The following is a 67500-nucleotide window of genomic DNA, read 5'->3' on the forward strand; positions in this document are numbered from 1 at the left end:
CATATGAATCAATCAATCAATCAATGTTTATTTATATAGCCCTAAATCACAAGTGTCTCAAAGGGCTGCACAAGCCTCAACGACATCCTTGGTACAGAGCCCACATACGGGCAAGGAAAAACTCACCCCAGTGGGACGTCAATGTGAATGACTATGAGAAACCTTTGAGAGGACCGCATATATGAGATTAAACAATGTATGGTATGAAATGAGAGGATATTATACAGGATAGGGCTGGGCGATATATCGAATATACTCGATATATACACTTTTTGATTTCCTATTATGCAGCAAATTTTTATTAGACAGTTATTGAAATCCATCCCTTTTCTACCGCTTATCCCTTTCGGGGTCGCGGGAGGTGCTGGAGCCTATCTCAGCTACAATCAGGCGGAAGGCGGGGTACACCCTGGACAAGTCGCCACCTCATCACAGGGCCAACACAGATAGACATACAACATTCACACTCACATTCACACACTAGGGTCCATTTTAGTGTTGCCAATCAACCTATCATGCACAAAAGTGCACTTTGTTAGTTTTAAACTGTTGTAGTGGTGTTCACTAATTTAGTGTTGTTCTGATGTCATCTTAGTGACATCATGCACAAAAGTGCACTCATAGCTTGTTTTAAAATGTCTCTGACAATCTTTCATGTTCTGTTTTGGAAATGACATGAATGTTTGTGCCACTGCCTAATAACTGTTTAACAAATACAGTTTTGGTAAATTGACTTACCGTAGTTGTGGTTTCCCTCTCTGCATGAAAGTTTAAAATGAGCATATATTAATGGAGTATGAACAAGAATGTTTTAATGTAGACACATAGAATCATCATACTGGTGTGATTATATGCATGAAGTGTTCATTCCAGGCTAAGGCAAAATATTGAGGTATATATTGTGTATCAAGACATGGCCTAAAAATATCGAGATATTAATAAAAGGCCATATCGCCCAGCCCTAATACAGTATATGAGATATATAACATGAGATTATATTTATAATCTAATAAAAGTTGAGACATATGATACGTGATGAGATGAAAAATGATGACGAGATGTAAAGAGATAAATGATTTGTGAAAAGAGATGAAGTATGACATGAAGTGAGATTATATATGTAATGAGATGAGATGATATTGGATATGAGATTAACTCTTATATGAGATGTTCTATGAGGTGAGATAATAAAATTAGATGAAGTTAGACGATATATGATATGAAATAAGACAATACATGAGGTAAAATGAAATGATAGAATTCAAATGAAATGATATGACATAAAAGAAAAATGCTGTAATAATATTAGAACATCTACATCAGGGGTCACCAACGCGGTGCCCGCGGGCACCAGGTAGCCCGTAAGGACCAGATGAGTAGCCCGCCGGCCTGTTCTAAAAATAGCTCAAATAGCAGCACTTAACAGTGAGCTGCCTCTATTTTTTAAATTTTATTTATTTACTAGCAAGCTGGTCTCGCTTTGCCCGACATTTTTAATTCTAAGAGAGACAAAACTCAAATAGAATTTGAAAATCCAAGAAAATATTTAAAGACTTGGTCTTCACTTGTTTAAATAAATTCATTATTTTTTTTACTTTGCTTCCTATAACTTTCAGAAAGACAATTTTAGAGAAAAAATACAACCTTAAAAATGATTTTAGGATTTTTAAACACATATACCTTTTTACCTTTTAAATTCCTTCCTCTTCTTTCCTGACAATTTAAATCAATGTTCAAGTAAATTAATTTTTTTTATTGTAAAGAATAATACATAAATTTGAATTTAATTCTTCATTTTAGCTTCTGTTTTTTCGATGAAGAATATTTGTGAAATATTTCTTCAAACTTATTATGATTAAAATTCAAAAAAATTATTCTGGCAAATCTAGAAAATCTGTAGAATCAAATTTAAATCTTATTTCAAAGTCTTTTGAATTTCTTTTAAAATTTTTGTTCTGGAAAATCTAGAAGAAATAATGATTTGTCTTTGTTAGAAATATAGCTTGGTACAATTTGTTACATATTCTAACAAAGTGTAGATTGGATTTTAACCTATTTAAAACATGACATAAAAATTCTAAAATTAATTTTGATCAGGAAAAATTACTAATGATGTTCCATAAATTATTTTTTTAAGTTTTTCTCTTCTTTTTTTCGGTTGAATTTTGAATTTTAAAGACTCGAAATTGAAGATAAACTATGTTTCAAAATTTAACTGTCATTTTTTTCGTATTTTCTCCTCTTTTAAACCGTTCAATTAAGTGTAAATATCATTAATTATTAATAATAACATAGAGTTAAAGGTAAATTGAGCAAATTGGCTATTTCTGGCAATTTATTGAAGTGTGTATCAAACTGGTAGCCCTTCGCATTAATCACTACCCAAGAAGTAGCTCTTGCTTTCAAAAAGGTTGGTGACCCCTGATCTACATCCATATTGCTATAGGGCTGTTTTTCATGTGTGTGTGTGTGTGTGTGTGTGTGTGTGTGTGTGTGTGTGTGTGTGTGTGTGCAGACTTGAGAGAGGGCTCCCCCAGCAGAGTGAAGAGCTACAGAGGAGACAGTATGAGCTCCACAGAGGGAGAGGTTAGTATTTGAACACAGTGTACTTAATAGGGTGAAAGGTCAGCCTGTCATTCAGCCAACATTTACACATACCATCATCATCATCGGCGGTCACTCGTGGTCGAGTATGACTGTCCTCCTTCCTGGTCCTTGTGGGTCTTCAGGTGGGCGTGGAGGCCGATTCTGGACCCGATTATTCTGGGGCAATGTGGACAAGGGAATGTAGTGGTGGTGGGTTTGGGTTGGGCCTGTTTGGTGGATACTCTCTCCTTTCTAAGTCTGCGCTTGTCTTGTGCAGCATGGCGGAGGTCGTCATTATATTGCGCGGCACCCTCACGGACAAGGTTTCTCCACATCGTCCTGTCTGTTGCCTTGACTTCCCAAGACTTAAGGTCTATGCGACACTTTGTCAGGTTTGCCTTGATGTTATCCTTAAATCTCTTCTTTTGACCTCCCGGGGCCCGTTTCCCTTCAACAAGCTGGGAATAAAGGACTTGTTTTGGGAGGTGAGAGTCAGGCATGCGGACTACATGGCCAGTCCATCTGAGTTACACATACAAACACAACATGACTCTACTTACAGTAGTGGAACATACGTAAAGGTCAGCACATTGAGTTTAAAGAGTGTATTGTGTGTGTAAGCCTCCAAACATTCTCCATGCTGCTCGTAGCTCAGTCACACTTATTGAGTCTACCACACCGTCACATCTCATTTTCCCTCAGCGAGTGTGACGAGAGTCGTACTAAAGTGTTGTCACTTACAGGAAGTAGTTCACATGGAATAAACAACTTCACAATCAAGAATTAGCCGTGAGTTAAAAACAAGAATTTCCAGGGGAAACGGGTAGAAGGAACTAGAAATGGTGCAAGATGTCTCATTGAAACCTGAGGGCATTCAATCCATCACAACTGGACAAGATCGGACCAATCTAGGTCTAAGACTAGATCTGACCAATCTAGGTCTATGAGCATGAACTGATAAAGTCTACTCGGATGAGAGGCCAAACGTCTTCTAAGACAAACCAAACAGTCCAGTTGCCATCGATTTAGAAATGGTTCAAGTTTTAGGAGTTTTTTTTAGTTTTCACATTCATTTTACTCCCTCCACCCCACAACTATGAGTTTATGACTTACCTCTACTGTACATCCTCAGGTTTTAGAGAGGCGCAGCAGTCCAGCTCACAGTCGCTCTGGTTCAATTCCGAGTGTTATTGATGGCTCCCCCAGACGACTCAACGAGGGTTTGTAGTCCTGCATACACACCACACATTACATCAGAAATGTATTAGTATTATTATAAATATGTGTTACACAAAATAAATATGACGCAAATATCACACTTCAATGCTTCTGATCGTACAGTAGCTTCTCTTGCAACATCAAGCCCCTCTCGACGCATGGAGGAGCAGAAACCTGCCCCCAGGTCTGGGTAAGAAGCTGAAAAGTCATATTTTATATATGTATGTATATATATATATATTTATTAGGGATGTCCCGATCCAGGTTTTTGCACTTCCGATCCGATACCGATGTTTTTGCACTTCCGATCCGATACCGACACTGGCCGATACTGGCCTATCCGAGCATGTATTAAAGTTTAAAGTTATTTAGCCTACTTAGTTGTCAGATTCATGTTGAAAAGGGTTTTAGTACTCTTGATAACAACTAGCCAGCTGAATTAGGTGAGTTTGAATAATACACAATGGTTGGTAACAAGAAACTGACCGGTTTATTCAAGGATAAACACAAAATGGACAAAATTATACATGACAAACAGAAATGGCATCATTGAACAGTAAAAAAGTGAACAGTATAAAGTGCAAATAATGCTGTAAACATTATTAAAAAAAGCCAAACACACAAACAACCTGAGTGGGATAAAATGTCTATAACTCAGCATCAATACTTGCTCTTGAACAACTGTAAACTTAAAAAAAAAAAAACTATCTACACACTCCCTTCAATTGTTTGCCCCCCCTGACTGCAGTCCGAGCATATAGGGGAGATTCTTTCTAACAAAGACGAGCACTTCAAGATGCTCAGGTGTCAGCCTGCTCCTGTGTTCATCAATGATGAGTGAGGCTGTGCTAAAAAGCCTCTCACCCTCAACACTGGTGCAAGGATCACTGAGGAACTTGGCTGCTGTTGCTGCCAGGGCGGGTAGTCGAGACTGATTGTCTCTCCAGTAGTGAAAAGGATTGCTCTTATGCCCAGCTGGAGGCTCACTGAGGTAGCTCTCCAACTGAAACAGTGCCCCTGGGGTGATCTGCTGCTCAGATGGACCTGCTGTGCAGCTCTCCTCCAGTATCTTGTCAAAGTAGCTGCAGAGGCTGCTGGTTGACCTTCCAGCCTCCATTCCTGGTGTTTGCCTTGCTGTCTCAGCCTCAGCCACACCTTCTCCAGAGGGCATGGTCTTCAGTTCTTGTTCCATTTTCATCACCTCTACCTTTAGTGCCTCATTTGCCTGATCCAGGTTGGTAGCATTAGTGAAGAACTTTTAACATTTGGATAAAATGTAATAAAGATGTATCAATTATTTTATATTGTTTCAGCCAGTCTCCACATATCAATGTTCAATGACAACAAGTAACACACAAAATAGATCACAAATGATCAACAGTGACATTCATTTCTTCACCCATCATATAACTGAAGGAAAATAAGAATAATAACAATAATATATAATAATAATAATACATTCCCATCAATGAAACATTAGGCTACTGAAATACTGACAAAGAAATAAATGCCAGCTGTAGAGTAAACTATTTTCAATATAGTACTGAAGCTTATAACATGCTCAAATAATTATAAAGCACTTACTTGTCTTTGTAGCGTGGATCTAGCATTGTTGCCACGGCATAGAGGGGTTCAGTTTCCACATGGTCAAAACGTGTGTGCACCGCATCGAGTAAGGTGGCCTTCATGGTTTGAATCCCTCGCTGTTCTTCGCTTGGCAATGTAATCTCTAACATCTTTGTGAATCTGGGGGATTGTTTTCTGAAGGATGTAATGACGCCTGGGCATGTTGTACCGTGGTTCAAGGTGTTGGATGGTGCGTCGAAAGCCCACTTTAGTCACGAGAGATAACGGCTCATCATCCTGGATTATTTCCTCGGCAATGACTCTAGTTATCCCCTGGGCTTTAGCACTGTTCAGTGGCAGTATGCCACGCTTCGCCAACGTTTCTGTCAGAGTTAGTTGGGTAGGACTTTTCTTTTTCTTTTCGTTAGTTTTCTTTAGAAATTCTTCACATTCTTTACGGTGGTATTTCGCTGAATGCTTGATCAGATTTGTTGTATTAAAATGTCTTACAACTTTACCACCATGCTTGACTTTATTGTGGCATGTTTTGCACTCCACCTCTTCATCTTTCTCGTTTTGTAGGGTAAAATAATCCCACACGGCTGACATTTTTACTGGTAACTTCCGCTCGCCTTTCGGAACCATGAACCGAGAACCAGAGTCCTCTGCAGTCAAATATTCTTTTTTTAGTCTAATTCCTACAAATCTCTAAACAAACACCAAAAATCCAGTTGTGCAGAACACAAAATTCCCCTGCAGAGGACACTGGTGCATTTATTTGTTTTCTATTCATTTGAATAAAAATGCAATTACATTTGTTTTCTAAATGTTTTCTTTTTGTTTGATCCTGACAGATATGTTTTTTGGGGAAAAACGAGGACACTGGTCCTCAGGAGGATAACATATATCTTTGAGGGGGGAAGGATTCAGATTATTTAATTATAGATTTATTGAGCCTACTGTTGCACATAAATGGGTTTTTTTTTTTTTTTTTTAGGACCACAAATGGATCTGATTATTCAGATATTGTGCAATAATGATCATGTGATATGTCTGTATTGTCTTGCAGTTGCACACAGATGTCAGCAGAGGACAGCCCAAAGAAATTCAAGGTAAATTTACATTGGACAAATGAATACACCAAACATAGAATATTAATGTACATAATCACATACACTATCTGGTATGACTAAACCATACATAGAATATTAATGTACATAATCACATACACTATCTGGTATGACTAAACCATACATAGAATATTAATGTAAATAATTACATACAATATCTGGGATGAATAAACCATACATAGAATATTAATGTACATAATTACATACAATATCTTAATGTAACACAAGACAGTCACTACTTTTTAAAGTATTGAATATCTCAAAAACCTGACCTCATGTTTATGCTGCAAAACACGCTGTACATTGACTATTTTAAAGTATTTCCAGGCTTTTTGTCCCCTGCAAGTATGTTGTAATAAAAATAATTGGGGGTTGTAATCACTCAAAAGATTGGTTATGAGCCATCAGTGTTCCCACATTGACTGGACTAGTAATTTAATACAACATACTGCAAGTTAGTTTTACAATAAAATATTGTAGTATTTTGACCTGTGTATAATCGTAGTATCCCATTGGCTGCATTGTTAGTTGATTTTTTCTAACATTTGTTTTTAATTTAGAATGCATAAAAAAATAAAAACGTGTGTTCTTGTCTTACATAAGGATTCTGAATGAAACAGTGCAGTTCCACTTTAAAGGTCCCAGTCAAGGCTAGAATCTCTAGATCAACTTCAGATCCAACCATCATTTATAAGTTTTTATTATTTTTTGAGTAATCCAAAAAAAAAAACTGTCGACATGGCAGCTTTGTGTTATCAGTGTCAATATTGCAACAATTTATTTTTACATTACACCTGTTTGCTCTTTTACTCCATTTTGTTTTTTTTAATAATATTTTCAAGCAATGAGCTGCGGGCCACACTTTGGATGGCCCTTTTTTAAGTGTTGCCATTGCTCATGTAATGGGATGTAATATAATTTACACAAGCACACTTCTTCTATTCATAATACCTGGTACTGTATTCATGTAGTATTTGCTGCTGCTGAGACATTGGAGTGGCTGATTCTAACCCAACAAAATGATGCGAGGATACACTCTTGTTTTCCCGCAATCCCTTTCAAAAATGAGTGATGTGCCTAATCTTTCCTCCTTGCGGCTCGACAAACAATTTCTTTACGAGACTCCTGATGTGCTTATTTTGAATTCTGTATCCACCAATCAATATTAACCTGCCTGCTTGTTTAAACTACGCGGTGAAAAACCCAGCCTTGATTAAATTTGCAAGTTCCACCCACTAATCAATGACCTTTTCTAATTATTTTCCTCCTGGAAGCTCCTGTGAGTTAAGAGTTGTGTTTGTGGTTCTTCAGGGAGCCGGCCTGAGTGAGGATGTGAGTGGCAGCAGCAGCTCAGTGGAGATCAGCGGGCTGCTCGGTGAAGCCAAAACGTTGGGACACAACTTGGCGCTCTCTTCGGATGAGGTTTAATTATCATTATTATTATTATTACACTCTCCTTGTCAATGCTGCACATGAGTATTCATTGGACGCATCAGACGCACACTTCCTGTCTGATCAATAGACAAAAATCCCCATCAATGAATCGTGTTATTTTGGCTTTTGTTTTTATCCCGCTTGTCCTTTGCTTTGTTTCCTGTGCTGCCACATGCAGAGTCTGGATATGATTGAGGATGAGGTGAGACTGACGACAGGAAATGTTTGTTGTCACTGCTTTTGTTTCATTTCCCAACATTAGCGACACCTACATCAGAGCTGTTCAATCTATGACACGAGCACCCTGCTGTTTTTAACAACCTACTGCAGCAGAATGCCAGTCAAAGATCCTCTATATGACAGAAGCTCTCTGCTGTTTTTTAACAATCTACTGCAGCAGAATGCCAGTCAAAGATCCTCTGTACGACAGCGGCACCCTGCTGTTTTTAACAACCTACTGCAGCAGAATGCCAGTCAAAGGTCCTCTATATGACAGGAGCACCCTGCTGTTCTTTAACAATCTACTGCAGCAGAATGCCAGTCAAAGATCCTCTATATGACAGAAGCTCTCTGCTGTTTTTTAACAACCTACTGCAGCAGAATGCCAGTCAAAGATCCTCTATATGAAAGGAGCACCCTGCTGTTTTTTAACAACCTTCTGCAGCAGAATGCCAGTCAAAGATCCTCTATATGAAAGGAGCACCCTGCTGTTTTTTAACAACCTTCTGCAGCAGAATGCCTGTCAAAGATCCTCTAAATGACAGGAGCACCCTGCTGTTTTTAACAACCTACTGCAGCAGAATGCCAGTCAAAGATCCTCTATATGAAAGGAGCACCCTGCTGTTTTTTAACAACCTTCTGCAGCAGAATGCCTGTCAAAGATCCTCTAAATGACAGGAGCACCCTGCTGTTTTTAACAACCTACTGCAGCAGAATGCCAGTCAAAGATCCTCTTTATGACAGGAGCACCCTGCTGTTTTTTAACAACCTACTGCAGCAGAATGCCAGTCAAAGATCCTCTATACGACAGGAGCTCTCTGCTGTTTGTGAAGGCTCTACTGCAGAAAAATACTAGTCAAAGATCTTTTATAAGACAGAAACGCTGTGCTGTTTTAAGGTCCTACTGCAAAACAAAATGATCAAAGATCCCCTATAAGACAGGAGCACCCTGCTGTTTTTTAACAATCTACTGCAGCAGAATGCCAGTCAAAGATCTTCTATACGACAGCAGCACCCTGCTGTTTTTAACAACCTACTGCAGCAGAATGCCAGTCAAAGATCCTCTATATGAAAGGAGCACCCTGCGGTTTTTTAACAACCTACTGCAGCAGAATGCCTGTCAAAGATCCTCTATATGACAGGAGCACCCTGCTGTTTTTTTAACAACCTACTGCAGCAGAATGCCAGTCAAAGATCCTCTATATGACAGAAGCTCTCTGCTGTTGTTTAACAACTACTGCAGCAGAATGCCAGTCAAAGATCCTCTATATGAAAGGAGCACCCTGCGGTTTTTTAACAATCTACTGCAGCAGAATGCCAGTCAAAGATTTTCTATATGACAGAAGCTCTCTGCTGTTGTTTAACAACATACTGCAACAGAATGCCAGTCAAAGATCCTCTATAGGACAGGAGCACCCTGCTGTTTTTTAACAACATACTGCAGCAGAATGCCAGTCAAAGATCCTCTATACGACAGCGGCACCCTGCTGTTTTTAACAACCTACTGCAGCAGAATGCCAGTCAAAGATCCTCTATAAGACAGGAGCACTGTCCTGTTTAAGGTCCTACTGCAAAAATAAAATAGTCAAAGATCCTCTATAAGACAGGAAGGCTGTGCTGTTTAAGGTCTAGTGCAAGACACTCATCAAATGATCCTCTGTATTGCAGGGTCTCTTCTGTTTTTAACGATAACTGCAAAACGCTGGTCAAAGATCCTTTATATAGCATAATTAAACTATCTATTTCGCACTGAGTATTGTTATCATTTGTGGTCCATGTCTTGTATTGTGCCATGTGGACGACAGATGACCTTTGAAATCACCTGGCCATTATTTTGTCTCGCTCACCGTGTTTCTGTTGGGATTCCCACTGCTAGATCCTGGATGAAGGCCGGCTTTCCAAGCAGGTCCAGTGGCAGAACCGCAGCGTGGCAGAGTGGACCCTTCAGCAAGTGTCCCGCTGGCTGGTGGGTCTTAACCTAGAACAACACATCCCAGAATTCACTGCCAAAAACATAGACGGAGAACAGCTACTACAACTAGAGAGCGCCGACCTCAAGGTAAAAAAAAAACTGCCGTGCTTGTGGAAATACCAGAGTCGTGTTGGATGATCATTGGTATTCTCCAGGTCCTCGGAGTCACTTCTTCCCAGGACCGCACCTTGATCAAAAAAGAGATTAAGGACCTTAAGGTTCTGACGGAGAAGGCCAAGAAGAGCCGTGAGAAAGTGGAGAAGCACCGTGAGAAACTCCGAAAGAGAGAGCTGGAGCTGCAGCAGAAAGAAGGGCGATAAGTGGCGCCTCTGCGCATACTAAAGACAAAAGGCTCCACAATTGAACCCTGTGGTACGCCCTCTACAGGTTTGAACTCCAAAATAACCATCGGCAGATTTGGGGCACAACTTTTTCCACCACCAAGCAATTTAAACCAAAACTAAAAGTTTGTCTCATTTGACACCCACTCTTTATTTCTAGCCATTGAAAAAACTAATCTCTTCTATTTCTTTTGATGTTTGCTGTTGTAAATTGCTTTTATTTATTCATCTTCAGAGTAGAAACTAGTCAACACGTCTCGATCCTGTACCTGCCCTTCCAAATCCTTTTGATATATCTCCCTGTCCAGTGATGATGTGCCATTTTAATACATCCCTAGAACTTGCCATGATTTGACCCGAAGAGTTGGTGCTGGTGCATCACCCTCAGACTTCACCCAACCAGACTGGAAATGCAAATACTGTCATTGAACTTGAGCTCCTTGCAGTATAAAAGTATCCAACACTTCAATGAAGGAACATTTGTAGATGACCAAAGCTAATCCTTCAAAAACATTTCCCGCTGATGTATACAGCTTGTAACACGCTTTGACCTCTTTTTGTATTCTCTTTAAATATCCAAATGCTGCCTTTAGAAATGCTAGAAAATTCCTTTTTCATCACAAGTTCTTTTGGACTACACCTATTTAGGAAGGCAGCCATATATATGATGTAGATGGTTCTCTTGTGCTCAGGCATTATAAAAACATAGAATTACAATCAATATGTTGATGGTCCACTGGAAAGGACATGCAATTCATATTTTCCCTTCCAGGTCAACATTGCTCGATCTCTCAAAACAGGGTTTCCGACTTGATATGTACTTGATTGTGTTTTGAAGCGACATCCTTATCATTCCTTTGAATCAATCAGTAGGTTTACAATAAATAGCGAGAAGGTGCTGTCACCAAGCTAGAGATGCTTTGTTTATTATGACCAAGGAGTATCATGCAAACGGTTTAATACTGAGCATTCTGATGAGACTCCTCCGCGCAATGACGCAGCTATGACTGACATGTTTGTTTATATCTGTATTTCAACACAATGATTTAACATAACATTTAGGGTTTAACATTAAAAGACTGTGGAGAGAGAACAAAGTGTTCCATTGTGCTTTAACTTGACCTCCATACGCTGCTCCAATAAACCCATCAAAATGTATTCTTCCATATTGTTTCTGTTCTAGTTCCATCAGGTGTGTTCAAATGTTGGTGGGAGACATGCAACGTATATCAGTGAGACACGGGTGCTCCTGGCAGGCCAAAACAAGAAAAGTGTTTGAGTCGTGCCCACAAGGGCTTATTTGGCATGTGTCCTTCATAGTTGCCACAACGTGCTCCCCTCGACTTTTTGCATTCTGAACAAGTCTGACAGTCTGATTAACCTGTCACCCCCAATAAAATGTGCTGTCACTGATGCTGGTGTGCAGTTTTCATTTTGGTCATCATTTAAAAAGGTTACACAAATTAATCCAGTTGAAGGTAATTCCTGTTGTTGACACATACAAAACATAAAACCAGTGAAGTTGGCACGTTGTGTAATTTGTAAATAAAAACAGAATACAATAATTTGCAAATCCTTTCCAACTTATATTCAATTGAATAGACTGCAAAGACAAGACATTTAATGTTGGAACTGAGAAACTAAATTTTGTTTGGCAAATAATCATTAACTTAGAATTTAAAAAAAGTTGGCACAGGGGCATTTTTACCACTGTGTTACATGGCCTTTCCTGTTAACAACACTCAGTTAGAGTTTGGGAATTGAGGAGACCAATTTTTGAAGCTTTTCAGGTGGAATTCTTTCCCATTCTTGATTAATGTACAGCTTAAGTTGTTCAACAGTCCGTTGTCGTATTTTACGCTTCGTAATGCGCCACACATTTTCAATGGGAGACAGGTCTAGACTACAGGCAGGCCAGTCTATAGACTATAGTCAGCCACACATTTTTACAATGAAGGCACGCTGATGTGTAACACGTGGCTTGGCATTGTGTTTCTGAAATAAGCAGGGGCGTCCCTGATAACGTTGCCTGGATGGCAACATATGTTGCTCCAAAACCTGTATGTACCTTTCAGCATTAATGGTGCCTTCACAGATGTGTAAGTTACCCATGCTTTGGGCACTAATACACCCTCATACCATCACAGATTCTGGCTTTTGAACTTTGGGCCTATAACAGCCCGGATGGTTCTTTTCCTCTTTGTTCCGGAGGAATCAACGTCCACAGTGTCCAAAAACAATTTTAAATGTGGACTCCTCAGACCACAGAACATTTTACATTTTGCATCAGTCCATCTTAGATGAGGTCGGGCCCAGCGAAGCCGGCGGCGTTTCTGGGTGTTGTTGATAAATGGCATTTGCTTTGCAAGCTCCCATCCCTCCAGGACCTGTTCTCCTCCAGGACCAGGAGGCATGTGGGTCGGATCACAGCTGACTCTTCTCACCCTGGACACAAACTATTCTCCCTCTCCCTGAGGACAGGCAGGGGACTACGGTCTATCCAGACTCACACCTCCCGGCACCTGAACAGTTTTTTCCCCTCAGCCATCAGGCACATGAACAATAACAAGATCTGATAGCTCAGTTACAGCTCTTTTTGTTACCAAATCTGTGTTAAATGTGTTTTATGTTGCACAATTGCACCAAGAAAAATTCCTAGTTTGTGAACCCGTTCTCAAACAAAATGGCAATAAAAACTGTTCTGATTCTGATTCTGATAGTAGAGTTTTAACTTGCAGTTACAGATGTAGCGACAAACTGTAGTTACTGACAGTGGTTTTCTGAAGTGTTCCTGAGCCCATGTGGTGATATCCTTTACACACTGATGTCGTTTTTTTTAATGCAGTACCGCCTGAGGGATCCAAGGTCACGGGCATTTAATGTTACGTGCAGTGATTTTTCCAGATTCTCTGAACCTTTTCATCGTCATTTTCATCACCTTTTGATGATATAACAGACCTTAGATCAGGGGTGCTCACACTTTTTCTGCAGGCGAGCTACTTTTCAATTGATCAAGTCGCGGGGATCTACCTCATTCATATATATATAATTTATATTTACTTATTTATGAAATATATGTTTTTGTTAACAAGTTAAAGGTGTTTAATGATAATGCAAGCATGTTTAACACATATAGTTAATATTGTTAATAAATTAAAGGTGTTTAATGATAATACAAGAATGTCTAATACATATAGTTAATATTGTTAACAAGTTAAAGGTGTTTAAAGATAATGCAAGCATGTTTAACACATATAGTTAATATTGTTAATAAATTAAAGGTGTTTAATGATAATACAAGAATGTCTAATACATATAGTTAATATTGTTAACAAGTTAAAGGTGTTTAAAGATAATGCAAGCATGTTTAACACATATAGTTAATATTGTTAACAAGTTAAAGGTGTTTGATGATAATACAACATGTTTAACACATATAGTTAATATTGTTAACAAGTTAAAGGCGTTTAAAGATAATACAAGCATGTTTAACACATATAGTTGATATTGTTAACAAGTTAAAGGTGTTTAAAGATAATGCAAGCATGTTTAACACATATAGATTCCTTTCTTTCATGAAGACAAGAATATACACTACCGTTCAAAAGTTTGGGGTCACCCAAACAATTTTGTGGAATAGCCTTCATTTCTAAGAACAAGAATAGACTGTCGAGTTTCAGATGAAAGTTCTCTTTTTCTGGCCATTTTGAGCGTTTAATTGACCCCACAAATGTGATGCTCCAGAAACTCAATCTGCTCAAAAGAAGGTCCGTTTTGTAGCTTCTGTAACGAGCTAAACTGTTTTCAGATGTGTGAACATGATTGCACAAGGGTTTTCTAATCATCAATTAGCCTTCTGAGCCAATGAGCAAACATATTGTACCATTAGAACACTGGAGTGATAGTTGCTGGAAATGGGCCTCTATACACCTATGTAGATATTGCACCAAAAACCAGACATTTGCAGCTAGAATAGTCATTTACCACATTAGCAATGTATAGAGTGTATTTCTTTAAAGTTAAGACTAGTTTAAAGTTATCTTCATTGAAAAGTACAGTGCTTTTCCTTCAAAAATAAGGACATTTCAATGTGACCCCAAACTTTTGAACGGTAGTGTAAGTTGGTGTATTACCTGATTCTGATGGATTGCATTGATAGGAATCAGACAGTGGTGCTGATAACGTCCGCATTTTCAAATGGAGGAGAAAAAAAGTCCTCCTTTCTGTCCAATACCACATGAAAGTGGTTGGTTTTTGGCATCTTATTTGTCCAGCTTCCGTACTCCTTTGTATACACTTTACAAGAAATACATTGGCGGCAAACTCGGTAGCTTGCTAGCTTGTGCACTCCAGCTTTCTGAGACTCTTATGTTGTTAGCGCAGACAGCATGAAGCAGCGCTTTTATTGTGCAACTGTGCGGTCGGTCTTTGGAGTTTTGACGACAGGTACGGCGCCAGAGTCTGTTGAAATAAAAAGAGTTTCTCGCCTTCCTGTCGGTAATTTTTTCTTAATAATGAGCTGGCAGCAGCCAGCGTCATCTCAGAAGACCCCCGGGTGCCGTGTATGTCAATCAAGTGACGAAAGTGACGTCATAGTGAAGATTTATGATCGCTCATTTTTAGGACTATTTTTTTAATGCCTGGCTGGGGATCGACTGACACACCCTCCGTGATCGACCGGTAGATCGCGATCGACGTAATGAGCACCCCTGCCTTAGATGGTGAAATCCCTAAATTCCTTGCAATAGCTTGTTGAGAAATGTTGTTCTTAAACTGTTCGACAATTTGCTCACGCATTTGTTCACAAAGTGGTGACCCTCGCCCCATGCTTGTTTGTGAATGATTGAGCATTTCATGGAAGCTGCTTATATACCCAATCATGGCACCCACCTGTTCCCAATTAGCCTGTTTACCAGTGGGATTTTCAAAATAAGTGTTTGATTGGCATTCCTCAACTTTCTCAGTCTTTTTTGCCACTTGTGCCAGCTTTTTTAAAAACATGTTGCAGGCATCAAATTCCAAATGAGCTCATATTTGCAAAAAACAACAATGTTTTCCAGTTTGAACGTTAAGTATCTTGTCTTTGCAGTGTATTTAATTGAAGATAGGTTGAAAAGGATTTGCAAATCATTGTATTCTGTTTTTGTTTACAAATTACACAACGTGCCAACTTCACTGGTTTTGGGGTTTGAATATCTATCAATCAATGTTTATCAATCAATGTTTATTAATATAGCCCTAAATCACAAGTGTCTCAAAGGGCTGCACAAGCCACAACGACATCCTCGGTTCAGAGCCCACATAAGGACAAGGAAAAACTCACAACCCAGTGGGATGTCAATATGAATGACTATGAGAAACCTTGGAGAGGACCGCATATGTGGGTCTGAAATACCTACAAGTTAAACTGGTGGTTTGTTTTCTCCCAGATGAATATAAACATTCACCATATGTAGAACATAATGTGAGTTAATTAATTCACTCACCCACCAAACATTATGGTGGCCAAAATGCACAAATATGAGCTTTGTTGATGTTATAGACTTGCATGGAATGTTAATCAGGCATATTTGGTCAGTGCATTACTGCTAGCTAATCAGTGCTAACATGTTATTCAAGCTAATGTAGACACCATGTGTTTCCTTCATTATAAGACTTATATAAGGCATTTAATTATTTGCGGCTCCAGACAGATGTTCTTTTTTTAGTTTTTTTGGACTACTATGGCACTTTCAACATTCTGGGTTGCCGAACCCTGGTCTGGGACAAGCTGGAGGACACCAACCTAGCCCTCTCAATTCCAAATGTGACACGATGCCCACAACCAGCCAATATAGAACCCGCAATACAAAGGAATTATTATACTAACACAACAAAAAGCAATCCATACTACTAGCGCAGGGTACAGCAAAATAAGGCCAATAGTGGCATCATTTGACAAACAAAAACCGTTCACTTTAAGCCCACTGTAAAGACCTCCTGACAAACTAATATGTTGCATAGCACTGTAGCATGTAAAAGATGAAATAAAAATAATGCAATAGGGCGAAATAAGCCTTTTGGTAGCCTATACTTATGTTGTGAGAGTAGCGTATGTTTGTTATGTGCTCCTTTAAGAATGGCAGTATGTGAGGTGAGTGACATGAGTGAGTGAGTGAGTGGGCGAGTGAGGTGAGGGAGCGGTAGCAGTGTGTGTGCAGGAGCGCTAGTAGCTTTGTGGATGTCCAGTTGGCTTTGTGGAAAACATAAATAAAGTGACAGAGTAGCAACGAATCGACGGCCTCGTCATTCCGACCCAAGAACGGTTTGGTTGTTATCATCAGTCATCAACAATTGAGAACAGAGAAATGGATATTGGAACAGTGTAGGTCTGACTTGGTAGGATATGGACAGCAAGTAGTGGACACACACACACAGAGACAGACAGACAAAGAGACAGAGACAGAGAGAGAGAGACAGAGAGAGAGAGAGAGAGAGATCAGAAGGCATAAGAAGTATCTGCATTTGATTGTTTACATTTGATTATTAACAATCCGGGGAGGGTGTTAGTTTAGGGTTGTAGCTGCCTGGAGGTGAACTTTTATTGCTAATCACCTCCACTCCACAAAAGCCCTGGTCTCCTCACACGACGCTGCCAGATCGTTTCACAGCTCTCCAAGTGGTAACGCTTGGTCCTTCCTCCTCCCCAGTGGGTGCGGGATTCTTCTTTGTCGGGAAGAAGGATGGATCACTCCGCCCCTGTATTGATTATCATGGATTAAATGACATTACTATCAAGAACAAATATCCATTGCCGTTGATTGCATCTGCTTTTGAGCCCCTTCAGGGAGCTACTATTTTCTCCAAGCTAGATCTATGAAATGCATATCATTTGATCCGTATCAGAGCCGGTGATGAGTGGAAAACTGCATTTAAGACCCCACTTGGACATTTTGAGTATCTTGTCATGCCCTTTGGATTAACTAATTCACCAGCAGTATTTCAAGCCCTTGTAAATGATGTACTTTGTGACCTTCTGAACCGCTGTGTGTTTGTGTACCTAGATGACATCCTGATCTTCTCCCGCAACAAGGAGGCCCACGTTGAGCATGTCAGGCCGGTGTTTCAGCGTCTCCTGGAGAATAGGCTAGAGAAGTGTGAGTTCCATGTCACCTCTAAATCCTTCCTGGGGCTGATAATTGGGAGTGGCCAGGTGAAAGCAGACCCCGCGAAGGTGCGCGCAGTGGAGGAATGGCCTCAACCTACTACTTTGAAAGAGCTCCAGCAATTTTTGGGTTTTGCCAACTTCTACAGCCGTTTCATCAGAAACTACAGCCAGGTAGCTGCACCCCTCACAAAGCTGACTTCCACATCCACTCGATTTGTTTGGACTGCAGAGGCTGGAGCTGCTTTCAGGGAATTGAAGAGACGTTTCACCACGGCCCCGGTCCTCATTCATCCAGATCCTTCTCGACAGTTTATTGTGGAGGTTGACGCCTCAGACTCCGGGGTGGGGGCCGTCCTGTCCCAGCGCTCAGCCGATGACCAAAACCTTCATCCCTGTGCTTTCTTCTCCTACCGCCTGCAACCTGCTGATCGCAATTACGACGTGGGAAATCGGGAACTGCTCGCTGTCAAGCTCGCCCTGGAGGAGTGGAGGCATTGGCTGGAGGGGGCAGAACACCCGTTCATCGTATGGACAGATCACAAGAACCTCGCCTACATTCAATCGGCCAAGCGCCTCAACTCCCGTCAAGCCCGGTGGGCGCTGTTCTTTGGTCGGTTCCGGTTCACCTTAACCTACCGTCCAGGTTCTCACAACAGTAGGAGTAGATGGAGGTTCTGGAACACTCTGCTGCGATGGTTCTGCTGAAGGTTGTTCTGGAACGCCCCCCAGGAACGGCTCCGATGCACCACGGCCACTCTGATCCAGGGAGGATCCCATAAGGATGAGATGACGACGGTTTCGTCTGATGGTCCCATGGGGTCTTTCCACCAGATATGATCGTGGAGTGGTGTGACGTCCGATGATAGCTCCGGCTTTCTTTTGGTCCTTGATCCACACGTCCTGTGCCGGATTCAGTCTGTCAAGGTTCATTGCACGATGTCGCAGGTTGTAGCGTTGTGCATCTTTTGTCCTCTTCTCCGCTTCTTTCAGCATAACAGCTTCACTATCGGGAAGAGCAGGATTTAGCAAAGCAGGCAGGATAGGCACTGTTGTGCGGAGCCTCCTCCCCATGAGAAGCTGGATGGGTATAGACCCATTGTCGAGAGGGGTAGCCCTGTAAGCGAGCAACGCAAGATAGGGGTCATCTGCTTTCTTCAGGAGACATTTCCCCATCTGTACTGCACGTTCGGCTTCGGCGTTACCTTGAGGATATCTTGGACTACTGGTAACGTGACGGAACCCGTAAGACTCTGCGAACTCAGTGAAGCCTGCTCCGGAGAACTGAGGCCCTCCATCTGAAACGAGAAGATCCGGGATTCCATGACTTGCATAGATCGATTTTAGGTGGTGGATTACATCGTTTGACCTTTTGGAGGTCAGCAAAGAAATCCCCACTTGACATGTAGTCCACTACCAGCAGGTAGGTCTTGGTACAGAGCATGAATAAATCAGCTCCTAACTTCTCCCATGGTCGGCCTGGGTATGGTGACGGCATCAGCGTCTCCTTGTGGTTCTGTCTCTCCTTACAGCATGTTTGGCAGTTGAGAACCAACTCGTTCAGCTGCTGGCTCAGCCTGGGCCACCATACTGACTGTCGTGCCCGCTTGGTGTCCTTCATGCTGGGTGGTTATGGAATAAATACAATCATAATCACGTTTTAAAGATGTCTGTCGTTAATGACCGCAAACATATTTTAACATGTCCTGTCCAGCCACTCAGACAAATCATATTGTTGATGTCGATAATCTATATCTGTGGAACACATTTATTTACTTTACAAAAGAGAAGTGTGGGATAGTTCTCTTGTTGCCTTATTTGTATTTGACTTAATTCAATGGATTTATATTCAGGTTTGGCGCAGCCGGACCGGAGCAGGAGGGGAAAGAAAAAATAGAAAACGGAAGGCAGAGGGGGAAATTGCGGGGACAAGAGGGGGATAAGACAGAGAGACAACAACAACAATAACAACAACAACAGAACAAATATAGGATATTACAAATATCATACCAAAAATAATATCAAAGAAGCAGTTAGTGAAGTAAATATGAATGACACAGAACATTATTACACTACAAATCGAGCAATACAAATACCAATAAAAACAACACTATTGATAATAATAATTATCTCTATTGTTTAAAATGCAACAATACATATACTGTATGTAATGATAACTTGAATTACAAAAGAAAGCAGATACATGGGCAGGGTAGTATATTAAACGTTTTCATTGTTATGTTTAAATAGGTGCTGTGAAGCTTTAGCAGTGCCATTTTAATAGTACTCTGACTGATACATACATCCCTAGTAGAACTTGCTGTGGCTTAAAAGGAGTGGACTAGGAGAGGCAGTGCTGCTGCATCACCCCTAGAGGTCACCAAGCTACAGAGTTTCACTGGAACTGGACTAAAACACTGGAAATGCAAATACTGTAAATGTCACCTCAGCTCCTTAATGGAGACTTTTAGTGGGAACATTTGTAAATGTAATTTGCAGTATTTTTTTTTTTACACATTTACAGCTTGACCTATTTTAGTATTCTCTGTAAGTAAAGTTTAGAAGACTTGTTTTAATCATCATTCAAGCACATACTCCCCCCCCCCACCACAAATGCTGCAAAAGTACAATATTGAGGAAGGCAGCCACTGCAGAAGATGTGTATGGTGGAAGCAACGTTTACACTGCTGTGGTTGGCAGTGGGAGAAAGGTGGATGACGTGTTATGCCCAAGGACACAATGGCAGTGACGAGGATGGCCAAAGCTGGATTCCAACCAGGAACCATCAGGTCTCTGGTCATTCTTACAGCCAGACTTGTGTGTTTACTTCCGTACCAGACGATTTCGGCTACAACTGTTGCCTTCCTCAGAGGTTGTCAAGCGATGTCATATGTGATCAAGTCCCCAAAAGCATCAACAGATACGAGGTTGTCACGTGACGACCTGTGAGGAAGGCAACAGTTGTAGCCAAAACCTTCAGGTACGAAAGTAAACACACAGGTCTGGCTGTAAGAATAACAAATTGCATACTTTTTTGAAGACCAAACGAACCTCTTTAGATTAGGTTTCTGCTCAGCCGCCCCAATGTCATTATTCAAAAAAGAAACGGTCTGATTTTAGGCTGTGGTCTGCATAGCAACACAAATTAATCCAGTTCAGCGTAATTCCCGTTGTTTATACATATAAAGGAATACATTTTATTTAGGACTTTCAAAGCTAACTCAAGCGATTAATCACAAAATATTATCACATTCATCATGTATGAACGTAGATTAATGGTGCAATTTATATTGCTTTGACCTGAATCGCGGATGTTTATCTGAAAGGCTGATCAGGTTACTGTACGGTCAGTGAGACACTTCCAAATAAACCCAGACGGTACTTTAGATGAAAATGTACTAAAGTTTTTAACAAATAAATGACGTGCATTCAAGAAACTCTTTTAAAATATGTTTCTGTGTGACATTCTTACATTTGTGTCAAAATACTGTATCAGGGTCTTTTTAAAGTTAATTTAGTAGTAAAGTAGTTTACTGCGACAAAATGCGAGCAATCCAAATTCACAAGTTTGATTAATGTGAGTTGAAAAAAAATCCAATTGTTTGACAGCACGACTTAAGATACATGATATGAAGGAACTGTGCCAAAGTTATAGGGGCGTTAGGAAATAAACTTACAATATTCCCATCAAAATCTATTGGAAAATACAGGAAAAGACGTAGTAACACATTCAAATCATGGTTTTCAGCATGTGGCCCTTCAGACTTACTGACCTAAATTCAGACATAGCTCCAGTTCTGCAGTCCCTCCCCTTCTATTTATATTTCACTCCACTTCCATTTTCCTCCCATGTCACTTGTTGCCCTTCTTTTTTGGTTGTTTTCCTCCGTACGGTCCTCAAAATAGTGGCTGATGGCTTGGACTTTGCCAATATTCCAATGCGGGTAATGTCTGAATCTTTCACCTTCATTCTTTTCGTGTTCATTTTCAATCTCCTCCATGTTGTGTGGAGATTATTGACCGAGTTCGAATGTAGGCCGAAGGCCATCTTGTCAAGAGGTGTTCATGGAGGACTTGAGCCCGGGACAAGTGGCTGTCAAGCAGCTGAAGCAGCAGTACCTAGAGGCCTTGCAGGCTAACGATGCCCAGGAGGTCCTCCGAATTCTGCACACCAGCAAGATGGACATAGACACGGTGCTGGAAGTGGAGGACCCCAGCATGGTCCTGGCTTCTTACAAACAAGGTTAGGCAAATTGGACTCATATCTGTTGTTTGTTCACTAGATGGTGCTCAGGCTCCAGAAATCAGACTGTTCTGTGTGTCTAATGTGCAACAGGGTATTGGCTACCAGGTTACAAACTAGAAAGCTCCTGGGCCATGGGTCTTCATGTTTGTGTGATGTACAACGCTGTGGAAACTGCGCTGGTGCTCCTTCAGGAAGGTGCTGCCATCAACCGCATGCCCAATGGGAAGACACCGTTGCACGTGGCCTGCGAGGTCTCCAACGCCGACTGTGTGGCTCTGCTTTTGGCGCACGGTGCAAAAGTCAACAGCCTGTCACTCAGCGGACACACACCATTGCATTACTGTATCACCAAAGAGTCGGTGGATTGTGCCAAGTTGCTCATCCTTCAAGGTTAGTACACCGACTTTGGTTAGTACTGTCCAAGAGTATACCCTATGGGGTTCTTGCATATTCCTTACAGCAAAAAAGTCTTGGCTTTGAATATCTTTCTGTGTGGTTAGCATCTTATCATCCCCTTGCTTGTGTTAGTTTCTACGGGTAGTTTCATATTCTCAAAGGTGTCGTCAACCGACTGGTGATCATTAAAATGGAAGAGTCCAGACTACAGACCCTGAAAAGAATAGGCACTAGAAAAAGGACTCATGGTGAAAGTAAAAGGGCAGTAAGCAGTCATCCTTAGATGAGTCAGCTTAGATAGGGTTCAGACTCCAGACCCTGAGAAGAATAGGCACTAGAAAATGGAAAGATAGAAGAAAAAAAAAGGGCAGAAGAGCAATCCTCCTCAGTATTCAAGTTGAAGTATTCTTGAGATACTGATACCAAGATACCTCAGGTGCATGAGTAGATAAAGGACAGAGTCAAAGTACTTTGAGAATTTTGTGGGCTATACAAGTGAAAGGCCATTTGCCCAAACAGATTGTACTTAACAGGGTCGTATTATGATTTAAAGACTTCGTTGTGGTCTACACAATGGTGGGCCGTCAGGGCCAGCAAGGCCTTCTCTGCTGGCCTAACAACCAGAAATCATGATCATAATTAAAGATAAAACTATTTTTTTAGATAGGCTCTAGCGTCCCCCGCAACCCTGAAGGGAATAAACGGTAGAAAATGGATGGAGGGATGGATGGATATTTACTTTCTCTAAATAAATAAAAGTATTCATATTCTCTTCATGTCATATCCTTCCAGCGCTGTTGTTTTTAGGTTAGAGTTTTTATCCAATCAGAATTCAGCTAGCTTATGTTGCCATGCTGTCCGAAATCTGCGCTGGGGCCTTCAGAATCAACAATGCAGGTGTCTATGCACTGTAAGTGAACAGACACACATATAGTTGATAGACAGTTGCGATAGCCAATCAGATCACGAGTTGTTGTCAGTAAGGCATTCTAGCTGGCCTAAGGTTGAGCGTGACATTTACGCGTCCTGTGATTGGATACTCAGCGCGACCGTTAGCGGATGAATTTGAGAATACAGAGGTGATAGACAGTTGCGATAGCCAATCAGATCACAAGTTGTTGACAGTAGCCTATCTAGGTAGACTGATGTTAACGAGACTGTGATTGGATACTCACTTGTCATTCCAAAGTGAGTACCCAATCACAAGTTGCAACTTAACAGGAAGCAGGAAGTGTTGACCCACAAAGAAAGTGAGCAAAACGTTGATTAGGTGGCAGATACTGTATATATTGTGCTGTTATGAGCTAATGTAACATAAGAACTCCATTACCCAGCATGCCACAGTAGTGGAGAGCATGCGCAGTAGCCCCGTTTAGGTTGTTGAATGTAGCCATGCCGGCAGCTGGATGTTATTGATGAACTTTAAGAACTGAGCCAACACGCCTCGTCTGCATCTTTTATGATTAGACAAGACAACACATATAAACATATGTAAGGCCATTTTTAAGGAGGACATTTAAAGAGAAACTACATCTTGTAAGACGATATCGGCAATGAAATGGGGAAATGCCCGCCCTTTCTACTCGAATCAGCCGACTACGAGCGGTACCACTGGCTTATACGGCGTCTAATGGGTGCTACAAATTGTGAGTTCAAATATTTTATTTCTTTATTTTTTCACGTTTAATGTTTTTTACAATTTCAATTTCGACAGTATCACATACGATATGCTTTAATTGCTGATGCGGGTATATTGATTTTTAAATGTGCCAGAAAATAACCCGTTTTGTACACTGTTGAGGTGTTTCAATAGGTGTGCAAATGTGTTTCTGTATAGAATTTCTCCAGCAATGGTCATGTGGTGACATAAATGATGGTATTTTGAGAGGTAATCACTGAAGTCGGACATCACTGAAGGCCTAGGTGGGAAACGCACGGCCCACCACTGGGTCTACATAACATGTGATGCTGGTTCTTTGGTCAAAATGTTGCATAGATGATGTTTTACAGACCATCTTCAAGTCGCTTTCTGACCCTCTCTTTTCGCGGGCGCTCTTATTTACGTGCCTCTACTCTTCTCCCTGTAGATTTTATCTTCCAAATCAAGTCTACTGACAGATATAAATTAAAAGCGTACACTACTTTGTGTTAGAAATGGCAACAGCGGAGGATGCATGTGTATGTGCAAGCCAGTCTGCCCCACCACAGGAGGATAGAGAAAAAAAATGAATTTATAGAATACAGCGTGGACTCGCACAAAGCTCTTCCTAGTGGCGAAGTTAGGAGAGTGGCCGTGCCAGGAATCTGAGGGTTACTGGTTCAATCGCCACCTTCTACCATCCTAGTCACGTCCGTTGTGTCCTTGAGCAAGACACTTCACCCTTGCTCCTGATGGGTCCTGGTTAGCGCCTTGCATGGCAGCTCCCACCATCAGTGTGTGAATGTGTGTGTGAATGGGTGAATGTGGAAATAGTGTCAAAGCGCTTTGAGTACCTTAAAAAAAGGTAGAAAAGCGCTATACAAGTACAACCCATGTACCATTTCTAATTCTTACCATATATGGAGATATCCGCTGACATCACAACTGGGAAAAGTGCCACAATTTGGGCAAATTCCAAACAGCTTGTTTGAAGGAAGTATGAAGGAAGGCAAGAGGCTTTTATGAATATCTCCGCCATGCCTCCATGCTTTCATTTCAGATTTTTGAGACTTATGCTGATCCCAAATACACAAAAACAGTTAACAATAGGTGAGGAAAGTAAGTTTTGCATAATGTGTCTCCTTCAACTGAAAATATCTGTGTCATGAAGGTGCCAAAGTTACCACCCCCAGCCACAACAATGAAGAAGACACACCCTTGCACACCGCAGCCAGATTTGGAGTCCCAGAGCTGGTGGCCCTTTATTTAGCCCATGGAGCATCAGTGGATGGACTCAACTCTTTGCAAGAGAGCGCCCTGATGACTGCCGCCTTTTGGTCCTTTGACCCCAAAGAACAAACCTACAGCCAAGATCACCATCTTGTCTGCCGCCTTCTGTTGGACCAGAAAGCAGGTCTGGATCGAGCTCCCCTCCTAATCGACGTGGGACTGAGGCTTATTTTAATGTGTTTTCCTGCAGATGTCAACCTTCAAGAGGAAGACCATAAAACTGCTCTTCACAAGGCAGCCTGGAACTGTGATCATATTCTGATGCAGATGTTTCTCGAGGCCGGAGCGGATACACGAGCGATGGACATCAACGGCTGCTCTCCCATTCAGTATCTCATCAAAGTGACTGATGTAAGGCACACAGCCCTACCAGAAATCTGCTATCAGCTGCTGCTAAACTACAATGCAGCTAGGATCTATCCACCACAGTTCCACAAGGTACGGGGACCATGATGGTGTGGAATGGAAAGCACTTCTTAGGTTGTGTGTTCTTCCCAGGTGTTGCAGTCCTGCCACGACTACCCCAAAGTTGTGGAGATCATGGTGAACTCTTATGGACGTCTGAAGCCCACAAGGAAGTGGAGAGAAGCCATTCCTGATGACTGCTATAAGGCAAGTGCGAGTGAAGATTTTTACAGACCGTTTTAAATCATGTTTTCTCTCTTCTATCGCAGAGGCATAAGGAATTCTACGACTCTTTGTACAACGTTTGCACAAACAGTCCTCGCAGCTTGCTGCACCTCACCAGATGTACCATAAGAGGCAGAATGAGTAGCTCCTGCGAAAGAGGGGTAGCCAGTCTCCCTTTGCCATTCAGCATTAAGAACTATTTGTTGTTAAAACCTGAGGGGATACTGTACTAATTCCTCTACATGAAATTAGTTGAACAAGAAGGGTTTCTAGAGAGAACATTAAATACCGGCTAAGAGGATGACACACATTTCACTTACAGGTTATCTTTTTACCTTCATTGATGTTTTGTTGTGGAGCCTAAAGTTCTTCTGCTCCATTGCATAACCGGCAACCAGCCTTACTACAACTCAAGTACAAACACTTGACAAGTTCCTTCTCAATAAATGTTTGGTTTTCTAATGGACTGCAGTCACGTTGAAAAACTGACCTATTTCCTACACTCTAAAGAATCGTTTGAAAACTTGAGAAAGTATCAAGATATTTAAGTAGGACTTCTGCAATTTACCCATGTGGTGAGTCAGTACGCTGTCCAATTTATCCTGGGTTGATAATAGCAGTGATTGTATAGTTGGGAATTGTCAAGAGACTTACTGGGGAGAATGCTTACAAAGCTCTTGTTGACACCAAACAGGTAAAGGACTTTACATATGTGGGTTCTTTTAAAATACATGGAAAATGATTTGCAAATGAGAACACACAATCTTTTATTTTTATAAAATGTATCAAGTATTTGTTATGTTGTAAAAATCTCCCCCAAAATGAGGTAGACTTTGTTCCAAATAAAAATGTATCTGTTTAAAACAAATGCTGTAAGGTGTGATTACAATGGCTGGCGTGACCATTTAAGACTTAATGTTGGGTTCTAGTGCCAAAATATACGAATGGGACACTTGCCAAGCTAAACCAAAACGAATTTAGGGGTATAGGTTGTATTCCCCTGACGTCACGCCTTGCTCATTAACGATGCCAGGCTCCAAGTGGTGGTCCAGTGAGCCTTAGGTGTCATAGCGTTCTGGGCGGCATTTTGCCTTTCTCCAAGAAAAATACCCTATGCTTGTGTTGGTTTTGGCTGTATGAATCGTTAAAACCGCAAAAAGGATAAAGGTTTCTTCAGAGTTTCTTGAGAGGTAATGAAGAGGGCGAAAGATTAACATTTATTTATGGGAGTCGACGAGAAGGCAGAGTGGAAGAATGTACAAGCTTGCAGTAATCACTTTGTTAAAAGTTTGTTTAATATACTTTTAACGTTTATTATTTACCATTGAAGTATTATCTTCATCTTATTTGTAGTTCTTAAACACGTGTTAGCTACAAGTGTTTTGAAAAGCACCAGCTCTGCAAGTTTTAATAAAAAATAAGCATATCTCAGCAAAACCTAAAAGAGTTAAGTTTATACCAAAGACAACAATCATAAATGAATCTTTCAGCACATACACAATGTTGACATCTGTAGTTATATTTTGATAAACAGTCATGAATGAATCTTTCAACACATACACAATGTTGACATCTGTAGTTATATTTTGATAAACAATCATAAATGAATCTTTCAGCCCATACACAATGTTGACATCTATAGTTATATTTTCATAAACAATCATAAGGGAATCTTTCCGCACACACACAATGTTGACATCTATAGTTATATTTTGATAAACAATCATAAATTAATCTTTCAGCACATACACAATGTTGACATCTAGAGTTATATTTTGATAAAAACACTACTCGGAAACGGTGCGTGCAACAACAACAAACATGGCTGTAGACGTGAAGTTAAATCATGAAATGCAACCTTACCAGAGCAAAAACGATGCATATTTGTCCGGGAGAGTCTTGATACCAATGTCCTTGACCCAGCCACACACAAAGAAGTTGTAGACCTCCATGCTTTTCCAAGTTGCATCTGTTTTGTCGTGTAGAATGATGTCTAGAGCACAAAATAGTTAATATGTCTGGGAACGCGGCCAACGTATAATCCTTGATATCACTCCACAAATCGCTTTTGATAAAGTATTGGGATCTATTCCATTGCATAGTTGGATTTTTTGGTCGTATCTGCTTTTTGCAGGAAGATCTAGGCCCCTTGCGTACTCAGTTCACACACTGTCTTCTGCACAATAGCAGTGGTGGCCCACCACTTTATCACGTGACCAAATACCACCTATAAATTACTATGAGTACATTCACGTTAGAGATGTTTATATTTGCCCAATATAAGTGATCAACCAATATCACATATATTCAGTACCAAAAACATATCTGAGGATTAGAATAATTGTAGAAGGACTGTTAGGACTACACATCTTGCATTTGATCTAATTGGATGGATTTAATTATTTATTTTTTAGAAGTCTAAGCCTGTCCATAACAGCGAATAAAACCACTGCTAATAAATTTATTTCCTGTGGCCTGTTTTGCAACTCTGAAAAACATATACCCTTTGAGAAGAAATATGATCAGCGTAGACATGTCAGACGTGCCAGTTTGACACTTGTTGATACAATACTGCAGCTACCATACAAAAAGGTGCACACACGGAGTAGTAGGTGCACAAAACAACTGGCTGTAACTATTTCTGTAAGCTGAGATACTTTTGGACTAAACTAGACAGAATATACATGTTTGATGGGCAAAGCGGGCCAGTGGACTGTGTCTGTTGTGTTTCCTCATCTCACATTCTTTGTTTTAGCTTCTTGCAAGCAACATGTGTATGAAGCTATTGTACCAAAGGATTAAACAGTGTTTGTGGTGTTTTTTTATTTATATTTTGTTAGGTTAGTAGTGAACCACATCAAAAAGAGAAGGATGATGTTAGACTGAAATGCAAACCTTTAAAATCTTAACCATTTGCTAAAGAGGAAATCAGTTGAGAGCTAAAACGTCTAAATAGAATGTTAGGATGCTTTACACCAGGGGTCACCAACCTTTTTGAAACCAAGCGCTACTTCTTGGGTACTGATTCATGCGAAGGGCTACCAGTTAGATACACACTTAAATAAATTGCCAGAAGTAGCCAATTTGCTCAATTTACCTTTAACTCTGTTATTATTAATAATTAATTATATTTATCTTTGTGGAAACACTGATCATCTTAATGATTTCTCACAATAAATATATATAGAAACAGATAAATATCAATATGCAACACTTTATTTTTATATTTTCTCTAAGTGCACATTTTTCAAATTGAACATTTTCAAATGATCACTTCTAAGACAGTCTTGTGAAATCACAATATCCCATTTTAACTAGCTAGCCACTAACATTTTTTAACAAATCATGAATTACTTTGCACCATGTTTGTACAAATAATAACTCATGTAAAATACAAAAGTAAACTCTCAAATTTTTAAATCATGTCACACTTTGAACAGGACACCAAATCTGTTATCTGTTTCTTTGTCAGTTAGTGGGAAGCCTGGCATTGCATGCTGTTAACTAGTGTGTTGTACTCTGGTGTGTAACTTGACACTGCAACTCTGAGTGAGTCTTGCAGATGTGCATCAGTGAGGCGTGTTCTGTGTTTGTTCTTGATGAAGTTCATGTCAGAAAAGGCTGATTCACAAAGATAAGATTTTTCCTCATTGTTTGCGGAACCTTCTTAATCTTTTGGACATATTTTCACAGCAATCTGGCCTTAAGCTTAATTATGATAAATGTAAAATGTTAAGGATCGGAAATCTAAAGGGAACGTGGTGGACCAGCAGCCTATACAATCATGTGTGCTTCAGGGACTGTGTCCCTTGCAGATGTGTTGTCTATGTTGTGGGAACCAGAATATTGGTAGCAGAAAGAAATAACCCCTTTTGTGTGAGTGGGTGTGGATGAGTGTGCATGGGGGAGGTTGTTTGGGTTGATGCACTGATTGAAAGTGTATCTTGTGTTTTTTTCTATGTAGATTTAATTTAAAAAAAAAAAAAATAAATTAAAAAAAATTTTTTTTTTTTTTTTTTTTTTTAGAACACGCCCGCGGGCGACTCATCTGGTCCTTATGGGCGACCTGGTGCCCGCGGGCACCGCGTTGGTGACCCCTGCTTTACACCCATCAATGCAGCTTGTATAATATGTAATGTAAAGGGATCTACTGTATTGTTCGTCAGCATCTTTGAATCTTAGTTCTAAAGGTGGTTTGCTGTAAAGATAGCACATTTTCGTTGCTATTGCAGGAAAGTGTTCATGCAAAAATAATATAACATTCTAGTGCAAATACAAACCCTGTTTCCATATAAGTTGGGAAATTGTGTTAGATGTAAATAGAAACGGAATACAATGATTTGCAAATCCTTTTCAACCCATATTCAATTGAATGCACTACAAAGACAAGATATTTGATGTTCAAACTCATAAACTTTTTTTTTTTTTTTTTGCAAATAATAATTAATTTAGAATTGCATGGCTGCAACACGTGCCAAAGTATTTGGGAAAGGGCATGTTCACCCCTGTGTTACATGGCCTTTCCTTTTAACAACACTCAGTAAACGTTTGGGAACTGAGGAGACACATTTTTTAAGCTTCTCAGGTGGAATTATTTCCCAATCTTGCTTGATGTACAGCTTAAGTTGTTCAACAGACCGGGGGTCTCCGTTGTGGTATTTTAGGCTTCATAATGCGCCACACATTTTCAATGGGAGACAGGTCTGGACTACAAGCAGGCCAGTCTAGTACCCACACTCTTTTACTATGAAGCCACGTTGATGTAACACGTGGCTTGGCATTGTCTTGCTGAAATAAGCCGGGGTGTCCATGGTAACGTTGCTTGGATGGCAACATATGTTGCTTCAAAACCTGTATGTACCTTTCAGCATTAATGGCACCTTCACAGATGTGTAAGTTACCCGTGTCTTGGGCACTAATACACCCCCATACCATCACAGATGCTGGCTTTTCAACTTTGCGCCTATAACAATCCGGATGGTTCTTTTCCTCTTTGGTCCTGAGGACACAACGTCCACAGTTTCCAAAAACAAATTGGAAATGTGGACTCGTCAGACCACAGAACACTTTTCCACTTTGTATCAGTCCATCTTAGATGGGCTCAAACCCAGCGTAGCCGACAGCGTTTCTGGGTGTTGTTGATAAACAGTTTTCGCCTTGCATAGGAGGGTTTTAACTTGCACTTACAGATGTCGCGACCAACTGTAGTTACTAACAGTGGGTTTCTGAAGTGTTCCTGAGCCCATGTGGTGATATCATTTACACACTGATGTCGCTTGTTGATGCAGTACAGCCTGAGGGATCGAAGGTCACGGGCTTAGCTGCTTACGTGCAGTGATTTCTCCAGATTCTCTGAACCCTTTGATGATATTACGGACCGTAGATGGTGAAATCCCTAAATTCCTTGCAATAGCTGGTTGAGAAAGGTTTTTCTTAAACTGTTCAACAGTTTGCTCACGCATTAGTTGACAAAGTGGTGACTCTCGCCCCATCCTTGTTTGTGAATGACTGAGCATTTCATGGAATCTACTTTTATACCCAATCATGTCACCCACCTGTTCCCAATTTGCCTGTTCACCTGTGGGATGTTCCAAATAAGTGTTTAAAGAGCATTCCTCAACTTTATTTGTATTTATTGCCACCATTCCCAACTTCTTTGTCACGTGTTGCTGGCATCAAATTCTAAAGTTAATGATTATTTGCACAAAAAAAAAAAGTTTATCAGTTTGAACATCAAACATGTTGTCTTTGTAGCATATTCAACTGAATATGGGTTGAAAATGATTCGTAAATCATTGTATTCTGTTTATATTTACATCTAACACAATTTCCCAACTCATATGGAAACGGGGTTTGTACACTAATACATTCATACACATTACAGATAAGCACATCGAGTTTTTCCATTTGGAAATGAACATTCATCAAGCATATAGTTGGGACGCATCCTACTTGCTAATATTCTTCAAAAGTTAAAATACTCAAATATGGCACGACCGCAGTTCATCAGAGTTTGTATCTACCGAATATTGCAGTAATATTTTGTTCTTAAAGAAACTGCAATATTTGTTTTCTAGTTGAAATGTATAATACCTGAAATGTCTTTGAGTGCTTGTTCTTTACAGTATTTGGGCCACAATAAGCAGCTGAATTATATGAGCAGCAAACACATGACAACTAGTGAGTGAGCAGATAAAGGTCAATAAAAAGCTCACTGGCATCATGAAGTACTGCAGGGGTTGTTCTGTTTGGAACAGGCTTTTTGCTGGCAACATTCAATAGCTGGGTGATCGATCATGTGACAGGAAGCACTTTGTATGAAGCCAGATGTAAGAACATATTCTAATAATACAATAATATGTCTTCTTCTAAAATGAAAACAGCCATTTCCTCTGGGAATTGTTGCTCCCAACCAGTAGGAAGTGCTAGCTACGGTAGGTATTCATTAAAGATGCTACATGTAAAATGCTAGCTGGTAGCGGTCGGTCCCTTATAGCAGAAAAAACTGTTGCAATGAAGCACGAGTCATTTCCATTAAAACTGTCATTAAAAAAATAAATGTTGCCTTCACGACAACATTTCACGTGATTTGTTCTACTAAGTTGAGAATTCTAGTGGATTTTACAAATAGCACCTTTAACACAATATTATTTATAAAACTTGTGTCCACGTTTTAAATTGATGTGGTCATAGATAACTCAATTTCTGATGTTCTTCCCATTAAAAAAGCCCAATTCGACACAGCTAGTCTGCTAGTTTCATGGGGTGAGGATAATTTAAGAAGCCCAAATTGACAGCAGCAAATTGTCAATCTCATGGTGTCAAGAACATGTGGCATTCTGTTATCTTGTGATCGCAACTGGCCAGACGTGTTTCTTTCCAAACCATCATTTCCCCCACGACCTCTTTCCGTCTTTTAGGAGTGCGTCCACTGGCTTCTGCCCAGTTTCTTTGGTTCCTTGCTGGGCATGCACCAGTCGTCCGCCTCTGTGGTGGCCCGGTAGTGGCGCAAGGCCGACTTGTTGAACACGGGCAGCCTCTCCACTGACTCTGAGGACAGGGCCTGTGAAAGAGTCCAACATAAGAGAGCGCTGACAAAAGGGCACCTCCAGTACGACTGGTGTTCCTTGGCAGCTTGACCAGCTGCTGGTTATTTTGGACGTGGCTCGTGCTGCTGTCACCTTCAAGTAAATGACAGCTGACGTTCCGTAGCCCTCCATCGAGTAGAGCTGCAGGTCTCCTTGGAAATACTTGGCGTACAGGCGGGAGATAGGGAGGCCGTAACCGAACCCAGCCTGGGGGAGGAAGGAGACAACAGCCCTCCTGTGTTTACACGTAATAGGGGTGTCCAAAGTGTGGCCCGCGGCACAGTCGGAAAATTCTCGTACAAAAAAACATTAACACGTGGAATAAAAGAGCAAACAGGTGAAATGTGACAAGAAAATGTTGCAATGTTGACTCGAATAACACAAAGCTGCCATGCAGGCGTTTTTTTTCTTTAAAACCGTCATTGTTCAAAAAGAATAATCTCTCAAAAATCAATGTTGTTATGAATATTGACCAATTCCAGGTTTACATTACTTCACATACAATATTTCAATTTGAAATTGTTGTGTGGAAAAATCTTGCATATTTTGTGAGTTTGCCATAAAAAAAAGTTTTCTGTGACAAAAAGGACATTGAACAAACATAAAATTAATTAAAACTGATAATCAACGGCTAGATCTGAAGTTGCTCTCGAGATTCGAGCGTTAAATAGTGATGGGATCGGCAGTTCTTTTGACTGTACTGAATCACTAGAATCAGATCCTTAAAATGATTCGTTCAAAAAATGCGTTCACCGAATCACCCCCCCCCCCAAAATAAAAAAATAGGAGGGGGGGGGGGGGGGGGACGTGCGTAGTACAGCACAGTGCAGACATTCGCGGGAGAAGCAGCAAATAGGCGCCCACACAACACTACCGCCCCTCCCTGAATCACGTTCGCGAACGACACAACACTAAGGGGGCGCCCCTTAGTACAGTACGTAGTACAGTACAGTGCAGACATTCGCGGGAGAAGCAGCAAATAGGGTGAACGCGAGTCCCCACGCACTGCGTAGGGACTCGCGTTAATCTAACAACAACAACAGTTGCAGTAGAAGGGATAATAATAATAATAATAATAATAATAATAATATGAATCAGAATTGATCCCCAAGGAGAAATTTATTTTTGTTACAATAACTGTGTAAATAATAGCCTATGTATGTGTACATACATTAGTTATTATTTTTATTTTAAATCTTCTCAAAACAGCCTGCCCTACACTTTACCCCCCGCCAGTAGACTGCTAGTAGACTAGTAGTCTACTCTCATAACATTATGTGTTGAGATAATGGGGACGTGTGTTTGTTTTCATGTGGCTTGTTTTCATGGGATCGGCAGTTCTTTTGACTGTACTGAATCACTAGAATCAGTGACTGACACAGCGCCACACTGTGGCCGCAGTTCAGTACGTGAATTGAATCACTTCTGCAGTTCTTTTGACTGTACGAATCACTAGAATCAGTGACTGACACAGCGCCACACTGTGGCCGCAGTTCAGTACGTGAACCGAATCACTTCTGCAGCAGCAGTAGTTTAATTGCAAATCAGCATTATTATAATGATGATAGCTACTAAACAACATCAACAACAACAGTTGCAGTAGAATGGATAATAATAATAATAATAATAATAATAATAATAATAATAATAATATGAATCAGAATTGATCCCCAAGGAGAAATGTATTTGTGTTACAATAACTGTGTAAATAATAGCCTATGTATGTGTACATACATTAGTTATTATTTTTATTTTAAATCTTCTCAAAACAGCCTGCCCTACACTTTACCCCCCGCCCCCGCAGAGCAGAGAGCGAGAGCGTTGTCGTTCACTGAGTGATTCATGTCGTTAATCCGCGGTGAACGAATCGTTCGCTCAGTCCCTCCCCCCGCCCTCTCATTGGCTGTGTCGTTCGCCGACGTCGAGGGTTCAGTGAGTCACAGAATGCGCCAGTTCCACTCATACCGGCATGGTCGCGGCGGAGCTCAACTGAACTGAGAAAGGAACGAATCAGTTCATGAAGTGATTCGGTTCGGTGTTGTATATTTTGTTTTTGACCTTAAAAACAGGGTTTTCTGTCACAAAAAAAGAACATAAAACATTAAAAATATAATACTTTAAATCAACAGATTGAGCTGAAGTTGAGATATTTTTTTACCTTCCAGGTCCGCAGGACTAAACTTGAGGGAAGCCCAAAAGGTAGAAACAAATCTTGATATTGTATTGGTTTTGAAAATGAAAACAAAGAATATAATTTGTCATTGCAAAAGTTTGGACAGGCTGTTGAATAGTAAGGTAGTGCTTTGCAGACTGCAGCTTGTACTTTAGCACAATGCTGAGGTTTGAGAAGCAAACAAGCGCTGTGTCATGCCCTCCACAACAAAGGCTAGCCAAGTCTCACCAGGGGAGCGTTGCGAGCGTTGTCCAAGTGCACAGGACTGGGAGCTGTGGAGTACATGTAGCTGAAGAGACGCTCAATCTTCCTCAGAGGGACTCCTCCTCCCCTGTCAGACATCTAAGCACACAGTTGGGAACAACACACGGTTTTTCAAGCAGCCAAACATTTATCTGGCGTGCCATAACGTTTCAACTCATCCACCTTGATAGTCAGGTCCTCAGTGCCCAGTGAGACTCGCACTTTGACGGCCGGCAAAACCAGACTTGACTCGTGGGTTTCTACCGTCGCTCGCATTGCGTTCTAATCAAAGGAAGACGACAAAGAGAGGTGGTGGGCGTGGCAATAGCAAACATTGTTATAGTGGACTGTACCTTGAAGAGCTCAAACAGCATGTGGTAGAGGTGTGAAGGCACGTAGACAATGTGGAGGGGCTGCTCGGGGTTTTTGGCTGTGCAACATTGAGAAACATCATCATGGGGAGTGATGCCATTCTTCCATCCATACATGTGCCACTCACTGGCTGTTACATTAGGTACACCTGCATACAAGAACTGTCAAAGAGATTGGACCTTTCATGTAGACATCATCCCTTTGTACTAGCCACTTGTCACATGTAAAGGACTGGTTACAATGTCCTGAGAGTTTCCTGACCTTAGCCTCTGATTGGCTCTGCCTCTTACCTGTGCGTGGTGTGTGTAACGAACGCAAAATATCTTGGCTTCTGATTTTAACTAATCAGATGGCGCCATGGGCGGGACAATGCTGGAGACAGCATGTTGGAGGATTCTTACATTTGAAATGATAGTAATAAATATTACTATTCTTGATCAATATTTTAAAAAAGGCTGATGCCGACATATTTTAAAATGCCAAATATCAGCGCCGATAATCTGCCTGGCCGATAACGGCTGGATCCCTAAATGATACATTATTGCTATTATTAGTGGTGGGCTAATATTTTTGGTTACCTTGGAGGTCGGGATGTAACGAAATTAACATTTCATATCTTGGTAATGGTGACCAAAATAATCAGTTATTATCAATGTGCTCACAAAGTACACACTGAAATCTACAAACTAAAATATAACTTCAATAGGCTCTGTTAGAAGAGCCACTGTTCAGCATGTTCTGTGTTTCTTACAGCCTGCTTCATTTCAAAGTCCTCTCAATAATACCATGACGGGTGGCGGTATCAAACCAAATCTTGGTGAGTGGAGTTTTAGCATTGGCTCTGTAATTAAACTACATTTCCCAGAATCCTGATGTGGGCGCCGAACCCTGAAAGCAGGAAGTGAAGTGTGTTGGTACTCGTTGCGATAAAAGGAACTGTTTTGTGAACATTAAATTTGTCCAAACTACTTGAGTTATGTTGCTGACATACAAACAAGCCCAGGCCAAAACATGACTTATTTGGTGGTGGTAAGAAAGTCTGCGTTCTGCAAAGCGAAGAGCGCCACTATCCTTTCCAAGGCGACACAAATCCAGCCGGTCTGGTCGCACCGCATAGCGGGACATCATCCACAAAAATGTTCAAATATGAGTAAACTAAAAAGCTACTTGATACATCCTCAATCCATCCATCTATTTTTCTACAGTTTGTCTCTCCATGTTGCAGGGAGTGGAGCCTATTCCAGCTGCACTCGGGCGTAAAGTAGTTTGGGGACCGCTGGTTTTAAATATGGGTTTGTACTGTAGCACTTTAAGATTTATTTAAATAAAAAGTGTGTGACAAATACAATCTTGTATGACTTATGATATACTCTGTTCAGCGGTCCTTGAACGCAGCGTGAAAATACCTCTGTAAAACACCTCGTCTTGTAACTCTCCATCACTGTTTTGAGAGGGCACAGCTTGCAGGTTCAACATGTACAATTGAATGTCGTAGTTGCTCAGACAGCAAAGTGTTTATGTATGTTTAGATTGGGGTGTGACAATTCTTAAAGGGTAAAGATGATAATGTATCTTGTTTTCATGTTTGTGAGTTTATCTACAGTTCTTCAATCATTTTATTTTCAAACGGGAATACTAACCATCGGAAGTTCTCAAGCTGTTATCATCCCTACTTGAGCTAAATATTAGAAGCATGTTTTTAATGAAGAAGACACCTAAGAACATGTGGCAGCTTTACAATAAAAAAGGTATTGCAGACTTACAATTGACTTGTGTGATCTCCATGTCAGGGGAGGTCAGATAATACTGCTCACACAGCATCTTTGACGTTTCATAGGCATCTATGTGGAAGAAACACAAAACTAAAATAGTTTTCCACTAGCACACATATTTTTCATCTTTAAGTGAACTGATTAAGCACCCAAACTGACCTGTCCATGTCCTCAGTCAACCCTGTATGCCCACTGTAAATATGCTAATCTGTCCAAACAACACACATGCAGTGTGTGTCTGTGGAGACATCCATCAATTATTACCTTTTACAACCTCTACCACGTCACAGGTGGGGTCAATGCTGCCAATATGCTTGGGGTGAGCCGGGTTCACGCTGCCGTCGAAGATTAATGCTAAGAAAAGATTGAAGTCAACAAACATATCAGTTTATTTGATATTTAAAGTCCCAATGTCTAGCCTAATCTAAGGTGATGATGAAGTCACTGATAATCACCGAGTGCTATACTGACTGTGCTGGTTCATGAGCATGCGCGTGGAGATGCGGCTCATGTAGAAGCGGTCGAGGAAATACTGGACATTCTGGTTGGTCACGGGGTCCACGCCAAAGGCCTCCTTGTACTCCACCACGCCCTGAGCCATTGTGGGCACCACATTGTTGTGCCGATTGCGGATTGTGATCAGATTCTGTGTGAAGCTGAGGACAAAGACATGAAGGATCTATTGTTAGAGAAAATCGATCATCCTAAACACGTGAGCGCCCTTTAGGGAAAAAAGAGCAACATTTCTATCAGCACAAACCCCAAAAGACACATGAAAATCAAGACTCTATTTCCTGCAATTGGGAGCATTTTTCCACTATATTTGACCTTGACATTTGATCTCTGTTTGACACATACACGCACATATATGAATATACTTCCACTGTAGGGACCTCCGTTGACAAAATATACCTTCTCGCTTGCGACTAATAAATATTCTACAACTACAACTAGTTGGAAATAACAGTGGTGGGATTGTAATCATCCAAATATGATGAGCAGCAACGTTGTGGCTTGGAGAGGCAATGGAGGCGATAACAAATAAGCCAGACGGTTAGCCAACGAGCGAGCTTGTTTGGGTGCCTCTGATGGTCTCCCCGTCTGCAGCTCAGTGTGGCGTTTAGGCAAGAGGAACAGCGAGTACCTGCGGCTAAGGGTTAATGTTCAATACATTTTTTATTTACATCATATTTTTATTGATATTTAATGAATAAACGCAGAAGTGATATTATGACGGGAAAATTCATGTTTGAAAACACCGATATATACAGGTACATAATTTTTTTAAATTATATTCTAGATGTTTTTTGGCCTAAATAACGTGTTAAATTAGGTATTATAGTTTGCAGTATTTGTGTTGTATTTATTATATTGTGGCGAGTGATAAAAATATTCACCAAGCGGGATTCCGTTTCCGCAACAGGCGGCTAATCTTGGGGCTACTTCACTGCAAAAATCTACTTTTTGATGCACTTCATCTTCAACTCCTGCTTCATCAGTAACACATCTCCACATTGGTGAGACTTTGACGTGGCCGTTATCAAGAGACAACAATGAGCCAGAGCATCGGACTTGGCGCAGGACTTCAGGCTAACAAGATTGCTATCAACTATCAAAGACACAGTTTTGGCTTGAGCCATGTGGGATGACAACGCAGGGCTGTACGCCTAGCTTTTCCCACTTGTAGCACCGATGCTACTAAATGAAAACAATTAGTAGCACAGAACATTCTATGTAACACCGAAAAGATTAAGTGGCAATATAAAATGTCCTAAATATCACAATTCCCTTATTAACACTCAAACAAGGTACACATGTACATACATATAAACACAATGCCATCATAAGGCCTACTTTAACACTCAAACACAGAGAACATCCCTAAAGTGTTCCAGCACTGTCGCTAACACGAGTGTAGGGCTGGGCCATATACAAACCCCGTTTCCATATGAGTTGGGAAATTGTGTTATATGTAAATATAAACGGAATACAATGATTTGCAAATCATTTTCAACCCATATTCAGTTGAATATGCTACAAAGACAACATATATGATGTTCAAACTTTTAAACATTTTTTTTTTTGCAAATAATCATTAACTTTAGAATTTGATGCCAGCAACACGTGACAAAGAAGTTGGGAAAGGTAACAATAAATACTGATAAAGTTGAGGAATACTCATCAAACACTTATTTGGAACATCCCACAGGTGAACAGCAAATTGGGATTTTATACCCATGATTGGGTATAAAAGTAGATTCCATGAAATGCTCAGTCATTCACAAACAAGGATGGGGCGAGAGTCACCACTTTGTCAACAAATGCGTGAGCAAATTGTTGAACAGTTTAAGAAAAACCTTTCTCAACCAGCTATTGCAAGGAATTTAGGGATTTCATCATCTACGGTCCGTAATATCATCAAAGGGTTCAGAGAATCTGGAGAAATCACTGCACGTAAGCAGCTAAGCCCGTGACCTTCGATCCCTCAGGCTGTACTGCATCAACAAGCGACATCAGTGTGTAAAGGATATCACCACATGGGCTCAAGAACACTTCAGAAACCCACTGTCAGTAACTACAGTTGGTCGCTACATCTGTAAGTGCAAGTTAAAGGCCTACTGAAATGATTTTTTTTATTTAAACGGGGATAGCAGATCCATTCTATGTATCATACTTGATCATTTCGCGATATTGCCATATTTTTGCTGAAAGGATTTAGTAGAGAACATCAACGATAAAGTTGCAACTTTTGGTCGCTGGTAAAAAAAGCCTTGCCTGTACCGGAAGTAGCGTGACGTCAACGGTTGAAAGGCTCCTCACATTTCCCCATTGTTTTAAATGCAGCGAGAGCGATTCGGACCGAGAAAGCGACGATTACCCCATTAATTTGAGCGAGGATGAAAGATTCGTGGATGAGGAACGTTAAGGTGAAGGACTAGAATGCAGTGCAAGACATATCTTTTTTCACTCTGACCGTAACTTAGGTACAAGCTGGCTCATTGGATTCCACACTCTCTCCTTTTTCTATTGTGGATCACAGATTTGTATTTTAAACCACCTCGGATACTATATCCTCTTGAAAATGAGAGTCGAGAACGAGAAATGGACATTCACGTCATCATACATAGACATTTTCAACCGGAAGTTTAGCGGGAAATTTAAAATTGCACTTTATAAGTTAACCCGGCCGTATTGGCATGTGTTGCAATGTTAAGATTTCATCATTGATATATAAACTATCAGACTGCGTGGTCGGTAGTAGTGGGTTTCAGTAGGCCTTTAAAACTCTCCTATGCAAGGCGAAAACCGTTTATCAACAACACCCAGAAACGCAGTCGGCTTCGCTGGGCCTGAGCTCATCTAAGATGGACTGATACAAAGTGGAAAAGTGTTCTGTGGTCTGACGAGTCCACATTTCAAATTGTTTTTGGAAACTGTGGACGTCGTGTCCTCCGGACCAAAGAGGAAAAGAACCATCCGGATTGCTATAGGCGCAAAGTTGAAAAACCAGCATGTGTGATGGTATGGGGGTGTATCGTGCCCAAGACATGGGTAACTTACACATCTGTGAAGGCGCCATTAATGCTGAAAGGTACATACAGGTTTTGGAGCAACATATGTTGCCATCCAAGCAACGTTACCATGGACGCCCGTGCTTAATTCATCAAGACAATGCCAAGCCACGTGTTACATCAACGTGGCTTCATAGTAAAAGAGTGCGGGTACTAGACTGGCATTGTATTCCGTTTATATTTACATCTAACACAATTTCCCAACTCATATGGAAACGGGGTTTGTAGATCAAAATATAGTCAATATAGTTTAACCCATAAACTAACTCATACATGGAAATATTTGTTGACGTAACTAAATATCCCCATCATGTCCTGATTTCACATTTGTGGGACTGATGGGGATCCCAAATACACAAAAACAGGTACCAACACAAGAAAAGTAGGTTTTGAGTAAGAGGATCCCAACTTAAGAGGTGTTTTGAGATATGAAAAAACTTTGAAAATAATATTAGAAAAGTGAAATATAATCTTCAGTCTTTTTAAAAAAAAACATTTAGCCCACCCTCAATGTTTTAGCTAACAAGGACACAAAAGAACAAAATGTGAAATAAAGTGCCCTGGTTCAAGAGGACATGTTTAGACAGGTAAACAATTGACCTTTAACAATAAACATTATTATAGGACATGCACACAATAAACATGATCATAGGACATGCACACAATAAACATGATTATAGGACATGCACACAACAAACATTGTAAGACCTACACACAATAAACATTATTATAAGACATACACACAATAAACATAGGACATACACACAATGAACAATATTATAGGACATACACACAAACATGATTATAGGACATACACACAATAAACATTATTATAGGACATATACACAAACATAATTATAGGACACACACACAATAAACATGATTATAGGACACACACACAATAAACATTATTATAGGGCCTACACACAATAAACATAATTATAGGACATACACACAATACACATTATTATAGGACATACACACAATAAACATTATTATGGTTATGATTCCAAACACTCACAAGACCTACTTTTAGTCGCAAAAATGCAAGTAAAAGGCTAGCACTGCACAGCCCTGAATGCAAGACACGTATTGCTAACAACACCCAATGTTAACAATAATGCTAATGATCGTAGCTGCGATTGCCAATTGGATCAAACAACTTAATCCCGTGGTTTCTGCACATGGACTCCCAGGTCTAACTTTGAGGAATTACTCGGGAGGGGAGGAGATTTTTCCACCTCGTGGCCATGTTGTAGTGGCCGGGTGATGATCATCGCCATGACACCGCCAGTGACTACTGTAATCTACCATAGAACACACTGAAGGCTACGGTATGTATGTGAAACGAGTGTAAAGATGACTAAATGGCTGTTATTTTGCGGATTAATTAAAAAACATATTTGGAAGGTTGTCAACAGATTTTTGGCTAATCTATGAAAATATTTAATTGAATACTAAAACCTTTTTTTGCAGACCTTTGTTTACCACGGTCAAGCTGTAGGATTGTATGTATTGTGTGACATAACCCTATCTGACATGAACCAAGTATATGAGCTGTTTCCACAAGTCAAGTGTCATCCACTAACAGTGTAACTAAACTCCTTCCACTTTTTACAAACCAGGAATCTTGTTTTTCTTCGTGTGGGGGGGAATTTCTTACTTAGTCAGGACGTCCTTGTCGTCTGGATCCTTCTCTAAAAACTCTATAAGCTCCAACAAACTCTGCGAATACCTGCGGGAAGCAGACAGAAAACATCAATCTGATTGTTTGTATTGATAACGCTTGAGACGTAGTTCTTCATTCAAAGCGATTTCCTTGTTTGAACACATGCCACGTGCGGGCCAAAGACTTCAGTGCTGGAGAAAGTAGGTGAAAGGTGACATGCAGTCACCAGCAACTGACCTCAACTTCTCCATTTGCTGCCGTTGGGCACATACACTCATCACCTGCAGCCCATTAGCATGTGACTGTGCGGCAACAAGGACTCTGGAGCAGCACAGCGGGCACGTGTGCCAAATATAGATATGAGACGTGCGTGGGGGAGGGGAGCTGACCTTTCTTGTGGAGTGACTTCACGTGACAGGAAAAAAAGCATCATACTGGGGTCATGTGTGTTACGGAACTGTTATGTTATAGTCATTTCTGTGGCATAATTCTAGGAAATGTCAAGCACTGTTTAGCATCTTCAGCGTGCAAAATAAAACAAAAACATAACTGCAGTCAGACACGCCTCACCCGCAACAAGAAACAAATGTTGTTGGTTGGGGTAAAACCACTTTGGAGTGAGCCCTCAATAGAGGGGTTTGGATTTATTTAAATTTCCCACAATCCATATTGAAGAGCGGAAGCCTCTCTGAGCTGCCACCTTATCGTGGTAGAGGAGTTTGCGTGTCCCAATGACCCTAGGAGGTATGTTGTCCGGGGGCTTCTATGCCCCCTGGTAGGGTGTCCCAAGACAAACAGGTCCTAGGTGAGGGATCAGACAAAGAGCAGATCGAAGACTTCTATGGAAATACAAACCCTGTTTCCATATGAGTTGGGAAATTGTGTTAGATGTAAATATAAACAGAATACAATGATTTGCAAATCCTTTTCAACCCATATTCAATTGAATGCACTACAAAGACAAGATATTTGATGTTCAAACTCATAAACTTGTTGTTTTTTTCAAATAATAATTAACTTAGAATTTCATGGCTGCAACACGTGCCAAAGTAGTTGGGAGAGGGCATGTTCACCACTGTGTTACATGGCCTTTCCTTTTAACAACACTCAGCAAACGTTTGGGAACTGAGGAGACACATTTTTTAAGCTTCTCAGGTGGAATTCTTTCCATTCTTGCTTAATGTACAGCTTAAGTTGTTCAACAGTCCGGGGGTCTCCGTTGTGGTATTTTAGGCTTCATAATGTGCCACACATTTTCAATGGGAGACAGGTCTGGACTACAGGCAGGCCAGTCTAATACCCGCACTCTTTTACTATGAAGCCACGTTGATGTAACACGTGGCTTGGCATTGTCTTGCTGACATAAGCAGGGGCGTCCATGGTAAAGTTGCTTGGATGGCAACATATGTTGCTCCAAAACCTGTATGTACCTTTCAGCATTAATGGCGCCTTCACAGATGTGTAAGTTACCCATGTCTTGGGCACTAATACACCCCCATACCATCACGGATGCTGGCTTTTCAACTGTGCGCCTATAACAATCCGGATGGTTCTTTTCCTCTTTGGTCCGGAGGACACGACGTCCACAGTTTCCAAAAACAATTTGAAATGTGGACTCGTCAGACCACAGAACACTTTTCCACTTTGTATCAGTCCATCTTAGATGAGCTCAGGCCCAGCGAAGCCGACGGCGTTTCTGGGTGTTGTTGATAAACGGTTTTCGCCTTGCATAAGAGAGTTTTAACTTGCACTTACAGATGTAGCGACCAACTGTAGTTACTGACAGTGGGTTTCTGAAGTGTTCCTGAGCCCATGTGGTGATATCCTTTACACACTGATGTTGCTTGTTGATGCAGTACAGCCTGAAGGATCGAAGGTTACGGGCTTAGCTGCTTACGTGCAGTGATTTCTCCAGATTCTCTGAACCCTTTGATGATATTACGGACCGTAGATGGTGAAATCCCTAAATTCCTTGCAATAGCTGGTTGAGAAAGGTTTTTCTTAAACTTTTCAACAATTTGCTCACGCATTTGTTGACAAAGTGGTGACTCTCGCCCCATCCTTGTTTGTGAATGACTGAGCATTTCATGGAATCTACTTTTATACCCAATCATGGCACCCACCTGTTCCCAATTTGCCTGTTCACCTGTGGGATGTTCCAAATAAGTGTTTGATGAGCATTCCTCAACTTTATCAGTATTTATTGCCACCTTTCCCAACTTCTTTGTCACGTGTTGCTGGTATCAAATTCTAAAGTTAATGATTATTTGCAAAAAAAAAAAATGTTTATCAGTTTGAACATCAAATATGTTGTCTTTGTAGCATATTCAACTGATTATGGGTTGAAAATGATTTGCAAATCATTGTATTCCGTTTATATTTACATCTAACACAATTTCCCAACTCATATGGAAACGGGGTTTGTACAAGAACCGACACTCAGTTTTCCCTTGTCCGGAAGCGGGTCACCGGGGCACCCCTCTGGAGCCAGACCCGGAGTTGGGGCACGATGGCGAGCGCCTGGTGGCCGGGCCTGTCCCCATGGGACCCGGACGGGCACAGCCCGCAGAGGCAACGTGGGTCTTCCCTCCAATGGGCTCACCACTCATGGGAGGGGCCATAGAGGTTGGGTGCGATGTGAGCTGGGCGGCATGCCGAAGGCAGGGCACTTGGCGGTCCGATCCTCGGCTACATAAGCTAGCTCTTGGGACGTGTAATGTCACCTCGCTGGGGGGAAGGAGCCTGAGCTAGTGCACGAGGTGGAGAGGTTCCGGCTGGATATAGTCAGACTCACTTCGAAGCACAGCAAAGGCTCTGGAACCAGTTCTCTAGAGAGGGGCTGGACTCTCTTCCACACTGGCGTTGCACGGAGTGAGAGGCGACGAGCTGGGGTAGCAATTCTTGTTGCCCCCCGGCTCAAAGCCTGCATGTTGGAGTTCAACCCAGTGGACGAGAGGGTAGCTTCCCTCCGCCTTCGGTTGGGGGGGGACGGGTCCTGACTGTTGTTTGTACTTACGCACCAAACAGTAGTTCAGAGTACCCCCCCCCCCCTTTTTGGATACACTCGAGGGAGTACTAGAAAGTGCTCCCCCGGGTGATTCCCTTGTCCTACTGGGGAACTTCAACGCTCATGTTGGCAATGACAGTGAAACCTGGAGAGATGTGATTGGGAAGAATGGCCGCCCGGATCTGAACTTGAGTGGTGTTTTGTTATTGGACTTTTGTGCTCGTCTCAGATTGTCCATAACAAACACCATGTTCAAAAATAAAGGTGTCCATATGTGCACTTGGCACCAGGACACCCTAGTCCGCAGTTCCATGATCGACTTTGTAGTTGTGTCATTGGATTTGCGCCCTCACGTTTTGGACACTTGGGTGAAGAGAGGGGCGGAGTGTTCTACCGATCACCACCTGGTGGTGAGTTGGCTGCGATGGTGGGGAAGGATACCGGACAGACCTGGCAGGCCCAAACACATTGTGAGGGTCTGCTGGGAACGTCTAGCAGAGTCTCCTGTTAGAGAGAGTTTCATATCCCACCTCCAGAAGAACTTTGAACATGTCAAGAGGGAGGCGCTGGACATGTTCCGTGCCTCTATTGTCGAGGCGGCTGATTGGAGCTGTGGCCACAAGGTAATTGGTGCCTGTCGTGGCGGTAATCCTAGAACCTACTGGTGGACACCAGCGGCGAGGGATGCCGTCAAGCTGAAGAAAGTCATATCGGGTCTTTTTGGCTCATGGGACTCCGGAGGCAGCGGACAGGTACCGACAGGCCAAGCGATGTGCGGCTTCAGCGGTCGCGGAGGCAAAAACTCGGACATGGGAGGAGTTTGGGTAAGCCATGGAAAACGACTTCCGGATGGCTTCAAAGCGATTCTGGCCCACCATCCACCGCCTCAGGAAGGGGAAGCATTGCACTGTCAGCACCGTGTATGGTGAGGATGGTGATCTGCTAACCTCGACTGCGGATGTTGTGGATCGGTGGAGGGAATACTTCGAAGACCTCCTCAATCCCACCAACACATGAGGAAGCAGTGCTTGGGGAACCTGTGGTGGGCTCTCCTATTTCTAGGGCTGAGGTTGCTGAGGTAGTTAAAAAGCTCCTCGGTGGCAAGGCCCCAGGGGTGGATGAGATCCGCCCGGAGTTCCTTAAGGCTCTGGATGCTGTGGGGTTTTCTTGGTTGACAAGACTCTGCAACATTGCATGGACATCGGGGGCGGTACCTCTGGATTGGCAGACCGGGGTGGTGGTTCCTCTCTTTAAGAAGGGGACCGGAGGGTGTGTTCCAACTGATGTGGGATCACACTCCTCAGCCTTCCTGGTAAGGTCTATTCAGGTGTACTGGAGAGGAGGCTACCCCGGATAGTCGAACCTCGGATTCAGGAGGAACAAAGTGGTTTTCGTCCTGGTCGTGGAACTGTGGACCAACTCTATACTCTCGGCAGGGTCCTTGAGGGTGCATGGGAGTTTGCCCAACCAGTCTACATGTGCTTTGTGGACTTGGAGAAGGCATTCGACCGTGTCCCTCAGGAGGTCCTGTGGGGAGTGCTCAGAGTATGGGTTATCAGACTGTCTGATTGTGGCAGTCCGCTCCCTGTACGATCAGTGTCAATGCTTGATCAGCATTGCAGGCAGTAAGTTGGACGGCAGTAAGTTGGACACGTTTCCTTTGTCACCAATTCAGTTCATAATAATAATAATAATAATAATACCTGGGATTTATATAGCGCTTTTCTAAGTACCCAAAGTCGCTTTACATGTTAAAAACCCATCATTCATTCACACCTAGTGGTGGTAAGCTACTTTCGTAGCCACAGCTGCCCTGGGGTAGTTCATAACTTTTATGGACAGAATTTCTAGGCACAGTCAGGCCGTTGAGGGGCCTGACTGTCCGGTTTGGTGGCTGCAGGATTAGGTCTCTGCTTTTTGCAGATGATGTTGTCCTGGTGGCTTCATCAGGCCAGGATCTTCAGCTCTCACTGGATCGGTTAACAGTCGAGTGTGAAGCGACTGGGATGAGAATCAGCACCTTCAAGTCCGAGTCCATGGTTCTCGCCTGGAAAAGGGTGGAGTGCCATCTCCGGGTTGGGGAGGAGACTCTGCCCGAAGTGGAGGAGTTCAAGTACCTCAGAGTCTTGTTCACGAGTGGGGGTAGAGTGGATCGTCAGATCGACAGACGGATCGGTGCGCCGTCTTCAGTAATGCAGACGCTGTATCGATCCCTTGTGGAGAAGAAGGAGCTGAGCCGGAAGGCAAAGCTCTCAATTTACCGGTCGATCTACGTTCCCATCCTCACCTATGGTCATGAGCTTTGGGTTATGACCGAAAGGACAAGATCTCGGGTACAAGCGGCCGAAATGAGTTTCTTCCGCCAGGTGGCTGGGCTTTCCCTTAGAGATAGTGTGAGAAGCTCTGCCTCTGCCATCCGGGAGGAGCTCAAAGTAAAGCCGCTGCTCCTCCACATTGAGAGGAGCCAGATCAGGTGGTTCGGGCATCTGGTCAGGATGCCACCCGAACACCTCCCTAGGGAGGTGTTTAGGGCATGTCCGACCAGTAGGAGGCCACGGGGAAGACCCAGGACACGTTGGGAAGACTATGTCTCCCGGCTGGCCTGGGAACGCCTCCAGATCCCCCGGGAAGAGCTGGACGAAGTGGCTGGGGAGAGGAAAGTCTGGGCTTCCCTGCTTAGGCTGATGCCCCCGCGACCCGACCTCGGATAAGCGGAAGAAGATGGATGGATGGATGGAGGGCAGAAGTTAGTGAAACACTAATTGTAATGTATTCTGTAATATTCATCCATTGTCAACTGCCACAATAGAGCTGGAAGGAATAAAACTTGCTTGTATCACATTTAATTATCGGATTTCTGGACAAACAGAAGCGGCTGAAAGGAAGAGTTAACGGCGAAGGAGAGTATAGATTGATTAATTGCTACAATCAACCGAGACTTCGTGTTTGTTGGGATCATTTCAGGTGTAGGTCAAAATGAATGTCACATTTGCATGAACTTGGTGTGCTTGGTGGAAGAATTTTGATGGGTAGTTGTATTGATGACTTATTGATGAATCACCTGTCTCATGCAGACTGGAGCCTCCACGTAAAAGACAAGTGAAGCGACGTGAGAACAGTATTCTCCCAATCCTGCTTTACAGTCCCAGTGTACTGACATGACCTTAGATTGGTTATCAGTGATTATCCAGGGTGTGCATGACTCCAGCCTGGCTTGATGTCCACTGGGTTCATACAGATAAAACATTCACAAACAAAGCCGCAATAGGTTTCTTGACTCTTATCATTGTGAAAGTCTTTCAAGGTGTAAAATGGGCTGGGTCGAACAATGAAGTAGTTCACAAAGTCCAGGTAGGGAAGATGTCGTGGTCTCTACTCCACTCAGACTTGTCCATCTTGTATGGATCCTTGCATCCAATTAGGGTTGTTTGCTCCTCATAATGACGCAGGGACTTCTTATCTAATGACTGGCAGTATTTCTTCATCCTATCACAGCTGCTGCAATGCTATTTTCCACTGAATAGTTGGGAAATATTACATGTAGCGCTATTGTGAACCATGACGCTCGCCCTTCAAAATGGATTCCGGCATGCACTTCCGGGAAAAAAATCTGAATTCCTCTACACTTTGGGAAATATTATTGATCAATTACAAACTTTTGTAGATCAGGCAGTTTGCTGCGAAGCCACACCCCTGATAAGACATTTTAGGTAATGGCAGCCAGGTTGGTTGAGCAACGATGGTGAAAGGCTACATATGAAACTTGGAGAAGAATAAGAAGAATATTGTATAATGAGACTTAGTGTGGGTGTTCCCTGTGTATGAATCATCACCTGTATGTGCAGCTGCAAACATGCAGGTAGAAACCTGCCTGTCTAAAGGGCAACAAAACAAGAACCGCATGATCGCAGCAACTTTCATTTTGCATGTTTACAGCAAAGTAGTACAGGAGCACCTCCACTTCAAGGGCACCTGTTATGCAAAAGAAACTACTCTTTGTGGATTTGGGATCTGCAGAAGTCCCGAAAATGTGAAATCAAAGCATGAAGTCATGGTGGAGATATTGATCTAACAGTCTTGCCTTCTTTCACACTTCATCCAAACGTTTGGAATTTGCACACTTTGTGACTTTTTCCCCCAAGTGTGACGTCAGCAGATATGTCCATATATGGTCGAAATGTACCAAAGTGCTTTGCCCCCACAAGACCTCAATGGTGGATCGCGAACCCACGTGATCTGATTGGTGGATAGTGCCCCCACGTGACCTCAATGGTGGATAGTGAACCCACGTGACCTTAATGGTGGATAGTGCCCACATGTGACCTTAATGGTGGATAGTGCCCACAAGTGACCTGATTGGTGGATAGTGCCCCCACGTGACCTCAATGGTGGATAGTGCCCCCACGTGACCTCAATGGTGGATAGTGAACCCACGTGACCTTAATGGTGGATAGTGCCCACACGTGACCTTAATGGTGGATAGTGCCCACAAGTGACCTGATTGGTGGATAGTGCCCCCACGTGACCTGATTGGTGGATAGTGCCCCCACGTGACAGAATGGGGCGGCACTATCCACCAGTAGGTTTGGACATCGCTGGGTCGATATTTAGTTAGTTTTTATCTATTTATTAATCTATATTGAATCTTTATTGAACTTTGATTGTATATAGTGTATAGTTATAACTTATATCTGTCAGTAGTCTCGCTATGGAAGCGCTAAAAACTACAACATGGCTGACGTGGAGAAGACGCTGTCAAAGTTGAGGCACGTAAATAAGAGCGCCCACAAAACGACGCATCCTGAAAAGACGGCCAGAAAGCGTCTTGAGGATGGTCTGTAAAACATCATCTATGCAACATTTTGACCACCTTTACATGTTATGTAGACCACAAGGAAGTGTTTACATGTAGAAAATAATCAAAATATGACCCCTTTAAGAGCTTAATTGGTTCTGGGACTGAGCGCTTAACTCAAAACACTTTTATCTCAAATCAACATCTCCCAATGAAATGAATTGAAAACAATTTTTCTCAATTTGAACATGTAACATGCCTTTTAACAAGACAAACTTCTAGATGGTAAATGTTGTATCAAAACAATACACCATAATACACTACTAATTACTGCAGTAGTTTCATGAGGTAATGTAATAATAATGTTCAGCATTTACACTGGAGAGTAGACTTCTACAGCAAGAGTTCTTAACCTTTTTGACCCTGAGGCCCAACTGATGCAGTACAGAGGGGCCCACTCAAATATTACCACTGAATTAGTGATCTAACCTACTTACAGTTCGACAGAATAAAGCTTGTCAAATGATATAAAAGCACAAAGATTATTATCAAGGCTTAAGTCAAACTGATTACAAAAATGAATACTAATTAAATATAACGCTAAAGAAAATCTGATGAAAAATAATTAGGGCTAAACATTGCTAAAATAAATACATTCCAACTAAATTAACAATTAATACTAATAATATACAGTATGTTTTCTAAATAAACCGTCAATAAAATTAAAGTACAAATGAAAATACAGGTGTTCCACTTTAGTCATAGTTTTTGCACTTAAGAAACTTGTGGACCACAGCTGAGAAAAATACATTTTTTGGCGGCTCTCTCGAGGTTGGTTAAAAACACTGTTATATGGTATCTCCTTCAAGCTGCTTTGGCGTCAAACTTGCCATCAGAAGCTTTTCAATATATTTTTATGGATAAATGGCCGGCGTTCAGATGTTATTTCAACATTCTTGGCTGGCGTTGAACTCATTCTGCTTCAGTTTGGTGCAGACTTGCAGTGATACGCTCAAATTGCTCCGCCGTTCCTCCACGCTTTGATTTCACATCTTCTTATGCAGATCCCAAATACACAAAAACAGGTACCAATAGTCAAACCTCGGATTCAGGAGGAACAGTGTGGTTTTTGTCCTGGTCGTGGAACTGTGGACCAGCTCTATACTCTCGGCATGGTCCTTGAGGGTGCATGGGAGTTTGCCCAACCAGTCTACATGTACTTTGTGGACTTGGAGAAGGCATTCGACCGTGTCCCTCTGGAAGTCCTGTGGGGAGTGCTCAGAGAGTATGGGGTATCGGACTGTCTGATTGTGGTGGTCCGCTCCCTGTATGATCAGTGTCAGAGCTTGGTCCGCATTGCCGGCAGTAAGTCGGACACGTTTCCAATGAGGGTTGGACTCCGCCAAGGCTGCCCTTTGTCACCGATTCTGTTCATAACTTTTATGGACAGAATTTCTAGGCGCAGTCAAGGCGTTGAGGGGATCCGGTTTGGTGGCTGCAGGATTAGGTCTCTGCTTTTTGCAGATGATGTGGTCCTGATGGCTTCATCTGGCCAGGATCTTCAGCTCTCACTGGATCGGTTCGCAGCTGAGTGTGAAGCGACTGGGATGAGAATCAGCACCTCCAAGTCCGAGTCCATGGTTCTCGCCAGGAAAAGGGTGGAGTGCCATCTCCGGGTTGGGAAGGAGATCTTGCCCCAAGTGGAGGAGTTCAAGTACCTCGGAGTCTTGTTCATGAGTGAGGGAAGAGTGGATTGTGAGATCGACAGGCGGATTGGTGTGGCGTCTTCAGTAATGCGGACGCTGTATCGATCCGTTGTGGTGAAGAAGGAGCTGAGCCGGAAGGCAAAGCTCTCAATTTACCGGTCGATCTACGTTCCCATCCTCACCTATGGTCATGAGCTTTGGGTTATGACCGAAAGGACAAGATCACGGGTACAAGCGGCCGAAATGAGTTTCCTCCGCCGGGTGGCGGGGCTCTCCCTTAGAGATAGGGTGAGAAGCTCTGTCATCCGGGGGGAGCTCAAAGTAAAGCCGCTGCTACTCCACATCGAGAGGAGCCAGATGAGGGGGTTCGGGCATCTGGTCAGGATGCCACCCGAACGCCTCCCTAAGGAGGTATTTGGGGCACGTCCGACCGGTAGGAGGCCACGGGGAAGACCCAGGACACGTTGGGAAGACTATGTCTCCCGGCTGGCCTGGGAACGCCTCGGGATCCCCCGGGAAGAGCTGGACGAAGTGGCTGGGGAGAGGGAAGTCTGGGCTTCCCTGCTTAGGTTGCTGCCCCCGCGACCCGACCTCAGATAAGTGGAAGAAGATGGATGAATGGATGGATGGAGGTACCAATAGGTAAGCAATAGATGAGGTCCCTTTGATCTGAGGTCATTCATGCATTAGAAGGGTTAATCATCCTTAAATTGGCACAATGGGAAATAAGTGCAAAACAAGCCGTGTGAAAAGTGCTCTCTTGACCTTAAAGGTGGGGATCAGGGTGACTCTGGTAGCCATTGGAGCAGAATAAAAGAGACAGTGTAGCCTACCAACTGGTGAGGAGTTTGAGGGAAGGAGTGCTGAGGAGCTTGTCCGGGAGGAAATCTATTTCCTTCATGATGTTAGCCAGCCTGACAGGGAGCTCCTGCCGCAGGAACACAAAGGAGGTCTTCTCACACGCATTGGCTGAGCCTGGAGTCACAAGGGCACAAAGAAGTCACTTTGCAAATTTATTTTAATGAAGCAGCCTTGTTCCAAGGTGCCATAGTCATTGGTTTGGCCAATCTATTAAGTCCAGATGAGAAACTGTATTCTGCAACTCTTGATGGGAACAGTACAAAATACCAAAAGCACCTTTTTTTTTTTTTTAGCTGAATCAGTAAGATGGGTTTTATTCATGTTATGTCAACAACATTTTAGTTGCTGTAATAACAATGTCCATATATGGAGGTGATTCATTTGGGTCTTCTTTACAAAAATCACTGACATTATTGCGTTTACATTTTGTGAATTGCATTTAATTTTTACATCAAATTATGCTGACAAATGTAGTTTGATAAAATACAGTGTTTTAGAATTCAGCGTGTACAAATTCTGTGTAAAAAGAATTCACAGTAAAAAAAATCAGTGTAAAAAAATTAATTGCAGAAAAAAATCAGTGCAGAAAAATGTGTTGCTACAAAACTTAAGACCCACTTCTGGAAAATTAAAAGGTGAACTGCACTTTTTTGGTGGGAATTTTGCCCATCATTCACGATCCTTCTGAGAGACAAGAAGACATTTATTTTTTAATGCATTGTAACTCGTCATTAAAAGTCTGAATTTCGCACATAAGGTCCTCTAAATAAACATTACAAAAGCGCCAAAAATACTCAACTTACGTTTGGTGACTTGAATATATACAGTCGTGGTCAAAAGTTGACATACACTTGTAAATAACATATTGTCATGGCTGTCTTGAGTTTCCAATCATTTCTACAACTCTTATTTTTTGTGAGAGAGTTATTGGAGCACATACTTGTTTGTCACAAAAAACATTAATGAACTTTGGTTCTTTTATCAATTTATTAGGGGTCTACTGAAAATGTGACCAAATCTGCTGGGTCAAAAGTATACATACAGCAATGTTAATATTTAGTTACATGTCCCTTGGCAAGTTTCACTGCAATAAGGCGCTTTGGGTAGCCATCCACAAGCTTCTGGTAGAATTTTTGACCACTCCTCTTGACAAAATTGTTGCAGTTCAGCTAAATTTGTTGGTTTTCTGACATGGACTTGTTTCTTCAGCATTGTCCACATGTTCTCAACGGGGTTTAAGTCAGGACTTTTGGAAGGCCATTCTAAAACCTTAATTCTAGCCTGATTTAGCCATTCCTTTACCACTTTTGACGTGTGTTTGGGGTCATTCTCCTGTTGGAACACCCAACTGCGCTGAAGACCCAACCTAACCTCCGGGCTGATGATTTTAGGTTTTCCTGAAGAATTTGGAGGTAATCCTTCTTTTTCAATGTCCCATTTACTCTCTGTAAAGCACCAGTTCCATTGGCAGCAAAACAGGCCCAGAGCATAATACTACCACCACCATGCTTGACGGTAGGTTGGTGCTCCTGGGATTAAAGACCTCACGTTTTCTCCTCCAAACATATTGCTGGGTATTGTGGCCAAACAGCTACATTTTTGTTTCATCTGACCACAGAACTTTCCTCCAGAAGGTCTTATCTTTGTCCATGTGATCAGCAGCAAACTTTAGACGAGGCTTAAGGTGTCGCTTCTGGAGAAAGGGCTTCCTTCAAGCATGGTAGCCTCTCAGTCCATGACGAAGCAAAACACGCTTGACTGTGGACACTGACACCTGTGTTCCAGCAGCTTCCAATTCATTGCAGACTGCTTTTTGGGGGTTCTCGGTTGACTCTTGATCATTCTGACCAATTTTCTCTCAGCAGCAGGTGATAGCTTGCGTTTTCTTCCTGATCGTGGCAGTGACAAAACTGAGCCATGCACTTTATACTTACGAACAATTGTCTGCACAGTTTCTCTTGGGACCTTAAGCTGCTTTGAAATGGTTCCAAGTGACTTTCCTGACTTGTTTAAATCAATGATTATTTTTTTCAGATCTGTGCTGATTTCCTTTGACTTTCCCATTGTCGCGTTTGTAACCGAGTCTAATGACTGCATCACATGAGCCCTATTTAAATTTGGCTCAGAGAAGTCAACGGGTGTTGTCAATCATCATCACTCGCAAAGTTAAGAGGCCATGTCATGAAGCTAATCTGATTTGATTGTAACTTTTCTACATCACCAAAATTGATAATGTATGTTGCTGTATGTATACTTTTGACCCAGCAGATTTGGTCACATTTTCAGTAGACACATAATAAATTCATAAAAGAACCAAACTTTATGAATGTTTTTTGTGACAAACAAGTATGTGCTCCAATCGCTCTATCACAAAATAATAAGAGTTGTAGAAATTATTGGAAACTCAAGACCGCCATACCATTATGTTTACATACAAGTGTATGTAAACTTTGGACCACGACTGTATTAATCAAGTTATCAGTGATGTTGTTATCATAAGCAATGACACAGACAAATGGTTTTGAGCAGCGCATTGTCACACCAAGCTCACTAACTTGTGGCAGCTGCTTTCTCGCCTCCAAAGAGGCCTTGTGGTTAGAATGTCCGCCCTGAGATTGGTAGGTCGTGAGTTCAAACCCTGGCCGAGTCATACCAAAGACTATAGAAATTAGACCCATTACCTCCCTGCTTGGCACTCAACATCAAGGGTTGGAATTGGGGATTAAATCAGCAAAATGATTCCCGAGCTCGGCCACCGCTGCTGCTCACTGCTCCCCTCACCTCCCAGGGGGTGGAACAAGGGGATGGGTCAAATGCAGAGAGTAATTTCACCACACCTAGTGTGTGTGTCACTATCAGTGGTACTTTAACTTTAACTTTTAAATATGTGAAAGTTTATTGTAGCTCATAAATCATGCCTCTCGCCTGGATAGTAGAAGGCTGAGGACATGATCCGAAAAGTTGGTTAACTTTGGCATCCAATTTAAATGGAAATGGCGAGAAAGACAGGAAAAGACGCTTGGTTCCACCCGCATTTTCTTGGCAGGGATTCTTCATCTAAAGAGGAATATATGGACATCCTAGCAGTCGGCATCCTAATGACAGCAAGTGATGTTTTATCATGTTTGTTGGCTCTCATGAAGTCTGCAGTGAGTAATAATACTTGCTGTCGAAGAAAAAGGAGAACGTAGCAAATTGAGTATCGTTAATGCACAAAATGTATCAAAGTGACCCCCCATTGCAGGAAAATGTTTGGACACCCCTGTTTTACGCCATATCACCCATCCTTATTTTTAATTGTGAAAAATATTGATGTTTATTTTGTTAATATAAATTATAGCGTCGCACTGCATTTTTGTACACTGAATTTTAAAAATCAATTTTTACACAATATATTTGATCAAATTTTATTTTCAATCACGCACATTTTGACTAAATGAAATTGCCGTCATAACTAAATAAATTCAAACACAAAAATTTTTACTTATATCAAGTCAGTGTAAAAAAAAAAAGCAAAAATAGACAAATTAACCTCCATATCCATGTACAGTAGTGCTAACCAGCACTGAAATGAACAGGGGCTGTTTAATTGTTGACTGAATGAAAGAGCTTGTGTAAAAGAATAACTGCACTTACCAAAGTCGAGGAATTGCTTCATTGACAAAGGCGAGGGAGAGAACTTGGAAAACCTCTCTACTTGCTTGGGGATGTTGGCCGCCGAGATGTTTTTCATCAACAACTGCGCGAACTTCATGTTTGCTGTCCTTTAGGAGCCCAGCTGTCAGCGCTCAAGTGACTCGCTCTCCTTCCCCCAGTTTGCTACTAATTAGCTAGCATGAACACAAAACAAGAGCCATCTTGGTTAACACAGTATGACCCCTAAATGTGGCTGCAAGGGGCAAACTCTTCGTTTCCTCTGGCCCACTTTCGCATGTTTTGACCCTCCTCAATGAAGTGTTTGTGTTGTTGGGCGGAGATGACAACTGACTGACATGAACTCAGGCCAATGGCCGCCATGTTTAGCTACACGAGGGCGTGTCGGAGGGTAATGTTTTTTAAATTAAATGATCAAAATACACAATGACCCAACAGCTAACAAAGGGTTTGTTTTTCATTTTACATTTCATAACACAAAAATTCTAATTCAAATTCCTACTAAAAAGAAAAGGAAAAACAGACCAGAACGGATGTTTTTTCATATTCCGACACAGATGTTTTTCTATTTTCAAAGTAAAAACGGGGATACTACGGTACCCGAGTGCCTGACTAAAATGTCTTTGGAGCCACACACAATAATGATTTTAGACATGGCCCAACGATAACTGACATCTACAGAAATCTCTACGCACATATCGAACGAAAGTGGAGGCAAACATACAGTTGATCACGCAGGCAAGTCTGTCGTTCTGTCGTTAAAATGACTAAGTTCAGTTTGGGCCTGTCTTTAAAATTGCGGCTTCCAGTTTTGGTCTATTTTTCAGTTTCTTGTTGATATGTGTGTAGATGTCAGTTTGCGTTTGCCATGTCAAAAACAATTCCCGAGGAGGGCTCTGTCACGCCAATTTTCTTCCCATCACAAAAACCTTCCTAACCCCCATTTACTTCCGGGGTCATTTCTGCTTACGTCAGTTCCTCTTACACTACGTCATTTCCTCTCACGTCATTGCCAGCGATCGATAAATCCAAATCTCCTGAAAATGGTGGTGTCATTGGATGATATTCGTCTTTATCTGTCCCAGGGGATTTATGTCAAACACCAGCAGGCTTCGCAACATTTCAAGCGGAGTGTTAGGGCCGCTGCTGCGAACTTCTGTCTTCGTGGTAACGTGCAAAAAATATTAATTAATATATCATCATCATCATCATTTTTATTTATCTCCTTCATTGATGTGCATCTTTGATAGACAATTATACCACAATTATTCAGTTACACCGTTACACACCAATGCCTGAGAAGGAGCAGGATGAAGAAAAATCTTATATTTTCCTGCCCCCTTCACATAATACATAGTCTTACTTAATGATATGTGAACCAACAATTACATCCAAATATAACGAAAACAAAACAAAACAAAACAAAACAAAAAAAACACAAGTGCAAAACTTCATGAAGTACAAACCGAACAAAAATACAAAAGAAGTAATATACAGGTACACCTCACAGGATGATACAAAACAGATACAAAACCAGGCAAAAAACAAGTAAATTAATAAATATAAAGCAAAATGTAAACACTTATGGCTGTCCATATGATTTTATTGTTCTGTCTTTATATATTTTTTTCAATTTGAATATATTTTTACAATCTTTTATCTCATTATAAAGATAATTCCATAGTTTAACCCCCACCACTGATATACACATTTGTTTTAAAGTTGTCCTTGAATACTGATGTTGGAAATGACCTTTTCTTCTATGCTCTTCATTCTCAGAAGTGATGACAAACATTTTTTGTAAATTTGCTGGTAATGTTTTGCTTTTAGCCTTAAACATGACACATAATGTCTGTAACTTTACTAGCTCCTGTAATTTCAATAAACCTGAATTAATGAATAATATGTTAGTGTGTTCTAAGTAATCTACTTTATGAATAATCCTTATAGCTCTTTTCTGTAGTTGATACAATGCCTTTATGTTACTCTTATATGTGTTCCCCCACACTTCCACACAGTAGTTGATATATGGCAATATAAGTGCACAATACAATATACGCATTGCCCTATAATCTAACACATATTTTACCTTATTTAATATAAAAATACTCTTAGACATCTTTTTCCGCAGATGTGCAATATGAGATTTCCATGTCAGACCGTCATCCAGTATCACTCCTAAAAATCTAAGTTCAGAAACCCTTTCAATATCTATTCCATTTATTGACAATTTGATCGTTTCCTCCCTTTTCCTCTTACAAAAAATCATGAACTTTGTTTTTTCTACATTTAATGATAATTTATTGGCATCAAACCATCTCTTAAGTTTAATCATTTCCTGTTCAATAATTTTTGATAATGCTTTTAAGTCGTGTCCCGAACTATAAAAGTTGGTGTCGTCCGCAAATAATACAAATTTCAATAACTTTGATACCTCACATATATCATTAATATATAAAATAAACAATTTTGGTCCCAAAACCGAACCTTGTGGAATTCCACATTCAATATATATAATACTGTTAAATGTCTGTACTACTTTAAATCAACATTATTGTTGAAACCATTTCACTAATATTAATTAATATATAATACTGTTAAATGTCTGTACTTTAAATCAACATTATTGTTGAAACATTTCAGTAATATTAATTAATATATAATGTTAAATGTCTGTACTTTAAATCAACATTATTGTTGATAATTCAGACGTTTTGTTAACGCTGTATTATAAAAAAGAGTCAAACGAAGTGCTATCGATCGCTGTCAATGACGTAAGAGGAACTGACGTAAGCGGAAATGACCCCGGAAGTAAATGGGGGTTAGGGAGGTTTTTGTGATGGGAAGAAAATTGGCGTGACAGCTGTAACAGTATTTCAGGTCGAGTCACAGACACACGGGTACCGTTGTCATTATCCGTGCTTTTACTTTGAAAATAAAAACGTCCGGTGTCTGCAAAAAGAAACAACATCCGTTTTGGTCTGTTTTTCTGTTTACTGTGTTTTTTAATTTTTGTTTTATGAAATATAAAATGAAAGTCAAACAGCTCTTCGATATGTATTGCTTTTTGACACCAAACAATAAGTTAAATACCATGAATTGATTTACGTGTACCCCGCCTTCCGCCCGATTGTAGCTGAGATAGGCTCCAGCGCCCCCCGCGACCCCGAAGGGAATAAGCGGTAGGAATGGATGGATGGATGGATGATTTACGTGGACCCCGATTCAAACAAATTGAAAAACTTATTCGGGTGTTACCATTTGGTGGTCGATTGTACGGAATATGTACTGAACTGTGCAATCTACTAATACAAGTTTCAATCAATCAATCAATCAATCAATCAATCAATCAATCAATCAATCAATCAACCAATCAATCAATCAATCAATCAAAATTCAAATAAACCAATCGTTTTTTTGTTTTTCAATTTCAATTGATGAAAAGAAAATCCAATTACCAAAACACACACTTAGCCATAACCAACAGCTTGCTTTAAAAATTACGTTACGATAGCGTTGGTCAGTCATTTAAATACATTAATTTACCATAAACTGGGATTGTCGGAGAGCGCTGATGACGTAACATGATTGACTCGTAATCTGGCCAATAGTGGCATTGAAACTGGTGACATGTGACATTTGTATTTAGCTACCTGTAGATTGGCCAATAGGAAACGTCAACAGTCGAATACTTTGAAATAGGCGGCACCAAAAGAGACATGCTCGTCAAAAGCGCAAAATATGAATTATAAACATAATCAAACCCCCCAAAAAGAACTCATGACTTGCCGAGTAAAACAGGACGTCCGGTAGCCACAAATTAGTTAAGTCACTCCTTCAGGTGTCCAGGAGATGTCGGTGTGGTATAAAGCATGACAAAATGACTACGGTTGACTTCTCCAAATGTCCAGAAGATGGCAGTGTAGCAAAAGCCACCACAAAAAGGACAGTTCTTGTCAGACAAGGTGGGGTTTCCTCCTCCATCTCAGCACCAACCTTTTCTATCTGCCTCTGGACCACCTGCTTTATGTTTTATTAGTCAGCTGCGTTTAATAATAGCCTCATTTTGATGCTATTTTGAAAGAGCTCATTTGGATCAAGAATGTGCCGAAAGCTTTGGGCGCAGCAGTGAGACAGCATCTTTTTACTGGTGACACGTCACTATCATCTCCAGTGGACAAGGTAGGAGGGGAACATTCTAATGCACATTTGGAAATATGTTAAGGTTACATTAAAAAAAAACAAGGGTTTGAGTAAAACTGACTTTTTTAGCTGCTGTATGCTGGTTAAAGACAAAGGAAGCTTTACATATATACTACTTATGATGCATGGTCACATGTTCTTGTGTGGAGCGCATTTATGGCAAGTTCATCATGTAAATGCTATCTAATATGACAAGGGCCAAATCTGACCTGCCACGTTGTGTCATGTGGCCTGCCTACATCTTCTTATATACCCACCACAAATGATGTAACCACCACATCATTTTATGTGACCCGCCTACATTACTTTATGTAACCACCACGTCATTTTATGTGGCCCGCCTACATTACTTTATGTAATCACCACATCATTTTATGTGGCCCGCCTACATTACCCTATGTACCCACCACATCATTTTAGGTGGCCCGACGACATTACTTTATGTTACCAACCCATCTTTTTATGTGACGCCTCACGTCATTTTATGTGGCCCGCCTACATTACCATATGTACCCACCACATCATTTTATGTGACCCGCCTACATTACCTCATGTAACCACCACTTCATTTTATGTGGCCTGCTTACATTACTTTATTAAACCACCACATCATTTTATGTGGCCCGCCTACATTACCATATGTACCCACCACATCATTTTATGTGACCCGCCTACATTACCTCATGTAACCACCACTTCATTTTACGTGGCCTGCTTACATTACTTTATTAAACCACCACATCATTTTATGTGGCCCGCCTACATTACTTTATGTAACCACCACATCATTTTATGTGGCCCGCCTACATTACTTTATGTAACCACCACATCATTTTATGTGACCCGCCTACATTACCTCATGTAACCACCACTTCATTTTACGTGGCCTGCTTACATTACTTTATTAAACCACCACATCATTTTATGTGGCCCGCCTACATTACTTTATGTAACCACCACATCATTTTATGTGGCCCGCCTACATTACCTCATGTAACCACCACTTCATTTTACGTGGCCCGCTTACATTACTTTATTAAACCACCACATCATTTTATGTGGCCCGCCTACATTACCTTATGTAACCACCACATAATTTGATGTGGCCAGCCTACATTACTTCATGTAACCACCACTTAATTTTATGAGACCCGCCTACATTACTTTATGTAACCACCACATCATACAATGATTTGCAAATCATTTTCAACTTATATTCAATTAAATAAACTGCAAAGACAATATATTTAATGTTCGAACTGAGAAACTTATTTTTTTGGAAAATAATCATTAACTTAGAATTTAATGGCAGGAACACATTGCAAAAAAGATGGCACATGGGCATTTTTACCACTGTGTTACATGGCCTTTCCTTTTAACAACACTCAGTAAACGTTTGGGAACTGAGGAGACCCATTTTTGAAGGTTTCAGGTGGAATTCTTTCCCATTCATGCTTGATGTGCAGCTTAAGTTGTTCAACGGAGCGGCATAGCTCGGTTGGTAGAGTGGCCGTGCCTGCAACTTGAGGGTTCCAGGTTCGATCACCGCTTCCGCCATCCTAGTCACTGCCGTTGTGTCCTTGGGCAAGACACTTTACCCACCTGCTCCCAGTGCCACCCACACTGGTTTAAATGTAACTTAGATATTGGGTTTCACTATGTAAAAGCGCTTTGAGTCACTAGAGAAAAGCGCTATATAAATATAATTCACTTCATTAATTCACTTCAACAGTCCAGGATCTCCGTTGTGGTATTTTAGGCTTCATATTGCGCCACACATTTTCAATGGGATACAGGTCTGGACTACAGGCAGGCCAGTCTAGTACCCGCACTCTTTTACTATGAAACCATGCTGTTGTAACTTGTGCAGAATGTGGTTTGGCATTGTCCTGCTGAAATAAGCAGGGGCGTCCATGATAACGTTGCTTGGATGGCAACATATGTTGCTCCAAAACCTGTACGTACCTTTCAGCATTAGTGGTGCCGTCACAGATGTGTAAGTTACCCATGCCTTGGGCACTAATTCACCCCCATACCATCACAGATGCTGGCTTTTCAACTTTGCGCCTATAACAATTCGGATTGTTCTTTTCCTCTTTGGTCCGGAGGACACAACGTCCACAGTTTCCAAAAACAAATTGAAATGTGGACTAGTCAGACCACAGGACTCTTTTCCACTATGCATCAGTCCATCTTAGATGAGCTCGGGCCCAGCGAAGCCGGCGGCGTTTCTGGGTGTTGTTGATAAATGGCTTTCGCTTTGCATAGTAGAGTTTTAACTTGCACTTACAGATGTAGCGACAAACTGTAGTTACTGACAGTGGTTTTCTGAAGTGTGGTGATATCCTTTTACACACTGATGTCACTTTTTGATGCAGTACCGCCTGAAGGATTCAAGGTCACGGGCATTCAATGTTGGTTTTCAGCCCTGCTGCTTACGTGCAGTGATTTCTCCAGATTCTCTGAACCTTTTGATGATATTACGGACCGTAGATGGTGAAATCCCTAAATTCCTTGCAATAGCTGGTTGAGAAAGGTTTTTCTTAAACAATTTGCTCACGCATTTGTTGACAAAGTGGTGACCCTCACACCATCCTTGTTTGTGAATGACTGAGCATTTCATGGAAGCTGCTTTTATACCCAATCATGGCACCCACCTGTTCCCAATTAGCCTGTTCACCTGTGGGATGTTACAAATAAGTGTTTGATGAGCATTCGTCAACTTTCTCAGTCTTTTTTGCCACTTGTGCCAGCTTTTTTGAAACATGTTGCAGGAATCAAATTCCAAATGAGCTAATATTTGCAAAAAATAACAAAGTTTACCAGTTCGAATGTTATGTATCTTGTCTTTGCAGTATATTCAATAGAATATAGGTTGAAAAGGATTTGCAAATCATTGTATTCTGTTTTTATTTACGATTTACACAATGTGGCAACTTTACAGGTTTTTGGGTTTGTATTACTTTATGTAACCACCACATCATTTTATGTGGCCCGCCTACGTTACTTTATGTAACCACCACATCATTTATGTGGCCTACCTCCATTACTTTATGTAACCACCACATCATTTTATGTGGCCCGCCTACGTTAATTTATGTAACCACCACATCATTTATGTGGCCTACTTCCATTACTTTACGTAACCACCACATCATTTTATGTGGCCCGCCTACATTACTTTATGTAACCACCACATCATTTATGTGGCCTGCCTCCATTACTTCATGTAACCACCACATCGTTTTACGTGGCCCGCCTACATTACTTTATGTACCCACCACATAATTTGTGACCAGCTTACATTACTTTATGTACCCACCACGTCATTTTATGTGGGCCGCCTACATTACTTTATGTGACCACCACATCATTTTATCTGACCCGCCTACATTACTTTATGTGACCACCACATAATTTTATGTGGCCCGCCTACATTACTTTATGTGACCACCACATCATTTTATGTGGCCCGCCTACATTACTTTATGTGACCACCACATCATTTTATGTGGCCCGCCTACATTACTTTATGTAACCACCACTTCATTTTATCTGACCCGCCTACATTACTTTATGTAACCACCACTTCATTTTATCTGACCCGCCTACATTACTTTATGTGACCAGCACATCATTTTATGTGGCCCGCCTACATTACTTTATGTAACTACCACATCATTTTATCTGACCCGCCTACATTACTTTATGTGACCACCACATCATTTTATGTGGCCCGCCTACATTACTTTATGTAATCACCACAGCATTTTATGTGACCTGCCTACATTACTTTATGTGACCACCACTTCATTTTATGTGGCCCGACTACATTATTTTATGCGGTCCACTGTGTCATTTTATGTGAGCCGCCACATTATTTTATGTGGCCCACCTATGTTATTTTGTGTGGTCCGTCACGTCATTTTATCTGGTACACCTTCTCTATTTAGCCCACCATATCATTTTATGTGGCCTATTATGCAACAAAAATAAAAATGTAAATCTCTGTCACCTTCACCTCAAAATACTTAACCATGCAAATTGTGTAACGGGGCTAATATGCATGTATATATGTATGTGTGTGTGTGTATATATATATATATATATATATATATATATATATATATATATATATATATATATATATATATATATATATATATATATATATATATATATATATATATCCATCCATCCAACCATTTTCTACCGCTTATTCCCTTCGGGGTCGCGGGGGGCGCTGGAGCCTATCTCAGCTACAGTCGGGCAGAAGGCGACGTACACCCTGGATAAGTCGCCACCTCATCGCAGGGCCAACACAGATAGACAGACAACATTCACATTATTATTCATATTCATGTACACACACATGTATATATATATATATATATATATATATATATATATATATATATATATATATATATATTCATGTACACATATGTGTGTATATATACATATATATATATATATATATATATATATATATATATATATTCATGTACACGTGTGTATATATATATATAAACTGTTACATGCAAGCCTAATAATTACAATGTCCCCCTGACTGAAAAATTATTATGATATCTCTGTTCTCGTAAATATGATCATACATGGTATCAACGACAAACATGGTGTATGTCTTTGTATCTATAGCGTTACTTCTCCCAAAGCCCCAGCGGAAGACCATGTCGGACAAAAGTGACCTGAAAGCCGAGCTGGAGCGCAAGAAGCAGCGACTGGCCCAGATCAGGGAGGAGAAAAAGAGAAAAGAAGAGGAGCGGAAAAAAGAGGTCATTAAAAAAGTAAGTATACTGTACAGGTGCACGGTGGATGGCGGTCCGAGCTGTGGACCACATGCAGAGCAGCATTCCCTGGTGGGCGCCACAAGCATGAGAGGGAAAACAATTTGTATTGGTGCACGTCGGTTAGCCTGCACGCACATGCACACTTCCGAGGGGTGTCGCTCAGGGTGCCATTGAAGCAGGAACCACCATTGAGAATGCTTTTGTGTACAAATATTGATGTCATATTGCACCTGTATGTGTCCACCTGTACTTATTGATCCTCCTGCACAGGCAGAAAGCCAACAGAAGACGGAGGCCAGCGCAGAGGATTCAGACTTGGACCGCAAGCGTCGAGAAACTGAGGCTCTGCTGCAGAGCATTGGCATTTCACCAGAGCCTCCTCTAGGTGTGGCACCCTTTATATAAGAATATCGTTCCTTTATTAGCCTTGTATAAGAATATTGTTCCTTTATTAGCCTTATATAATAATGTTCCTTTATTAGCTCTATATAAGAATATTGTTCCTTTATTAGCCTTGTATAAGATTGTTGTTCCTTTATTATTTTTATATTACAATATTGTTCCTTAATTAGCTTTATATAAGAATATTGTTCCTTTATTAGCCTTATATAAGAAGATTGGTCCTTTATTAGCCTTATATAAGAATATTGTTCCTTTATTATCTTTGTATAAGAATATTGTTCCTTTATTAGCTTTGTATAAGGTCATGTTACTATGAAAAATCACTACCCAACTTCACTGAGTATGTCAGGTGCCACACCAGAGGAAATAAGATCCTGGACCTGCTGTACGCAAACATCAAGGATGCGTATAGCTCCATACCACTACCAGAACTGGGCCGGTCAGACCACAACCTTGTTTACCTCAACCCCTCTTATCAAAAGACAGCCTGTGACCAAAAAAACAGTGAGAAGGTGGTCAGAAGGGGTTCAAAAGACATACACGGCTGTTTTGAGGTAACTGACTGGCAGGTGCTCATGGAGCCTAATGGAGAGGACATTGACGGGCTCACAGAGTGCATCACAGACTATATCAACTTCTGTGTTGACTCAAATGTCCCATCAAGGACGGTCACCTGCTACCCACACAACAAGCCGTGGGTGACCAAGGACATCAAAGCCCTACTGAATGAGAAGAAGAGGGGATTCAATGCTGGTAACAGGGAGGAGGTGAAAAGAGTTCAGCAGAAAGAGTTCAGGGGCTGCTGAAGACCAGACTCAGGGAGGCCAAGGAGAACTACAGGAGGAAGCTGAAGGACAACAACATGAAGGCGGTTTGGCGACGTATGCAGACCATCACCGGCCTCAAACCGTCGGGGGGTAGGGGGGTGGACGGAGACAAAGAGAGGGCCAATGAACTAAACCAGTTCTTTAACAGGTTTGACACAGTGGCTCCGACAAGCTCCTGCCCCCCCCGAGACATGCCAGCCGGCCCCCTGACAACTTCAGCGAACCAATCCATCCCCACCTCCCCTCCTCACAGCCCCCCAACTCCAATGACTACCTCCCCCAACTTAACACCTCACCCTCAGCTTGATGAACCCCCCCCCCCTCCCCCAACCACCTGAGACCCCTCCAGTGTGTCTGTCTGCAGAACAGGTGAATGCACAGCTAAATAAGCTACAAACAGGCAAGGCCGCGGGTCCTGACGGTGTGAACCCCAGGGTGCTCAAAGCCTGCGCCCCACAGCTGTGTGGTGTGCTCCAGCACATCTTCAACATGAGCCTTAGGCTGCAGAAAGTCCCCACACTGTGGAAAACCTCA

General features: G+C 41.4%; 5 protein-coding genes and 1 long non-coding RNA gene across 21 annotated transcripts in view; 3 read left to right on the plus strand and 3 right to left on the minus strand.

Moving 5' to 3' along the window:
- Positions 1-3434, minus strand: part of LOC133635856 (uncharacterized) — a 45796-nt gene extending 42362 nt beyond the window's left edge. The window contains exon 1 of the long non-coding RNA XR_009822131.1: positions 2659-3434. This is a non-coding gene — a long non-coding RNA (uncharacterized LOC133635856). The remainder of the gene's footprint in view (positions 1-2658) is intronic.
- Positions 1-11874, plus strand: part of ppp1r9a (protein phosphatase 1, regulatory subunit 9A) — a 145971-nt gene extending 134097 nt beyond the window's left edge. For 3 of the 5 annotated variants that reach the window (XM_062029229.1, XM_062029230.1, XM_062029228.1), the window contains exons 12-19: positions 2516-2586; positions 3719-3806; positions 3928-3994; positions 6440-6482; positions 7812-7922; positions 8113-8136; positions 10030-10212; positions 10281-11874. In XM_062029229.1, coding sequence (XP_061885213.1) covers positions 2516-2586; positions 3719-3806; positions 3928-3994; positions 6440-6482; positions 7812-7922; positions 8113-8136; positions 10030-10212; positions 10281-10445 — 752 coding nt within the window. In that variant the 3' untranslated portion in view covers positions 10446-11874. The remainder of the gene's footprint in view (positions 1-2515; positions 2587-3718; positions 3807-3927; positions 3995-6439; positions 6483-7811; positions 7923-8112; positions 8137-10029; positions 10213-10280) is intronic. The other 2 variants (XM_062029231.1, XM_062029232.1) reach the window with 1 other exon arrangement.
- Positions 11875-17085: 5211 nt separating this feature from the next.
- On the minus strand, positions 17086-29850 carry clasp1b (cytoplasmic linker associated protein 1b). Of its 3 annotated transcripts, none has more exons than XM_062029250.1 (4): positions 27675-29850; positions 19009-19232; positions 18816-18908; positions 17086-17204 (listed from the first exon to the last, which is right to left on the minus strand). In XM_062029250.1, the coding sequence occupies exons 1-4, from the start codon at positions 27761-27763 to the stop codon at positions 17194-17196; spliced, it is 417 nt and encodes a 138-aa protein (XP_061885234.1). In that variant the 5' UTR covers positions 27764-29850; the 3' UTR covers positions 17086-17193. The 3 variants fall into 3 exon arrangements, with proteins under 3 accessions (XP_061885234.1, XP_061885233.1, XP_061885232.1); XM_062029249.1 differs by lacking the exon at positions 17086-17204 and adding an exon at positions 18504-18727; XM_062029248.1 differs by lacking the exon at positions 17086-17204 and adding an exon at positions 18504-18727 and having other exon boundaries at positions 18980-19232.
- Positions 21503-26689, plus strand: asb4 (ankyrin repeat and SOCS box containing 4). 2 transcript variants are annotated; one of them, XM_062029247.1, is made up of 7 exons: positions 21503-21554; positions 21623-21853; positions 21947-22246; positions 25063-25305; positions 25372-25619; positions 25680-25793; positions 25856-26689. In XM_062029247.1, exons 2-7 carry the CDS (start codon positions 21676-21678, stop codon positions 26042-26044), a joined length of 1272 nt encoding a protein of 423 aa, XP_061885231.1. In that variant the 5' UTR covers positions 21503-21554; positions 21623-21675; the 3' UTR covers positions 26045-26689. The 2 variants fall into 2 exon arrangements, with proteins under 2 accessions (XP_061885231.1, XP_061885230.1); XM_062029246.1 differs by having other exon boundaries at positions 21507-21554; positions 21647-21853.
- Positions 29851-29909: 59 nt separating the features above from the next.
- On the minus strand, positions 29910-57626 carry pdk4 (pyruvate dehydrogenase kinase, isozyme 4). 6 transcript variants are annotated; one of them, XM_062029241.1, is made up of 11 exons: positions 56706-57626; positions 53042-53183; positions 42695-42766; positions 37931-38115; positions 37724-37813; positions 37451-37528; positions 35669-35835; positions 35499-35597; positions 35301-35414; positions 32993-33106; positions 29910-32874 (listed from the first exon to the last, which is right to left on the minus strand). In XM_062029241.1, exons 1-11 carry the CDS (start codon positions 56821-56823, stop codon positions 32728-32730), a joined length of 1326 nt encoding a protein of 441 aa, XP_061885225.1. In that variant the 5' UTR covers positions 56824-57626; the 3' UTR covers positions 29910-32727. The 6 variants fall into 6 exon arrangements, 4 of the variants coding, with proteins under 4 accessions (XP_061885225.1, XP_061885226.1, XP_061885228.1 ...); XM_062029242.1 differs by having other exon boundaries at positions 35669-35745; positions 56706-57624; XM_062029244.1 differs by lacking the exons at positions 29910-32874; positions 32993-33106; positions 35301-35414; positions 35499-35597 and having other exon boundaries at positions 35673-35745; positions 35815-35848.
- Positions 57627-60640: 3014 nt separating this feature from the next.
- LOC133635857 (cytoplasmic dynein 1 intermediate chain 1) overlaps positions 60641-67500 on the plus strand; it is a 145954-nt gene continuing 139094 nt past the window's right edge. For 3 of the 4 annotated variants that reach the window (XM_062029252.1, XM_062029254.1, XM_062029255.1), the window contains exons 1-3: positions 60641-60905; positions 65586-65734; positions 66008-66122. In XM_062029252.1, the coding sequence (XP_061885236.1) occupies positions 65618-65734; positions 66008-66122 (232 nt within the window). In that variant the 5' untranslated portion in view covers positions 60641-60905; positions 65586-65617. The remainder of the gene's footprint in view (positions 60906-65585; positions 65735-66007; positions 66123-67500) is intronic. The other variant, XM_062029251.1, reaches the window with a different exon arrangement.

Source organism: Entelurus aequoreus, linkage group LG20 (assembly GCF_033978785.1).
Source record: "Entelurus aequoreus isolate RoL-2023_Sb linkage group LG20, RoL_Eaeq_v1.1, whole genome shotgun sequence".
Lineage (NCBI taxonomy): Eukaryota > Metazoa > Chordata > Actinopteri > Syngnathiformes > Syngnathidae > Entelurus > Entelurus aequoreus.

Excerpts from the sequence above, each read along its gene's own strand:
- pdk4 (XM_062029241.1), bottom strand. The coding sequence starts at position 56,823 with ATGAAGTTCGCGCAGTTGTTGATGAAAAACATCTCGGCGGCCAACATC. Across the intron at positions 35,836-37,450 it reads GGAGATCACACAAGTCAATT|GTGTACCTAATGTAACAGCC; the intron begins GTAAGTCTGCAA and ends TCTTGTATGCAG. Across the intron at positions 35,598-35,668 it reads TGCTGTTTGAGCTCTTCAAG|AACGCAATGCGAGCGACGGT; the intron begins GTACAGTCCACT and ends TCCTTTGATTAG.
- asb4 (XM_062029247.1), top strand. The coding sequence starts at position 21,676 with ATGGAGGACTTGAGCCCGGGACAAGTGGCTGTCAAGCAGCTGAAGCAG. Across the intron at positions 22,247-25,062 it reads CAAGTTGCTCATCCTTCAAG|GTGCCAAAGTTACCACCCCC; the intron begins GTTAGTACACCG and ends TGTGTCATGAAG. Across the intron at positions 25,620-25,679 it reads ATCCACCACAGTTCCACAAG|GTGTTGCAGTCCTGCCACGA; the intron begins GTACGGGGACCA and ends TGTTCTTCCCAG.
- clasp1b (XM_062029248.1), bottom strand. The coding sequence starts at position 27,763 with ATGGAGGTCTACAACTTCTTTGTGTGTGGCTGGGTCAAGGACATTGGT. Across the intron at positions 19,233-27,674 it reads TATGCATCGTTTTTGCTCTG|CATGAAGGACACCAAGCGGG; the intron begins GTAAGGTTGCAT and ends ATAACCACCCAG. Across the intron at positions 18,728-18,815 it reads TAGTCCAAGATATCCTCAAG|GGCTACCCCTCTCGACAATG; the intron begins GTAACGCCGAAG and ends GCTCGCTTACAG.